Here is a 66518-nt window from a genome sequence, read left to right as displayed (position 1 = left end):
CACACAACAACGAATGGCCAAGCCTACATCCACTCACCCCTGGTATGGCCAGTCCTACACTCACTACACCCCGGTTGGCCTGTCCTACAACTCACTCACCCCGGTCTGGCCAGTCCTACACTCACTCACCCCCGCGTCTGGCCTGTCCTACACTCACTCACCCCCGGTCTGGCCTGTCCTACACTCACTCACCCCGGTCTGGCCAGTCCTACACTCACTCACCCCCGGTCTGGCCTGTCCTACACTCACTCACCCCCCGGTCTGGCCTGTCCTACACTCACTCACCCCCGGTCTGGCCTGTCCTACACTCACTCACCCCCAGTCTGGCCTGTCCTACACTCACTCACACCCCGGTCTGGCCTGTCCTACACTCACTCACCCCCAGTCTGGCCTGTCCTACACTCACTCACCCCCAGTCTGGCCTGTCCTACACTGACTCACCCCCAGTCTGGCCTGTCCTACACTCACTCACCTCCGGTCTGGCTGTCCTACACTCACTCACCCCCGGTCTGGCCTGTCCTGTCCCTACACCACCCCGGTCTGGCCTGTCCTACACTCACTACACCCCCGGTCTGGCCTGTCCTACACTCACTCACCCCAGTCTGGCCTGTCCTACACTCACTCACCCCAGTCTGGCCTGTCCTACACTCACTCACCCCCAGTCTGGCCTGTCCTACACTCACTCACCCCCCGGTCTGGCCTGTCTTACACTCACTCACCCCCGTCTGGCCTGTCCTACACTCACTCACCCCCGGTCTGGCCTGTCCTACACTCACTCACCCCCGGTCTGGCCTGTCCTACACTGACTCACCCCCAGTCTGGCCTGTCCTACACTCACTCACCCCGGTCTGGCCTGTCCTACACTCACTCACCCCCAGTCTGGCCTGTCCTACACTGACTCACCCCCAGTCTGGCCAGTCCTACACTCACTCCACCCCAGTCTGGCCTGTCCTACACTCACTCACCCCAGTCTGGCCTGTCCTACACTGACTCACCCCCAGTCTGGCCTCCTAACACTCACTCACACCCCAGTCCTGGCCTGTCCTACACTCACTCCACCCCCAGTCTGGCCTGTCCTACACTCACTCACCCCCAGTCTGGCCTGTCCTACACTCACTCACTCCCCAGTCTGGCCTGTCCTACACTCACTCACCCCCAGTCTGGCCTGTCCTACACTCACTCACCCCCAGTCTGGCCTGTCCTACACTCACTCACCCCCAGTCTGGCCTGTCCTACACTCACTCACCCCCAGTCTGGCCTGTCCTACACTCACTCACCCCCAGTCTGGCCTGTCCTACACTCACTCACCCCCAGTCTGGCCTGTCCTACACTCACTCACCCCCAGTCTGGCCTGTCCTACACTCACTCACCCCAGTCTGGCCTGTCCTACACTCACTCACCTCCAGTCTGGCCAGTCCTACACTCACTCACCCCCAGTCTGGCCTGTCCTACACTGACTCACCCCAGTCTGGCCTGTCCTACACTCACTCACCCCCAGTCTGGCCTGTCCTACACTCACTCACCTCCAGTCTGGCCAGTCCTACACTCACTCACCCCAGTCTGGCCTGTCCTACACTGACTCACCCCCAGTCTGGCCTGTCCTACATGACTCACCCCCAGTCTGGCCTGTCCTACACTCACTCACCCCCAGTCTGGCCAGTCCTACACTCACTCACCCCCAGTCTGGCCAGTCCTACACTCACTCACCCCCAGTCTGGCCTGTCCTACACTCACTCACCCCAGTCTGGCCTGTCCTACACTCACTCACCCCCGGTCTGGCCTGTCCTACACTCACTCACCCCCAGTCTGGCCTGTCCTACACTCACTCACCCCCGGTCTGGCCTGTCCTACAATGACTCACCCCCAGTCTGGCCAGTCCTACACTCACTCACCCCAGTCTGGCCTGTCCTACACTCACTCACCCCCAGTCTGGCCTGTCCTACACTCACTCACCCCGGTCTGGCCTGTCCTACACTCACTCACCCCGGTCTGGCCAGTCCTACACTCACTCACCCCGGTCTGGCCTGTCCTACACTCACTCACCCCCGGTCTGGCCAGTCCTACACTCACTCACCCCCGGTCTGGCCTGTCCTACACTGACTCACCCCCGGTCTGGCCAGTCCTACACTCACTCACCCCCGGTCTGGCCTGTCCTACACTCACTCACCCCCGGTCTGGCCTGTCCTACACTCACTCACCCCCGGTCTGGCCTGTCCTACACTGACTCACCCCCGGTCTGGCCTGTCCTACACTGACTCACCCCCGTCTGGCCAGTCCTACACTCACTCACCCCGGTCTGGCCAGTCCTACACTCACTCACCCCCGGTCTGGCCTGTCCTACACTCACTCACCCCCGGTCTGGCCTGTCCTACACTGACTCACCCCCGGTCTGGCCAGTCCTACACTCACTCACCCCCGGTCTGGCCTGTCCTACACTCACTCACCCCCGGTCTGGCCTGTCCTACACTCACTCACCCCCGGTCTGGCCTTCCTACACTCACCCCAGTCTGGCCAGTCCTACACTCACTCACCCCCGGTCTGGCCTGTCCTACACTCACCCCCAGTCTGGCCTGTCCTACACTGACTCACCCCCGGTCTGGCCTGTCCTACACTGACTCACCCCCGGTCTGGCCTGTCCTACACTCACTCACCCCCGGTCTGGCCTGTCCTACACTCACTCACCCCCGTCTGGCCAGTCCTACACTCACTCACCCCCGGTCTGGCCTGTCCTACACTGACTCACCCCGGTCTGGCCTGTCCTACACTCACTCACCCCCAGTCTGGCCTGTCCTACACTGACTCACCCCAGTCTGGCCTGTCCTACACTCACTCACCCCCAGTCTGGCCAGTCCTACACTCACTCACCCCCGGTCTGGCCTGTCCTACACTCACTCACCCCCAGTCTGGCCTGTCCTACACTGACTCACCCCAGTCTGGCCTGTCCTACACTGACTCACCCCCAGTCTGGCCTGTCCTACACTCACTCACCCCCAGTCTGGCCTGTCCTACACTGACTCACCCCCGGTCTGGCCTGTCCTACACTCACTCACCCCCAGTCTGGCCTGTCCTACAATGACTCACCCCAGTCTGGCCAGTCCTACACTCACTCAACCCCGGTCTGGCCTGTCCTACACTCACTCACCCCCAGTCTGGCCTGTCCTACACTCACTCACCCCCAGTCTGGCCTGTCCTACACTCACTCCCGGTCTGGCCAGTCCCACTCACTCACCCCCGGTCTGGCCAGTCCTACACTCACTCACCCCCGGTCTGGCAGTCCTACACTCACTCACGCCCGGTCTGGCCAGTCCTATACTCACTCACCCCCGGTCTGGCCAGTCCTACACTCACTCACCCCGGTCGGCCTGTCCTACCACTCACTCACCCCCGGTCTGGCCAGTCCTAACACTCACTCACTCCCGGTCTGGCCTGTCCTACACTCACTCACTCCCGGTCTGGCCAGTACTACACTCACTCACCCCCGGTCTGGCCTGTCCTACACTCACTCACTCCCGGTCCTGGCCTGTCCTACACTCACTCACCCCCGGCTGGCCTGTCCTACACTCACTCACCCCGGTCTGCCTGTCCTACACTCACTCAACTCCCGGTCTGGCCTGTCCTACACTCACTCACTCCCGGTCTGGCCAGTCCTACACTTACTCACCCCCGGTCTGGCCAGTCCTACACTCACTCACTCCCGGTCTGGCCTGTCCTACCACTCACTCACCTCCGGTCTGGCCAGTCCTACACTTACCACCCCGGTCTGGCCAGTCCTAACACTCACTCACCCCGGTCTGGCCAGTCCTACACTCACTCACCCCCGGTCTGGCCTGTCCTACACTCACTCACCTCCGGTCTGGCCTGTCCTACACTCACTCACCCCTGGTCTGGCCTGTCCTACACTCACTCACCCCCGGTCTGGCCTGTCCTACACTCACTCACCCCCAGTCTGGCCTGTCCTACACTGACTCACCCCCAGTCTGGCCTGTCCTACACTAACTCACCTCCGGTCTGGCCTGTCCTACACTCACTCACCCCCGTCTGGCCTGTCCTACACTCACCCCCGGTCTGGCCTGTCCTACACTCACTCACCCCCAGTCTGGCCTGTCCTACACTCACTCACCCCCAGGTCTGGCCTGTCTACACTCACTCACCCCCAGTCTGGCCTGTCCTACACTCACTCACCCCCGGTCTGGCCTGTCCTACACTCACTCACCTCCGGTCTGGCCTGTCCTACACTCACTCACCCCGGTCTGGCCTGTCCTACACTCACTCACCCCTGTCTGGCTAGTCCTACACTCACTCACCCCGGTCTGGCCTGTCTACACTCACTCACCCCCCAGTCTGGCCAGTCCCTACACTCACTCACCTCCGTCTGGCCTGTCCTACACTCACTCACCCCGGTCTGGCCTGTCCTACACTCACTCACCCCCGGTCTGGCCTGTCCTACACTCACTCACCCCCGGTCTGGCCTGTCCTAACACTCACCCCCGGTCTGGCCTGTCCTACACTCACTCACCCCCGGTCTGGCCTGTCCTACACTCACTCACCCTGGTCTGGCCTGTCCTACACTCATCACCCCCCGGTCTGGCCTGTCCTACACTCACTCACCCCCAGCCTGGCCTGTCCTACACTCACTCACCCCCGGTCTGGCCTGTCCTACACTGACTCACCCCGGTCTGGCCTGTCCTACACTCACTCACCCCCGTCTGGCCTGTCCTATACTCACTCACCCCCCTGTCTGGCCAGTCCTACACTCACCCCCGGTCTGGCCTGTCCTACACTCACTCACCCCCGTTCTGGCCAGTCCTACACTCACTCACCCTGGTCTGGCCAGTCCTACACTCACTCACCCCCGGTCTGGCCAGTCCTACACTCACTCACCCCCGGTCTGGCCTGTCCTACACTCACTCACCCACCCCCGTTCTGGCCAGTCCTACACTCACTCACCCCCGGTCTGGCCTGTCCTACACTCACTCACCCCTGGTCTGGCCAGTCCTACACTCACTCACCCCGGTCTGGCCTGTCCTACACTCACTCACTCCCGGTCTGGCCTATCCTACACTCACTCACCCCCGGTCTGGCCTGTCCTACACCTCACCCCCGGTCTGGCCAGTCCTACACTTCACTCACCCCCGGTATGGCCAGTCCTACACTCACTCACCTCGGTCTGGCCTGTCCTACACTCACTCACCCCCGGTCTGGCCTGTCCTACACTCACCCCCGGTCCTGGCCAGTCCTACACTCACTCACCCCCGGTCTGGCCAGTCCTACACTCACTCACCTCGGTCTGGCCAGTCCTACACTCACTCACCCCGGTATGGCCAGTCCTACACTCACTCACCCTCGGTCTGGCCAGTCCTACACTCACTCACCCTCGGTCTGGCCAGTCCTACACTCACTCACCCCCGGTCTGGCCAGTCCTACACTCACTCACCCCCGGTCTGGCCAGTCCTACACTCATCACCCTCGGTCTGGCCAGTCCTACACTCACTCACCCCCGGTCTGGCCAGTCCTACACTCACTCACCCCCAGTCTGGCCCTGTCCTACACTCACTCCACCCCCCGGCCTGTCCTGGCCCGCCCCCTGCGTCCTACACTCACTCACCCCCCCCCGGTCTGGCCAGTCCTACACTCACCTCACCCCGGTCTGGCCAGTCCTACACTCACTCACCTCGGTCTGGCCAGTCCTACACTCACTCACCCCCGGTCTGGCCAGTCCTACACTCACTCACCCCCGGTCTGGCCAGTCCTACACTCACTCACCCCCGTCTGGCCAGTCCTACACTCACTCACCCCCGGTCTGGCCAGTCCTACACTCACTCACCTCGGTCTGGCCCAGTCCTACACTCACTCACCCCCGGTCTGGCCAGTCCTACACTCACTCACCCCCGGTCTGGCCAGTCCTACACTCACTCACCCCCGGTCTGGCCAGTCCTACACTCACTCACCCCCGGTCTGGCCAGTCCTACACTCACTCAACCCCGGTCTGGCCTGTCCTACACTCACTCAACCCTGGTCTGGGCCTGTCCTACACTCACTCACCCCCGGTCTGGGCCAGTCCTACACTCACTCACCCTGGTATGGCCAGTCCTACACTCACTCACCCCTGGTCTGGCCAGTCCTACCACTCACTCAACCCTGGTCTGGCCTGTCCTACACTCACTCACCCCCGGTCTGGCCAGTCCTACACTCACTCACCCCTGGTATAGCCAGTCCTACACTCACTCACCCTGGTCTGGCCTGTCCTACACTCACTCACCCCCAGTCTGGCCTGTCCTACACTCACTCACCCCAGTCTGGCCAGTCCTACACTCACTCACCCCCGGTCTGGCCTGTCCTACACTCACTCACCCCTGGTATGGCCAGTCCTACACTCACTCACCCCTGGTATGGCCAGTCCTACACTCACTCAACCCTGGTCTGGCCTGTCCTACACTCACTCACCCCCGGTCTGGCCAGTCCTACACTCACTCACCCCTGGTATGGCCAGTCCTACACTCACTCACCCCCGGTATGGCCTGTCCTACACTCACTCACCCTCGGTCTGGCCAGTCCTACACTCACTCACCCCCGGTCTGGCCTGTCCTACACTCACTCACCCCCGGTATGGCCAGTCCTACACTCACTCACCCTCGGTCTGGCCAGTCCTACACTCACTCACCCCCGGTCTGGCCAGTCCTACATTCACTCACCCCCGGTCTGGCCAGTCCTACACTCACTCACCCTCGGTCTGGCCAGTCCTACACTCACTCACCCCTGGTATGGCCAGTCCTACACTCACTCACCCCTGGTATGGCCAGTCCTACACTCACTCAACCCTGGTCTGGCCTGTCCTACACTCACTCACCCCCGGTCTGGCCAGTCCTACACTCACTCACCCCTGGTATGGCCAGTCCTACACTCACTCACCCCTGGTCTGGCCTGTCCTACACTCACTCACCCCCAGTCTGGCCTGGCCTACACTCACTCACCCCTGGTATGGCCAGTCCTACACTCACTCACCCCTGGTATGGCCAGTCCTACACTCACTCAACCCTGGTCTGGCCTGTCCTACACTCACTCACCCCCGGTCTGGCCAGTCCTACACTCACTCACCCCTGGTATGGCCAGTCCTACACTCACTCACCCCCGGTATGGCCTGTCCTACACTCACTCACCCTCGGTCTGGCCAGTCCTACACTCACTCACCCCCGGTCTGGCCTGTCCTACACTCACTCACCCCCGGTCTGGCCTGTCCTACACTCACTCACCCCCGGTCTGGCCTGTCCTACACTCACTCACCCCCGGTATGGCCTGTCCTACACTCACTCACCCTCGGTCTGGCCAGTCCTACACTCACTCAACCCTGGTCTGGCCAGGCCTGTGATGCTAGACCTAACTGTGCCATTTAATGTTGGCCGGTCACTGTGATGCCCCCAGGGTTGTAGATGAGCCCTAATGCCTTGTGAGTTGTTTCATTCTTTACATGGGGCCCTGCCTGCAATCCCCCTGCAACATCCTTATATTTGACAATAGAGAATTATTCTCTGTATAATATAAAAGGGTTGTTCTCCTTTGAGTTAACATTTAGTATAATGTAGAGAATAATATTCTGATACAATTTCAAGTTAGTCTTCTTTTTTTAATATTTATAGTTTTTTCAGATTATTTCAGTTTTTGTTCAGCAGCTCTCCCGTTTGGAGTTTCAGCAGTTATTTGGTTGCTAGGATTCAAATTACCTTAGCAACCAGGGTGTCGTTTGGATGAAAGACTGATGTATGAATAAGAGAGGATTTGAATAGAAAGAATAAGTAATAAAAAGTAACAAAAACAATAAAACTGTAGCCTCACAGAGGAATAGTTTTTTGGCTGCCGGGGTCAGTGACCCCCATTTGAAAGCTGCAAATAGTTTAAAAACTATAAGAAATAAGTAATGAAAATCTATTGAAAAGTTGCTTAGAATTGGCCATTCTATAACATACTAAAAGTTAACTTATTGGACAGGTCCTGACAGGACCTAGGTATTTTATGTTTATAGTTCAGTGACTGTTAGTAAGCCTATTCTTCTTTCTACAGGTGACCAACAAGGGACATCATAGGCTCGTTGGTACGACCCAGCACATCCCACGTGTTCCTTTTTCTCACTTGGGATTAATATCAAGTCTTTCTGAATTTTTCAGCTTGATATCATGGTACAGGGCCGCGTCTCTCAGCTGAAGGGCAGCGTAGGGATTTTCGGTGGAATGGGAATTCTGTTCAAACAAAAATAATTACATTTTGGGTTTTTTATTACAACAAAGCATAGGATGATTTTGTATTAACAGGATTATTATTGACTTAACAATCCTAAGGAGCACACGTTTCAATAAGTGAATTATGGGTAGTATGCAGGGTCGGACTGGGGCGGGAAAAATCCCGGTGGGCCCCAGCTCTAGTGGGCCCCGGTGGCCCAGACCCGACCCTTGTGGCGCTCCCCCTGCCTGACCGCTCCTGCCCCGATGCGTTAAATTTACGCGCTCAGGGAAGGACGTCGGGTGGGGGGCCCTGCGAGGGGGGTTAGGGGGGCCCTCGGAGGGGAGGTAATGGCCGCGGGCCCCGGTGGGCCCTCCACACCCCAGTCCGACCCTGGTAGTATGTAAATAAATGAATGGCCAGTGGGAAGGAGAAGGAACAACATGTTTGGTGCCATTACTGTCTTTCATTCCCTTTATATGTTCATGCAATGCCTCGGTGACTTATCATTTATATCAGAGTTAATTTGAACCTATATACTGATGTTATGTTATCCACTATACCTGCTCTTTTGGCCTATCAGTCTGGCCAGTACCTATGTAATACATATTCTGTGTATATATAATATATTTTATTGATAATCAATAAGCATATCCTTTTCTTTGATATCACCAGTCAGGTGACCAATCAGGGAAACTATTTGATTTGCTCCTTGGTCAGACCCAGTGCTCCCCCCTATGTTCCATGTTCATACTGAATCTCCCCATGTGTTTTACCTTCATTACATCGTACACGGCCGTGTCTCCCATCTGAAGGGCAGCGTAGGGACTCTCAGTGGCCTGGGGATTCTGTTCAAATGCAGTGATAAAAATAATTACATGATCATTTTTATTCCGGAAAACTGCCAGAAGAGCATGATTTTATATATTTTATATGTTGAGTAACACCAGCCGGGTGCCCTAGGTAACCTGGCCGGCCAACCAAAGCATTGCTGGAGTGATGAGAGGGCAAGTCCTATTATAGGTCATACTAGGTATGATAGATAGTTAGGCTGTACTGCTGCCCGGAGTAGGGTTACCAGTATACAGACCTAGGGCTAGATAGTGAATCGCCTAGGTTTCACTGGGGGGAGCATAACCTGAGAACTGGGATTAACCCATTGTGCCCTGCAATAATATAAGGACAAACAATCCCTGTTTTGCTTAGAGGGGAGGGCATTGCTTGGTAGCTGAATACACAGAGGGCCTGATTCACTAAAGGGCGATAAAACGTGCGCTATTCTTATTGTGCGCTAAAATTTTTACCGCCGCTTAATTTTGGCGATTTTTCGCACGATTCACTATAAGCATACTCGCGCTTTGTTACGCGCGATATTGCAAGCGTTATTTAACTCGCGAAAGACTATTTCAATGCGGTATTTGCCTGTACATGCGCTAAATTACGCGAATAATCGCCGAATATGAATGGTAGCATAGAAATAGTGTATAAAAATTGTCGAAGCATATAAATGGTGTATATAAATATTAGCCACATATAAATAGTAGCATATAAATGGTATCATATAAATAGTAGATGCATATAAATAGTAGCCACTAGTGATGAGCAAATGTGTTCTGGTTTCTTTAGTGAAAAATTAGCAAATCTTTCGAAAGATCCCCGAAACGGCAAAAATGTTGTGCGGGCAAAAAAATTGTTGCTGTGACTATTATTTTTTGACACTTGTATCAATTTGTGGATGTGCGGTGAATTTTTGCGTGGCAAATTTTTTCATGCGTTTTGCCATTGGCGGATTGTTTTGCGAAACGCATGAAAAAATCCGCCGCGAAAAAATTCAACGCACGTCCAAAAATTTGCTGCGAATCCATGCCTGGCGAAACATTTCATCACTTGTAGCCAAATAGAAATAGTTGCGCAAATGAACGCACGCCATGTTAGCCATACACGCCAATACTTGCGGAAAATTACTGTATTAAAAATGAACATTTCGCTGCAAACTGGCGGCTGCGTCACTCTGGGGGAAACACAGACTTGAATAAATAACACTGTAAGTCCATATTTTATTGCAAAAACTCATTTACTGTACTTTTGTATAATTTTTCGCCTGCCTGTAGTAGGTGTTAATTTTCGTATAGCCGAATGCGATATTTAGCGCGCAAAAGTTATAGTGAATCATGCGATCGTATTCTTTTCAGCGCGGAAATTAACGCAAAACGGTAAAACTAGTGCGAGAAATACCCCATGCGAAAATGGCGATTTTTCGCACGCGATAACACTATGGTGAATCGCGCGCAAGTTATTTTGCGTTTTTTAACGCGAAAAAGCGTGCGATCATTTTTATCGCCCTTTAGTGAATCAGGCCCAGAATGTCTTAATGTCCTATATATATTGATAATGTGCCTAATTGCACCCCCTGCCTAAAGGTTAAAAATGTAGTAGTGATCACAACTTCCCCTTGTTTGCTACAATAAATATCAATTGTATTTTCTGTGTTTTCATTCCGTCCTTCTCTGTGATATCACCATTATGGGTTCCAGTCAGACCCAGTGCTCCCCCCATGTTCCACATTCATATCAAATCTCCCCCATTTGTTTTACCTTCATTACATCGTACACGGCCGTGTCTCCCATCTGAAGGGCAGCGTAGGGACTCTCAGTGGGCTGGGAATTCTGTTCAAAGGCAGCGGCAAAAATAATCAAATTGTAATTTCTATATTCCCCCACAAAACTCTATATTTCAGCACAAATGAATTACAATGACGGAGCAAAAACTGCATCAATGAGCCCATACGGTCCCTTATCCGACTAAAGGATTCAAACCTGCTCAATCAATACCAATTTTCACCCAGATATCGGTCAGGTAGGGTTATTGGGGGTCCCCATACCTGGCCAGATATGGGGACCCCCAATTACCCTACCTGACCGACATCTGGGTGAAAATGTTGAATTGGTCTAAAGACTCAAATCGCCTACTTAAATCTGCCCGTGTATGGGCACCTTTAGTGTGAATTACAAAACTCACCCTGATATAAACAATGTCACAGTACAGGTGTAGGACCTAATAGGATTGTTTGGCTCCAATAAGGATTAATTATATCTTAGTTGGGATCAAGTACAGGTACTGTTTTATTATTACAGAGAAAAGGGAATCATTTAACCATGAAATAAACCCAATAGGGCTGTTCTGCCCCAATAAGGGGTAATTATATCTTAGTTGGGATCAAGTACAGGTACTGTTTTATTATTACAGAGAAAAGGGAATCATTTAACCATTAAATAAACCCAATAGGGCTGTTCTGCCCCCAATAAGGGGTAATTATATCTTAGTTGGGATCAAGTACAGGTACTGTTTTATTATTACAGAGAAAAGGGAATCATTTAACCATTAAATAAACCCAATAGGGCTGTTCTGCCCCAATAAGGGGTAATTATATCTTAGTTGGGATCAAGTACAGGTACTGTTTTATTATTACAGAGAAAAGGGAATCATTTAACCATGAAATAAACCCAATAGGGCTGTTCTGCCCCAATAAGGGGTAATTATATCTTAGTTGGGATCAAGTACAGGTACTGTTTTATTATTACAGAGAAAAGGGAATCATTTAACCATTAAATAAACCCAATAGGACTGTTCTGCCCCAATAAGGGGTAATTATATCTTAGTTGGGATCAAGTACAGGTACTGTTTTATTATTACAGAGAAAAGGGAATCATTTAACCATGAAATAAACCCAATAGGGCTGTTCTGCCCCCAATAAGGGGTAATTATATCTTAGTTGGGATCAAGTACAGGTACTGTTTTATTATTACAGAGAAAAGGGAATCATTTAACCATGAAATAAACCCAATAGAGCAGTTCTGCCCCCAATAAGGGGTAATTATATCTTAGTTGGGATCAAGTACAAGGTACTGTTTTATTATTACAGAGAAAAGGGAATCATTTAACCATTAAATAAACCCAATAGAGCTGTTCTGCCCCAATAAGGGGTAATTATATCTTAGTTGGGATCAAGTACAGGTACTGTTTTATTATTACAGAGAAAAGGGAATCATTTAACCATGAAATAAACCCAATAGAGCAGTTCTGCCCCCAATAAGGGGTAATTATATCTTAGTTGGGATCAAGTACAGGTACTGTTTTATTATTACAGAGAAAAGGGAATCATTTAACCATTAAATAAACCCAATAGAGCTGTTCTGCCCCCAATAAGGGGTAATTATATCTTAGTTGGGATCAAGTACAGGTACTGTTTTATTATTACAGAGAGAAAGGAAATCAGTTTTAAAATTCTGAATTATTTGATTAAAATTGAGTCTATGGCAGACGGACTTTCCGTAATTCAGAGCTTTCTGGATAACGGGTTTCCGGATAAGGGATCCCATACCTGTATTGGGAGGTTTCTCCATTCCTCTTTGTGCTGATTTTGCTTTCGGGTGATTTTTATACTTTGCAGGTCAATACACAACCCTATAAGCGGAAGAAGGTGCAAGTGTTATGGTCTCACCTGATAATCTGGCTCCACTCTTCTGCCCCCTGAAGCTCCCCCTTTCTGTGACTTTCTGTATCTGTTTGGGGAATAAAATGTAATTTATCATTAAAAATATAGACAGCCACGTAATAGAGTAACATTAAAAAAGAGCACGGTTCCTTTAAACAACTATCCCACTATATAATATATATATATATAATATAATATAATTATTAGAAACAATTTATTTGTGTATTTTTTAAACAAATATGTTATCCGTACTTCTGTATTAGCTCTAACAAAAAAATATCTAATCACATACCTTAGATATAAATATAGGGCCAGAATCAATAGTATGATCAATACAGCACCAGCTACACTTCCGGATATTATGGATATTCCGGATATGACTGTTGTGAGCTGTTCCTCTCCAGTCGTTGCAGCTGCAATAAAAAGGAAACAGTTTGCAATTGGTCTTCATTTTTATCACATATCATTTGCGGTTGGTGAATTATTTAGCTTTTTGTTCAGCAGCTATCTGGTTGCTAGGCTCCAATTTAACCTAGCAGCTAGGCAGTGGTTTGAAAGACAGGCATGAATATGAATAGAAGAGGGCCTAAATATAAGGCTAAGTGATAAAAAGTAACTATAACAGTAAAATGTAGCCTCACAGAGCAATAGTTTTTTGACTGTAACCCCTTTTGGGCTGTAACTACAGACAAGACCAGCTAGATATGCATTGTTAGTGTAACCTACTTACTGTAATACTTACACGTCAGTGTAACAGCAAAGCCTGGGGAAGAGGAAGGTCCCGCTCCGTTCTGCACATTGCAGCTGTAGTTGCCAGAATGGGACTCTGTAATGTTATTTATCTGTAATATTCTGCCAGTCTCCCCATTCACAGGATTCCCATTTAGATACCAGCTGTAGCTGTACTGAGTTGTTGGTGGGTTATAGTCTGAGAAATGGCATTCAAGCTCCAGGGCTGCTCCTTCCTTCACTTCATCTTTTCCTTCTATTATGACGTCTTTGGCTTTATCTGAAGAAACAAATGCTAAATAAAATTGCATGTACAGTCTATTTATATATTTTTAAAGCTGTGTATATAATCCAGGTGAGTTTGTAGCAGAGGTGTTTATAGCTGCTGCACCAGAACTCCTTTGCCCCCTGATCCTATCCCAATAGTTTATGGCACATCTGAGTTTATGGCTTGAATCATTTACATTAGTAAGTCTGAAGTCAGAAGGCAGAGACACTTCTTTTAGAGTAAATGCTGCATGCGTTGTTAAACAGCAATGAAGAAGGCAAAAAATATAAAATTAGGAACATGTTGCTTCACATGCAAAGACTAATCCCCCAAAATGTTTATATTATATATTAATACTAAAAAAAAGCAAGTTGAGAGTATTGGTCCGTTACAAAATGGAAATATTTTGGTTACAATGTAATCTGGAAAATGTGCTTAATTGGTTTTTTTTCTCACTGAATATAGTGACGAGCAAATCTGTCCTGTTTCACTGGTGAAAGTGCTGAAAAATTAGCGAAATGGCAAAACTACTACTACGGCTGCATGACGTTTTTGACGCGCATTACTTTTTTTTACACTACCGTAACTTACTTGACTCGACTACACCTTATTTGATGCAAACGCAATATATACATAGTATTTATACACTTTAAAATACAAGGGACACTCCTTTGAGGATAGCAATGTCTAAATTTTGGACAAAAAAGACCACTGGTTTGAATGAGGCTATTCATGTTAAGGTGGAGAAACCATCTCTAAACAGAGGCGGGGGCCTTCGACACCATCTATCTACATACAACGCTGTTCTAACAACTAAACCCCGGTGATTTTAGAACTCTTCACACATCCATTCATGCAACTCTCACAAGTAACACCTGTCTCTATGAGTTGCATTATACTTTTGTAATCCTATCTCCTAACTCTCTGTAGAGTTACAATGTGCCATTGTGATTGGATTAGTAGAAGCAAAATTCATAAAATACTTACATAAAACCTGCAGACCCAAAACAGTAGACTTTCCATCTCCAATTATGTTCCTTGCAGCGCAGGAGAATGTCTCTCTGCCCCGCCCCACAGTCACAGTTATGCTCCGCCCCTGCTCCTCCCTCAGCTCTACAGTTCCATCTCTCTTATTGTTGTACCAGGTAAAGGCATTGGCAGCAGGGTTGGCATCACTGGCACAAGTTAAACTCACTGCATCACCTTCTTTCCTTTCCTTCTTCCCATCAGGTATAAGAACTCTTGTGTTTTTTGGAGAGACTGGTAGAAATTATAAAGAGAAATGATATTCAGCAACAGAGCAGCTGTGGGCATTGTGCTATAGGGCGTGCAACTGAAGGGGCGTTGTCATTTCTGGGGGCTCCAAATATTACACATGTGTGGGGCCCCTTTGGGAAATGAGGGTTTATAAACATGGATGGAGAAATGATATTCAGCAGCAGAGAAGCTATGACTTTTATTTACATTTTTACACTACTGCAACTTACTTGACTCGACTGCACCTTATTTGAGGCAACCACGATTTATACATAGTATTTATACACTTTAAACGACAAGGGACACTCCTTTGAGCATAGCAATGTCCAAATTTTGGACAAAAAAGACCTCTAGTTTGAACAAGGTGTAAAAGAGGCTATTCATGTTAAGGTGGAGAAACCGTCTCTAAACAGAGGCGGGGGCCTTCAACACCATCTGTTTGCTAAATACAATGCTGTTCTAACATCTAAACTCTGGTGGTTTCAGAACTCTTCACACATCCATTCATGCAACTCTCACACCTGTCTCTATGAGTTGCATGATACTTTGGTAATCCTATCTCTTAACTCTCTGTACAGTTACAATGGGCTATTGTGATTGGATTAGTAGAAGTAAAATTCATATAATACTTACATAAAACCTGCAGCTCAGATAGAGTGGAGTTTTCAGTTCCCAGTGGGTTCCTTGCAGTGCAGGAGAATGTCTCTCTGCCCCGCCCCACAGTCACAGTTATGCTCCGCCCCTGCTCCTCCCTCAGCTCTACAGTTCCATCTCTCTTATTGTTGTACCAGGTAAAGGCATTGGCAGCAGGGTTGGCATCACTTTCACAGGTTAAACTCACGGCATCACCTTCTTTCCTTTCCTTCTTCCCATCAGATATAACAATTCTTGTGTTTTTTGGAGAGACTGGTAGAAATTATAAAGAGAAATGATATTCAGCAGCAGAGCAGCTGTGGGGGTTGTGCTATAGGGCATGCAACTGAAGGGGTGTTGTCATTTCTGCGGGCTCCAAATATTACACATGTGTAGGACCCCATTGGGAAATGAGGGGTTATAACCATGGATGGTTCGGCAACAGGGTTACTTAAAAAAACATCATCTTTTACAAACATGTATTGTTTTCAAATGCATTGCTTGTTTTTGTTTATATTCATTTTCTAAAATATACATTTTTTAAAAATGAATAAAATTAGAGTAGCTTTACCCTGTAGCACCTCTATAAGCCAGGTCCCCAACGCTCTAGACTGTTTTCTCATAGATATTCTTGGTAGGACATCCTAAACGTCAGTTAGGGAGACCTCAAAGTGGGGGGGGGGGGGGAGGCTTGAACATAAAAAGACTGAAAACCACTGGTTTAGAGAATCCCAAATGAACCTTACTGGGTTGCCACTGGGACACATTGGGAGGGGGTTAACAAATCCAGTTTTCAATTAATTAATTAGCAGTTAGGCAGGTTTCCCTTAGACAAAAAGGCTGTTTAACATTAAACCCAACCATAACGCTGTCCCACTGCGCCCCCTAGTTTTGCTATAGAAGTTGTCGAAAAACGTAATTATAGATGCAAGAAAATTCCCCAATGAGAATTCTACTGAGCAACAATCTGATTGTAAGTGCAAGAGAAGTGACCAATGAGAATGCTGATTCCCAGCACTGTGTCAGGCCCCTTGCTGGTACCTTACATATAGAGATAATGATGGCATTTTTCCCGTCATTATATGGCACAGGAATCAGACATGGGGATAAAGGGACAGACTTGTTCAGTGCTGGGAAACTGTGCTTATTGCTCCCAACTCCAATTGCAGGAACAGAGAACAGGGAGCCGGATTTACTCACATCAGCTGGGATTCTCATTGGGGGATTTCTTGCATTTTAATGGGGATTTGGGGGAAAGTTTTATTGAGCAATATTGCTTTAAGAATACAGCCCTGATGTTGCTGGACTACAGCTCCCAGCATGCCTCACCCATCATTATATGTTACATTATTCTGGGATTTGTAGTCCAGCAACAGCTGAGTAACGTTTGGTTGAGCAGCAGCAGCGCAGTAACGTTTTACTAATACTTCTCTGTAGAAAACAATTGTCATGATCATTCCAAAATTGTATAAAAACTAAATGGAATTATACAAATGGAAAGTAATGATGTCAAAACCCCTAAATATTATTGTAATTGCTACCACAGCTCTCACTAAATATTGTATGAACATTGTATGAAGCTGAATTTTATTCTCATAGTCAGTACTTACATGTTATGTTTAAAGTGACCCGGCGTTGGGATCTGAGCCCATTTGGATACGTAGCTTTACATTCAAGTTCAGCCCCATGATCCCGGTAGGAGGGGAGATATTCCATTACAGTCTCAGCTTTCCATACTCCATCCTTAAGGCTCTGCTGCCTGTCAGTGAGTTTATACCCAGCTCTGTTCCACTGTAGAGTAGGGGGGCTGGGGGGGCACGTGTGTTCTACAGAGCAGGAGATGGGGGCACGTTTCCCCTCAGTTAGATCTGTGGGTATCTGTATTGCTGGCCTACTGGGAACATCTAAAAGAATTCATCCACTCAGTTAATACTGACAGATAACATGGGCTCCTGCACCCTCACTATTGCTTTGCAACCCTTCCCTTATCTCTTCCACCCTTTGCCCCCCATCCCTGTAACATCCCATTAACACGAGGCTCAATGCAACTTTTTTTCTAAAGAAGCAAACTACAGACTAGGGATACACCGAATACACTATTTTTGGATTCGGCCGAACCCTGAATCCTTTGTAAAAGATTTGGGGGCGAATACCGAGCTGAATCTGAATCCTAATGTCCCACGGAAGGGACAAATAGTGTCGCGCACAGGGAAAATTTTTCAATTCGTCCTAAAAGTCGACTGAATCCGAATCCTGCTGAAAAAGGCAGAATCCTGGCCGAATCCCAAATTGAATCCTGGATTCGGTGCATCCCTACTACAGACAAGTTCAATTCAAGTGCAATAAATAGGAATTGAGTTTTCTGTTTGCCCTGCATATTATTTCGGGAAAATCAGAGAGTAATGCAGGCAGGCACTCCGGATACTCAATAATCGTATAAAGAGCAGCCAAAAATATAGTAAAAAAGAACAAATGTTTATTTAATCCATATGTAAAAAACAGGGGAAGCCTTACGCGTTTCGTACCAGAAGGTACTTACCGTATATACTCGAGTATAAGCCGATACGAATATAAGCCGAGGTACCTAATTTTACCTAAGAAAACTGGAAAAACGTATTGACTCGAGTATAAGCCTAGGTTGGGAAATGCAGCAGCTACTGCTAAGTTTCAATAATCAAAATAATTAATAAAGGACTCAGCGTGTCCCCCTGTGAACTCTTCATAAATATATCATGCTGGCAGCTGCAGATTAGGGAAAGGTGATTAGGGAAAGTGGATGGAGGACCCTTTGATCCTCCTGCCTTGAAGAGTTACAGCAGTTAATTCATATATATACACTGGAAATTATTTAATTTATTTACATATCATAATAGCCAAATTTGTCTATTTACCCTGAATAGTAGTGTCCACAGTTCAGTGGGGAATGCAGTTGCGGGGGTTGGGTGTACACACTCCCAGTTTAGTGATACAGAATTAATTGTAGTGGGGTTTATACAGTTTAGTTAGCTATTGCAGGGGGAGACATAGTTAGAGTCAAAGTGCAGCCATTGTACTCTTATCTGAGAAAGGTGGGGAGATGCATATACACAAAGTGAAAATTAGTTAATTAAATGGTAGGTCTATTTACCCCATATAGCACTCTCCCAACACCAAAACCACCATCCCCCACCACTGCCGTCTCACTTGATTGAGTAGCGCGATCTCTAATGTTCCACACGGCCCGATTATCTCTTAAGTAAATACCAGCTCTCAGAGCTGTGAGAGGACATCTGCCCGATTCAGCCCCCCTCCTCCTTCCTCCCGGCCGCAGTTAACCCTTTAATGAATGACAGCTCTCAGATCTGTGATGAAGCGTCTGCCCAAATCAACCCCCCTTCTCCCTCCAGTGTCACAGCATGTGTGCTCTATGTTCCTACCTGCAGCTATCAGCAGCCGCCTATTCACCCAATTCTAACTGCCTCACTAGCTGGCGTGCCCCCACCCCCGTGCACATTCAGATGTGCCTCCTCAATGGCATGTCCTGCAGAAAGTGTCGCACTCCACCGGCATACTCACGTGCGTGCACGCACAACAAGCAACAGCACAGTTGTATGGGAAGTTCTGCTTGCGCGCCGAATGGCATCGACACCCTCGCACTCCACGGAAGTATGCGCGCAAGCAACAAGCATGGGAGGCTGTGCTTGCATGCAGAATGTCATCGCAGCGTATCGCTTATACTCGAGTATAAGCCGAGCCTGACTTTTTTAGCACATTTTTGGTGCTGAAAAACTCGGCTTATACTCGAGTATAAGCCGAGCCTGACTTTTTTAGCACATTTTTGGTGCTGAAAAACTCGGCTTATACTCGAGTATATACGGTAATCATAGAGCCTATGAAACGCGTAAGGCTTCCCCTGTTTTTTACATATGGATTAAATAAACTTTTGTTCTTTTTTACTATATTTTTGGCTGCTCTTTCTACAATTATTGAGTATCCGGAGTGCCTGCCTGCATTACTCTCTGATTTTCCCATGATGGCTCTGTAAGCTGAAAGGTCTGGGGCATGAGCACCCGGACGTATCCTCACTACGGGTAAGATTTACCATATATATGCGAAGATTGTGATCACCCCCTAAAGTGTGTCTGCGTATTATTTCATTTAAAAAATGAATAAATAGTGCGGAAAATTTCATTTCCATGTCATCCCTCCTCTTGGGTGCTTTAGAGCAACTGTGGCTGGGGGAAAAAATACATTTATTCAGATCTTCCCTCCAGTTATCTTCCCCTTACTTATTGTCTTTGATGTGGGGTTTAATAAAAATCATAAAACTACTGCACTTTTTATAGAAAAAAAGAAAATTAAGGAGATTGTCATAATTAATATAATAAACAGAGCACAATTCCAGGAAAAGCCCTATGTATCTGGCTGCTTTGGAATATATTTGAATATGTCTCATTACATAAGAAGGAATGCTTTATTTATATATCGAAACGTGTGAGCGTGGAGCAATAAAATCTTTTTTTGATACTTTAAAGTATATTGAGCCGTGAGTGCTTTCAACTGATCTTATGTGGATCATTTTTTGGTGAGCACCCGGTGTGTTGCTTTGGAGTGGTGAGTGCCGTCAATGGAACAGATATATATATATATATACAGGCTGGAGTGACGGCACACACAGGATTTTCACAAGTGCCGTCAATGGAACAGATATATATATATATATACAGGCTGGAGTGACGGCACACACAGGATTTTCACAAGTGCCGTCAATGGAACAGATATATATATATATACAGGCTGGAGTGACGGCACACACAGGATTTTCACAAGTGCCGTCAATGGAACAGATATATATATATAAATACAGGCTGGAGTGACGGCACACACAGGATTTTCACAAGTGCCGTCAATGGAACAGATATATATATATATACAGGCTGGAGTGACAGCACACACAGGATTTTCGCAAAGAAGTCGCTGGGTCAAACAGTAGAAAGAATTTTAGAGCTTTAGCTTTAGCTTTATTGTGACCAACGTTTCAGCTCCACACAGGAGCTTTCGTCAGGGAGCTGACGAAGCTGAAACGTTGGTCACAATAAAGCTCTAAAATTCTTTCTACTGTTTGACCCAGCGACTTCTTTGCGAAAATCCTGTGTGTGCCGTCACTCCAGCCTGTATATATATATATATATCTGCTTCATTGACGGCATTTGTGAAAATCCTGTGTGTGCCGCCACTCCAGCCTGTATATATATATATATATCTGCTTCATTGACGGCATTTGTGAAAATCCTGTGTGTGCCGTCACTCCAGCCTGTATACTTACTTTTTGCACAGGCACCCAGGTATCAACACAACCTTATGGTGTGCAGCTTCCCAGCATTTTGTATATATATATATATATATATATATATATATAAACAACAACAAGCGATCCTCTGCACTCACCCATTATCAATATATACAGGACATTAAGACATTCTGTGCATTAAGCTACTAAGAAATGCCCTCCTCATTAAGCAAAACAGGGATTGTTTGTCCATATATTGCAATATAGTTTAAGCTGGCCAACTGCGTCAAAGTCATCCCTTATGACCAGTTCCTACACTGAATTACGTGATTCATTAAGAATTCTACTGCTTCAATATACATTTAGCCAAGGGACTAAGTTTTACCTGCAACTTTCTTGCTTTCAAGTTTATATATGGTATATATACCATCCCATAGGAAGCACTCACGGTAGTATAAGATAAAAAACAGTTTATTCAAACATAATGTCTACGCGTTTCGATCCATATAGGATCGTCATCAGGATCCTATATTGATTGAAACGCGTAGACATTATGTTTAAATAAACTGTTTTTTATCTTATACTACCGTGAGTGCTTCCTATGGGATGGTATACAGGTTAATGGTTAGTACCCGGTTATGATCTATCGTTTTTGTGAGTGCCGATGTTGGGACATTATATATATATATATATATATATATATATATATATATATATATATATATATATAAATATAGCACTAGATCCTATACTGCTGAGCCCATACTGGGTAGACTTTAAACTGTGACTGTGTGTATGTACCTTTATATTTCCCATTTCCTACCTGTAACGGAGATGCTCACAGTGTAACAATCAGTGATATCATCACAGTTCCCATATATATAGGGATAATAAGTGCCACTTTCTTGCACATCATTAATCCTCAGGGAGCAGCTGTTTGGCTCATTGCCGACCAGGGAAGTGCGGCCTCTGTAACGTTCATTTATTTGAGATGGATAATGTTGGTCAAAAATAATTTCATAAGTTGATAATGATTTCTTGTACCAGATCAGATTGGAGTTTTCAAAGCCCATGGGGTCGGTAAATGTGCAGGGAATCTCCACACAGGATCCTCTCAATACTCTGATGGATTCAGGGAGGGTAATGGCCCGATCCTGACTGTACGAACCTGGGAACCCCCCTGAGAAACAGACACATTAGTGCAACACAAACGGCACATAGAGACTGTAGCACAAGCCTATGACCAGTTCTACAGTGTGGGCAGTAATAACTGTAATAAACTATATTAAAATGCATATTTTTGTACATATTTATGGACATTTTTTTTTCCTATATGGCCTTGTTTCTGGGGCCTTATTGTGGCAGCTAAAATGTAATATGCCAGTAAATGCCCCACTCCAAGGCGAGGCAGCGATATTATGTTTTGTAACATTGGATTATGTGTAGGTTATGGGGAGGGTTGGATTTACCTTGCAGAACAACCATGAGAATGATCCTGTGTAAGTGCCTGTAGCGCTCCATCATGTCTCACCCACAACTCTCCTTCTTCCTGCATTAAACAGCACACAGAAATTCAAGAAAATCTAAGTAACTTCCCAATACAGGTATAGGATCTCTTATCCGGAAACCCATTATCCAGAAAGCTCCGAATTACAGAAAGCCTGTCTCCCATAGACTCCTTTTTCATCAAATAACTCAGAATTTTAAAACTGATTTCCTTTTTCTTTGTAGTAATAAAACAGTACCTGTACTTGATCCCAACTAAGATATAATTACCCCTTATTGGGGGCAGAACAGCCCTATTGGGTTTATTTCATGGTTAAATGATTCCCTTTTCTCTGTAATAATAAAACAGTACCTGTACTTGATCCCAACTAAGATATAATTACCCCTTATTGGGGGCAGAACAGCCCTATTGGGTTTATTTCATGGTTAAATGATTCCCTTTTCTCTGTAATAATAAAACAGTACCTGTACTTGATCCCAACTAAGATATAATTACCCCTTATTGGGGGCAGAACAGCCCTATTGGGTGTATTTAATGGTTAAATGATTCCCTTTTCTCTGTAATAATAAAACAGTACCTGTACTTGATCCCAACTAAGATATAATTACCCCTTATTGGGGGCAGAACAGCCCTATTGGGTTTATTTCATGGTTAAATGATTCCCTTTTCTCTGTAATAATAAAACAGTACCTGTACTTGATCCCAACTAAGATATAATTACCCCTTATTGGGGCAGAACAGCCCTATTGGGTTTATTTCATGGTTAAATGTTTCCCTTTTCTCTGTAATAATAAAACAGTACCTGTACTTGATCCCAACTAAGATATAATTAATCCTAATTGGATGCAAAACAATCCTACTGGGTTTAAATAATGTTTGATGGATTTTTTAGTAGACTTAAGGTATGGAGATCCAAATAAAAGAAAGATCCCTTATCTGGAATACCCTTGGTCCCAAGCATTCTGGATAATGGGTCCTATACCTGTATACATTCATTGCACCTTGTCACATAGTTTTAATGTAATTGGGAAATTGCTATTGAAAGAATTGTATGTCCCTCTGCTTACATTCTCTCTGATTCTGAAGTAATGTTGCCAGCCAGCTGATTTACAGGCCCAGAGCATTTCATTCATTTCATTGGTCAAACAAATTGTTTTCGGGCAGAGGGACCCTATAAGATGATTGGGTTGCAACGTGCTTCTAGTAGAATAGTAGTTAAGGGACACTGCTGAGATATTGAAACCGTTGCAGAATATAAAACAACAATTAGCCAATATCAGGGTTTTTTTCCAGACATGGGGATAAAGGGAACGACTTGTTCAGTGCTGGGAAACTGTGCTTATTGCTCCCAACTCCAATTGCAGGAACAGAGAACAGGGAGCCAGATTTACACAGATTCTCATTGGAGGATTAGTTTGCATATTAATATAGCTGTTGGCCCTGGGGAGCTGGGGCTCTCACACACAGGCACATAATGAGCAAACTGGGGCAATAAGTATCATTTGCATGTTAGTGCCACAACATGGCCGCCCACACTGGGAGCCCCTCCTGTTACTGGGGGCATAGTGCCCCTAAGGAGCACTTCCAGTGGGGGAAACAATTTTCCACCCAGCCATAAGTTCTCTTTAACCACATATCAATCAGACTGAATTAAACACAGGGTTGGGAGCATACTATATCCCCCTATGTGGGGTGAGTTGATTACAAGGGAAAAAAGTAAAACTTTCACAAACAAAAAGATCCTGCCTCCTTCCTGGTACATGCCCCATCTCAATACAATAAACATTGCAATGGGACTAGAAACGTGCAAGTGATAAACAGTTATAACTAATACACACACCCTGAATCTCTAATTAAACACATTCACACTTACTTCTAGAAGACAATCGACAGCAGACGCTCTTTCCAGCAATAAGTTAAAACTTGTCGAAGTGAGAAGAGAAGCTCTTGTGCCAGTAAAGCCGCTAACCACAGAGGAAGTTGAGAAACATGTGAACATCAGAAGCAAAAATCTTTTATTAGATGGTTCCTATTATATGTTGCAACTTTGAAAGTGGGATTTGCTTCCATTATCTGCAAGAGTAGGATAGGCTGAGTCGGACTCAGCCCAAGTATGCTACACGCAGACCCACTCCCAGATGGATCCCAACAATAGGATTACAAAGAAAAAGTAGTGGAGCACCACGAGAATAAAAAATACAAATCAGTCTTTATTCCATCCCAAGAGGAGGTCCATTGAGGATTTATTCCATCCCAAGAGGAGATCCATTGAGGATTTATTCCATCCAAAGAGGAGGTCCATTGGGGATTTATTCCATCCCAAGAGGAGGTTCATTGGGGATTTATTCCATCCCAAGAGGAGGCCCATTGAGGATTTATTCCATCCCAAGAGGAGGTCCATTGGGGATTTATTCCATCCCAAGAGGATGTCCATTGGGGATTTATTCCATCCCAAGAGAAGGTCCATTGGGGATTTATTCCATCCCAAGAGGAGGTCCATTGGGGATTTATTCCATCCCAAGAGGAGGTCCATAGGGGATTTATTCCATCCCAAGAGGAGGTCCATTGGGGATTTATTCCATCCCAAGAGGAGGTTCATTGGGGATTTATTCCATCCCAAGAGGAGGCCCATTGAGGATTTATTCCATCCCAAGAGGAGGTCCATTGGGGATTTATTCCATCCCAAGAGGATGTCCATTGGGGATTTATTCCATCCCAAGAGAAGGTCCATTGGGGATTTATTCCATCCCAAGAGGAGGTCCATTGGGGATTTATTCCATCCCAAGAGGAGGTCCATAGGGGATTTATTCCATCCCAAGAGGAGGTCCATTGGGGATTTATTCCATCCCAAGAGGAGGTCCATTGAGGATTTATTCCATCCCAAGAGGATGTCCATTGGGGATTTATTCCATTCCAAGAGGAGGTCCATTGGGGATTTATTCCATTCCAAGAGAAGGTCCATTGGGGATTTATTCCATCCCAAGAGGAGGTCCATTGGGGATTTATTCCATCCCAAGAGAAGGTCCATTGAGGATTTATTCCATCCCAAGAGGATGTCCATTGGGGATTTATTCCATCCCAAGAGAAGGTCCATTGGGGATTTATTCCATCCCAAACGGATGTCCATTGGGGATTTATTCCATTCCAAGAGAAGGTCCATTGGGGATTTATTCCATCCCAAGAGGAGGTCCATTGGGGATTTATTCCATCCCAAGAGAAGGTCCATTGGGGATTTATTCCATCCCAAGAGGAGGTCCATTGGGGATTTATTCCATCCCAAGAGGAGGTCCATTGGGGATTTATTCCATCCCAAGAGGAGGTCCATTGGGGATTTATTCCATCCCAAGAGGAGGTCCATTGGGGATTTATTCCATCCCAAGAGAAGGTCCATTGGGGATTTATTCCATCCCAAGAGGAGGTCCATTGGGGATTTATTCCATCCCAAGAGAAGGTCCATTGGGGATTTATTCCATCCCAAGAGGAGGTCCATTGGGGATTTATTCCATCCCAAGAGGAGGTCCATTGGGGATTTTTTCCATCCCAAGAGGAGGTCCATTGAGGATTTATTCCATCCCAAGAGGATGTCCATTGGGAATTTATTCCATTCCAAGAGAAGGTCCATTGGGGATTTATTCCATCCCAAGAGGAGGTCCATTGGGGATTTATTCCATCCCAAGAGAAGGTCCATTGGGGATTTACTCCATCCCAAGAGGAGGTCCATTGGGGATTTATTCCATCCCAAGAGGAGGTCCATTGGAGATTTATTCCATCCCAAGAGGAGGTCCATTGGGGATTTATTCCATCCCAAGAGGAGGTCCATTTAGGATTTATTCCATCCCAAGAGGAGGTCCATTGGGGATTTATTCCATCCCAAGAGAAGGTCCATTGGGGATTTATTCCATCCCAAGAGGAGGTCCATTGGGGATTTATTCCATCCCAAGAGGAGGTCCATTGAGGATTTATTCCATCCCAAGAGGATGTCCATTGGGGATTTATTCCATTCCAAGAGAAGGTCCATTGGGGATTTATTCCATCCCAAGAGGAGGTCCATTGGGGATTTATTCCATCCCAAGAGAAGGTCCATTGAGGATTTATTCCATCCCAAGAGGAGGTCCATTGGGGATTTATTCCATCCCAAGAGGAGGTCCATTGGGGATTTATTCCATCCCAAGAGGAGGTCCATTGAGGATTTATTCCATCCCAAGAGGATGTCCATTGGGGATTTATTCCATCCCAAGAGAAGGTCCATTGGGGATTTATTCCATCCCAAAAGGAGGTCCATTGGGGATTTATTCCATCCCAAGAGGAGGTCCATTGGGGATTTATTCCATCCCAAGAGGAGGTCCATTGGAGATTTATTCCATCCCAAGAGGATATCCATTGGGGATTTATTCCATCCCAAGAGAAGGTCCATTGGGGATTTATTCCATCCCAAGAGGAGGTCCATTGAGGATTTATTCCATCCCAAGAGGAGGTCCATTGGGGATTTATTCCATCCCAAGAGGAGGTCCATTGAGGATTTATTCCATCCCAAGAGGATATCCATTGGGGATTTATTCCATCCCAAGAGAAGGTCCATTGGGGATTCATTCCATCCCAAGAGGAGGTCCATTGGGGATTTATTCCATCCCAAGAGGAGGTCCATTGGAGATTTATTCCATCCCAAGAGGAGATCCATTGGGATGTACATGTGCCTTTTACTGATGATTGAATAAAGAATGATTTTTATTTTTTATCCTCCTGGTGCTCCACTAATTTTTCTTTGAGTCGGACAGTGGTCACTGGTAAAGTCACTTCCATGACACCCAGATGAGGCAGCAAGTGAATGGTGCAGAATGGTCACCACTAATCCCATTGGGACGTTGCCAGTTATAATCATATTACCGATGGTAGACCCTACTATGCTTATATTGGATCTTATAATTCTGGTTTGATCTTGTCTCTGCTTCCAGCCCTGACCTGTTGCCTGGACATTTGGACTTGGAGCTGCACAGTGCTGAATATATAGAGATAAGCAAAACCTTGCAGTGCTTTGTTTTTGTTACCAGGGTCAGTGACCCAGACTACCCAGGTAGCATTTCTAGCTGCAGGCATGGAAGCTAAACTGGAAGGTTAGCAATAAAAAAAAATGCCAAGGCCAGTTGGAAATAAGAATAGGTCTAAAACTCGCAAGAAAAAGCAAAAATGTGCAGTTATAACCTGCAATGTAATAAATAATATTCATAAATATTGCATTGTAAAATTTCAATTGATTATTCCTGTTCATGCAATTTATTTCCTTTTTTATCGACTTACATTTCAAGGGGAACTAAACCCTGTTGCACAGCGTGGCTCAAACAAACCTTACTCAGCTGTTACTGGACTACAAATCCCAGAATAATGTAACATATAATGAAGGGTGAGGCATGCTGGGAGCTGTAGTCCAGCAACATCAGGGCTGTATTCTTAAAGCAATATTGCACAATAAACTTTCCCCCAAATCCCCATTAAAATGCAAGAAATCCCCCAATGAGAATCCCAGCTGATGTGAGTAAATCCGGCTCCCTGTTCTCTGTTCCTGCAATTGGAGTTGGGAGCAATAAGCACAGTTTCCCAGCACTGAACAAGTCTGTCCCTTTATCCCCATGTCTGATTCCTGTGCCATATAATGAGGGGAAAATGCCATAATTATCTCTATATGTAAGGTACCAGCAAGGGGCCTGACACAGTGCTGGGAATCAGCATTCTTATTGGTCACTTCTCTTGCACTTATAATCAGATGGTTGCTCAGTAGAATTCTCATTGGGGAATTTCCTTGCATCTATAATTACATTTTTCAACAGCTTCTACAGCAAAACTAGGGGGCGCTGTGGGACAGCGTTATGGTTGGGTTTACAACCCATTTAATTCCATTTAGGGTGGGTGACATACTGTGAGTATGAGCGGTGGGATGTGAGGTTTCTCTGGGCTACGATTTACTGGGAGCTCATCCTGTCACGGATCTTGTAGCTATATAATATTTGGCAGAATATCATGGCGGCCAGTGTATAGATATTATAGACATTCCAGTAGCCGGCCTGTCTGTAATTGCAAACAGCGACCAACCTAAACTGGCACGGACCCCCAAACTCTTTTTAGAAAAATCTAACAATAATAAAAACCTGCAGCGAAGGGCTAAATCCATGCACAAACCCCACACGTGCCAACCCCCCCCCCCCCCCATATGATTTCAAGGGAATCTAGAAGAGGAAGTTTCCTCTTGTTTTAACTTTTTACCCAATAGATTCCTGTTTATAGAAATGCTGAGGAAGCGACTTCTTGGACTAAGTATGAAAAATATAAAAAAAAATTCTTTATACCGGGCAAATTAGTAAATGATCTGGCATTGCTTTGGGGGTAGGGAATGTAATGTGCCCAGTGAATCCTTTACTGATTATTCATTCATTTCCCCTTCATAGATTTTGCATGTAGTGCCCTGTAATGTTTAGTTTTGCCTCTTGTTTGAACTGTCTATTCCCTTCATGGCAGCCATTCTCACTGCATTGTATTAGAAATGGTGTCAGGTCTCAACAACATTAACCTTATGGAATCATATCAATTCCTATTGGTTCATTAAGTGGGAGTATGTCTAGCTGAGGGGCTGCAAATCACAGGTTGGGCTCCTCTGTATCTATACAGTTAGAGAAGAAAGTGCCAGTTTGCCTCCTTCCAAAAGCTCTCAGTGTCACTTATGAATGTAGCTGCAAGTGTAATTGCCGAAAATTGACTAATTGAGCTTCTTGATGCCATTTATTAAAGGAGAAGGAAAGGTTAAAACTAGGTAAGCACTGAGTCCTCTATTAAAAGAAACACAGGATTTATTTTCTTCTTTTGTGTACACGTGTTCTTCTGTGTCAGACTTTCTTCTCTCAAAAAAATCCTACAGGGCATGGCACAAGTCTGCTCAGTTTGCTCTTCTCTCCTCTCTCCCCCTCCACTCTCTGCTCTCTCCCCCTCCCATCTCCTCCTCCCCCTCCCTTCTCCTCTTCCCCCTCCCATCTCTCCCCTTCCAAACTATGCTGTAATCTGAGCACCCAGCAGCCAGATCGGCAACATGGAAGCTAGTGAGACCAAGTTAAAATGGCAGCTGCTATCTTAAACAAACTGAGGGAGCTTCTAGGGCTGTTTACTCAGGTATGGTAAAGCTTTCTATATTTACAGAATAAATATAATGTCCTAGGTTTCACAATTGTGGCCCATCTATAGGCAATAAAATGCTACTCTCCATTTATTTCTCTTTTATTTGCACCAACCACCATTGAGTCTGTCCTGCCTCTTCTGCCGAATAATGTGCGAGTGCGTCTATTGACTCTGAGGAACCCCTTGAGCTCCAGCCTCCGCCTGGTAGGGGTAATTGCAGGGACCACACAGCGGGTTGTATAAAGGTACAGCAGACTTGCAGCAAATAAATCACATACTAACGGCACTTTAATGCTGAATGCCAGACCTGATAGGCGAAGATGTGTCAATGGGTTTGCTTGGACAAACTGGGTGCAACTGCCCTCACACCCTCAATGGAATTAACTGGAATTGTGGGACAAATGCTGCATTGTGGATAAAAAAAAACACGTCAATTTTTTATGTTCGCAATGCGTTTGTAAATGGCCCTTTTTAGCCAAAAAAAAGCAAAACATGGGGGCCTTTGGCACAGATTCTCTCATATAACCCATATAGTGGCCTTCATATTAGTTCTAATAAGGAAAAATATTGCACTATAGGGGTAATAATAAAACATTTGTCAAAATGACGTTATAGACCAGGGGTCGGGAACCTTTTTGGCTGAGAGAGCCATAAACACCACATGTTTTAAAATGTAATTCCGTGAGAGCCATACAATATGTTTGCCCGCGGATGCTGCGGGGCAAGGTAGGGTGGGTCCCAAGGATGCCGGATGTGGTGCAGAGGAGGGCGTGGCCTGCAGTCGGCGGATAGAAGACGTGTTCTAAGGCTTAGAACACTCTTCTATCCGCCGAGCGCAGGGGCAATGTAGGGTGGGTACCAAGGATGCCGGATGCAAAGTGGAGGAGGGCGTCTTCTATCCGCCGAGCGCAGGCCACGCCCCCTGTTATTTTTTTATTAAAGATTTGGCAGCAAGCCAGATGCAGCCATCAAAAGAGCCACATCTGACTCCAGAGCCAGAGGTTCCCTACCCCTGTTATAGACATTAACAGCATCACAATTTCAACATGATAGCTTTATTTATTTATACTGGAATCATGTGACTCTTACATCCATATGGAGATACATGAGACACAGCAACCAATAAGCTGTTAATGTGTAATACAGCAGTAAATATATTGTAATCCTCATCATCATATTGGTACATAAGTGAATTGGTCCTAGAAATATATAATACACAATACTGATATACAATACCAAACCCCTAAATTCTACCCAATACGCCGGTCTGTCCGCCTCCCAAGTTCTAATTTTTCAATAAATTAATGGATTCTAGCTGTCACACCCATTGCAGTCACTGGGATCTCTTTTGCTGGAGCTGCAAAACAAGAGAGGTTTGTGCATTTATTGTATCCTTTGAACGCAAACGTTAAGGTGCAAATATTATAGAAAATAACTTGTTTTATACATCAGACCTACACACACATAGAAACATTTATAATCATTCTTAGTGCAAATCATCAAAAGTTATTATAAAGGGGAACGCTGGTTTCCGAACCAAAATTTGTTAAAATTTTGCCCCACACAACCCAGAAACCCCTAATATCCCTATCACTGTAATCTGTTCCTTCAAAAAGTAGGAATAAATCCCATGTTTATATGCTGAAATCCAGCTGCAAAACAGCTCTTCTCTTTCTGCATCATTTGCAATCCTGGCAGGGGAGGAGGGACTAAAACACTGATGTTACAAATTGTAACAATTTCTCCACAGCTCCAGGGTGGAAGCTACAACATGAAGCTGGCCACTACTCCTGTATAAACTAGGCCGGGACTGACTGTGATGTAGTTGGCCAGTTTGAAGTATATTGCAATATATGGACAAACAACTTGTTGTTGTCTATATTTAGATTTCACTGACCCACAATAAACATACAGTAACCTTCTCTTTGAGGCCAATGGAGAGGCTCCTTGGTCAGACTCAGTGCATCATCCTTGTTCCATTTCCATACTTGTGTAGGGACCCATAGGGTTAAGTTCCCCTATGACTATAATTCCCTACTTAATCCTCATTTTACTGTTACTGGGCAAAGTCCCATGTATCTAGTTGACACTATACTTTGCACCTTATTGGTTATTTGGGTTGACCACACCCCTTGCAGTCTCATATAGTGTCTAGCAAGGAGGTGTGGCTTCTTCTTTGGCTGCCTCTGTATCTCAGGAGAAAGGTCCACTGAGCCTGGGAGCAGAACTAGGCCCCAGAAAAGCCTTATTGCCCCAGAGTGTTACCATCCTCTCTGGTGAAGTCGGAGACAGGGCCCCGTGAATGAGGAATAGTAAGATCGGCAGAATCTGTAATAGCACTCTTTAGGAGAGTGAGATAGTGAGCCTTAGCAAGCAAGGGCAGTTTCACAGCCCCATCAAGGATAATAGTTCTGGAAGTACCCTTCCATCCGGCAATGTTGCCTCAGTGTAGGGCCACGGAGTAGACATAGGAGACAGGCCAGAACAAAACCCTGATCCCTAGTCACCCGGAGGACTCTCACGCTAGGGGTTATCAACCTGAGGACTGCTTCCAAAGGGGTGCCAAGCTGACCAGAGGCATTTACCCTGCCCAGACTCCCAAAAGAGGTGGGATAAACCGGTGTGCATCCTCTCTTGTTTGTCCTCAGAAAGTACTATCAGTTAACATCTATATGTGCATTTGTGAGTATAACCCTTCATTGAATTGACTTTGACAATAAACTTGTACTATAGTTCAACTGCAAGAACCTTCCGGCGTCCATCTTTGCTAAACTGCACTACACAGCTACAGTGAGTTGTAGTTCCACTACACCCCAGCTCCGCAGGTCTCTTCCACCTAGCGAATGCCCATCCTGTCTGAGAGAGTCGCATGTACCCCATGTTCTAAACCTAACACTAGCCTGGATTTTGTCTATATATAGCCAAACACTTGGGTTGAAACAATATCAAATCCCTAATCTGATTTACCTTGAGTACTTCATATACGTCTGTGTCTCTCCTCTGAAGGGCAGCGTAGGGACTTTCCAGGGGCTGGGAATTCTGCAAAAATGCATTTTTTTCATAAAATTTCATAAAATATACTCAAGTCTAGAAGGTTCTTCAACTTTCCCTTGTGACCACCCTGTAACACTGACAATACAAGATAAAAAATGACTTAGGTTTGAGCCCACCTAGTTTGCCTCTGAATGCCATTCCTTTTCCTTATTATATGTTATTCATTACTCCCACTTTTCTATCATCAGAGAGATCTGAGCCGTACATGCCTAATGCATCGCTGTGTATTGACCACTGATAGGCAGGTCAGGGGACCAATCAGAGAGGCTAGGCTCTTCAGTCAGACCCAGAGCATCACAAATGTTCCGTATTCATTCCTGATATGAAAACTCTCCCCAGTTTGTTTTACACCCACCTCATATATGGCTGTGTCTCTCTTCTCTTGTACAATGTAAATGTTTTCATTAAGCTGGGAAATATACAAAATGACATTGAGAAACAGAATTAGATTATTATTTGTGAATGGATATGTATCAAGATGTAAAAGTTGGAAACTTCTAATACATTGGGTTTGACTTTATAGCCATTTGTTGAAATGTGAAAATGTTATCATCTTTGGAAAGACTAGATAGCCTGAGCATAGGGCAGCAACACTTACCATATATACTCGAGTATAAGCCGATCCGAATATAAGCGGAGGTACCTAATTTTACCTAAGAAAACTGGAAAAACCTATTGACTCGAGTATAAGCCGATCCAAGTATAAGCCGATGTACCTAATTTTACCTAAGAAAACTGGAAAAACTTATTGACTCGAGTATAAGCCTAGGGTGGGAAATGCAGCCGCTACTGCTAAGTTTCAATAATCAAATAAATAATAAAATGACACTCCGTAACCCCCTGTGAACTCTTCATAAATATATCATGTTGGCAGCTGCTGATTAGGGAAAGGTGGATGGAGGACCCTTTGACCCTCCTGCCTTGAAGAGTTACAGCACTGCTGATAACTTCAGGGAAATAAAAATGCTACAGCAGCAGACAAAAGCAGGTTTTACTATGGGGCTAGGTTAAATACATAAACAGCATGGAGTTGGAGAGAGAAAAGTTTGTCTCATAGTTTTCATTGTTTAGCATTTCATTATTTTTTAACTGTCAGGCAAGTTTGGGAAGGCTAAGGAAGCAGCCATACTGAGTATCAAGTACTTGCCATGCTGCTGTGTTTGCTCCCCTGTGTGCGCTCCCATCGTTCAATCATGTGCTTCAATCCTATGCTGTGTGTGTCCCCTTCGTATTTGTGGTATGTGCGCTCTCCCTTTGTATGCAGACGTGCGTGCACACGCATGCACATCCACAGGGGGGAGGTGCACGCAACACATGCCATCGAGTTACATCTTAAAATCCATATACTCGAGTATAAACCGAGGGTGACTTTTTCAGCACATTTTTGGTGCTGAAAAACTCGGTTTATACTCGAGTATATATGATACATTACAGTTTGTTTTAAAGGAGAACTAAACCCACAAAAACCTTGCACAGGCTCAATTATGAGCATCTTCAACCTTGCTTCCAAGACACCTGTCTTCCTAAGGCACTATGTGCTCTAATCCCTCATACCTGTCTTCCTAAGGCACTATGAGCTCTAATCCCTCATACCTGTCTTCCTAAGGTTCTAAGAGCTCTGATCCCTCATACCTGTCTTCCTAAGGCACTCTAAACTCTAATCCCTCATACCTGTCTTCCTAAGGCACTCTAAACTCTAATCCCTCATACCTTTCTTCCTAAAGCACTATGAGCTCTAATCCCTCATACCTGTCTTCCTAAGGCACTATGAGCTCTAATCCCTCACACCTGTCTTCCTAAGGTTCTAAGAGCTCTGATCCCTCATACCTGTCTTCCTAAGGCACTCTAAACTCTAATCCCTCATACCTGTCTTCCTAAGGCACTATGAGCTCTAATCCCTCATACCTGTCTTCCTAAAGTTCTAAGAGCTCTGATCCCTCATACCTGTCTTCCTAAGGCACTATGAGCTCTAGTCCCTCATACCTGTCTTCCTAAGGCACTATGAGCTCTAATCCCTCATACCTGTCTTCCTAAGGCACTATGAGCTCTAATCCCTCATACCTGTCTTCCTAAGGCACTATGAGCTCTAATCCCTCATACCTGTCTTCCTAAGGCACTATGAGCTCTAGTCCCTCATAACTGTCTTCCTAAGGCACTATGAGCTCTAATCCCTCATACCTGTCTTCCTAAGGCACTATGAGCTCTAATCCCTCATACCTGTCTTCCTAAGGCACTATGAGCTCTAATCCCTCATACCTGTCTTCCTAAGGTTCTAAGAGCTCTAATCCCTCATACCTGTCTTCCTAAAGCACTATGAGCTCTAATCCCTCATACCTGTCTTCCTAAAGCACTATGAGCTCTAATCCCTCATACCGGTCTTTCTAAAGCACTATGAGCTCTAATCCCTCATACCTGTCTTCCTAAGGTTCTAAGACCTCTAATCCCTCATACCTGTCTTCCTAAAGTTCTAAGAGCTCTAATCCCTCATACCAGTCTTTCTAAAGCACTCTAAGATCTAATCCCTCATACCTGTCTTCCTAAGGCACTATGAGCTCTAATCCCTCATACCTGTCTTCCTAAGGCAGAGATTTGCACCAATGTTGGTGGCCACCAGGTTCTCCTGCTTCACTTTAGCTCTTTCTCCCATCATGGACCAGAAGGATACACACTAGAATCCAGGATCAGGTGGCCTTCTCGTAGGTATGCTCCTTTGCAGTAGTCACCATCATGGAGCAGAAATGAAGCAGGAGGACCTGGTGGCCACCAACCCTGGTGCAAAGCTCTGCTTTAGGAAGCCAGAAATGGGGCAGAAGGCCTATAGTGACCAAGTGGGATATATTATTCTTTAACAGTTGTCGTGCCTTGATCTTTAACCCATTTTTACTAGAAGCTCAAAAGTGTGCCATAGGGTTAGTCAATATTTTCTGTTTATTTTAGTTATATGAGAGGCAGGGGATGGGCTACATGTCAACACACTGGCACTTTGTGTGTGTGGGGGGGGCAGAACAGATTAATTTAAGGTGATAAAAATGGTGTTTACATCCTTGTGTTTCATGGTGACCACTCAGACAGCAGGATTAAGAATCATATCATTTTTCCATTTGATGATGCCCCAAGGTAGACACTTTATACCAGGCTCTTCCTGTAGGTGGGGCAATAAAACCGTAAGGAAAGGTTGCCACATCAAGGTGACTTATCCTTATCATATCATTACTGGGGAGGTTATAGTCTCATCTAACTGTTATGGCCTCACCTGAATGTTGGTCTCAACTCTCCTGTCTCCTGAAGCCTCCACTTTGTGTGACTTTCTGAATGGGGAAAAATCTCAAGTTTAGAGCACAGTTCAATATAATAAGAATCATATTTTAGTAAATAAACTATAAAAATAAATAAAATAGTCTATAAAAATAGACTAAATAATGACTGATACAAGCTAAATACTATCTGTTATGCAAGCATCTGACTGTCAGTATTATCTCTTGAAAAAGTGTCAAATCACGAACCTCAGAAATAAATATAGACCAAGAGCCAATAGTATGACCAATACAGCACCAGCTCCACCCCCGAGTATAATTCCTATTGGCGGTTCCTCTCCTGTCTGTGTGGCTGCAATAGAAGAAAGTAATAGTTTATATTAAGTATAACATTATACAGTACAGAGCTCAGTGATTTATATACAGCAGGATAACAGTGATTAATAAATGCACATTCCCTGTCCCTATTTTACTGATAACAAATCTAATCCCATTTCACTTCACCCAAAATTTGGAAAACCATGTAACTGGAGGAGTCCCAAGCCGGACTTGGGTTTCTTACTATTGAGTGCTATTCTGATACCTACTATTGAGTGCTATTCAGATACCTTACTATTGAGTGCTATTCTGCTATTCACTCCAACTTGCAGCGCAGCAGTAAAGTGTGCCTGAGTCTGAGCTTTCAGAAGGAGCCAGCGCTACACATTAGAACTGCTTTCAGCTAACCTATTGTTTCTCCTACTCCCATGTAACTGGAGGAGTCCCAAGCCGGACTTGGATTTCTTACTATTGAGTGCTATTCTGATACCTACTGGGAGCTGCTATCTTGCTCCCTTCCCATTGTTCTGCTGATCGGCTGCTGGGGGTGAGGGGGGGGGGGATATCACTCCAACTTGCAGCGCAGCAGTAAAGTGTGCCTGAGTCTGAGCTTTCAGAAGGAGCCAGCGCTACACATTAGAACTGCTTTCAGCTAACCTATTGTTTCTCCTACTCCCATGTAACTGGAGGAGTCCCAAGCCGGACTTGGATTTCTTACTATTGAGTGCTATTCTGATACCTACTGGGAGCTGCTATCTTGCTCCCTTCCCATTGTTCTGCTGATCGGCTGCTGGGGGGGGGGGGGGGGGGGGCAGGGAACAGATTACAATGCAGGATTTTGTTGGAGCAGCATTTTGAATATATATAAGCAGTTATATATATTTTAAATTGTTTACTTTTTCTCTGTAATAATAAACCAAGTACTGGATCCTAACTAAGCTGCAAAAATCTATATTGGTGGTAGATTTAAGGTATGGAGATCCAAATTACCGAAAGATCCCTAATTTAGAAAAACTCCTGGTCCCAAGCATTCTGGATAAAAGATCCCATACCTGTACTATAAATGGTGTAAACTATACAATAATGTTCCTGTGAAGCCCCAGTAACTTACATAAAACCTGCAGATCCAGAACGCTGGAATTCCCAGTTCCCAGTGGGTTCCTTGCAGTGCAGGAGAATGTCTCTCTGCCCCGCCCCACAGTCACAGTTATGCTCCGCCCCTGCTCCTCCCTCAGCTCTACAGTTCCATCTCTCTTATTGTTGTACCAGGTAAAGGCATTGGCAGCAGGGTTGGCATCACTGGCACAGGTTAAACTCACTGCATCACCTTCTTTCCTTTCCTTCTTCCCATCAGATATGACTCTGACATTTTTTGGTGAATCTGGTAAAATGGAAATAATAGAAATAATATTTAGCAGCAGGGCAGCCATAAGGGGAGGAGATAGTGGCTGAGAATGGCTTTTGTGGGCCCAGTCATTAATGTTCAGTATGGCACTGGGGCCTGATTGGTAGAGTGGCTTTAGCTGTGATGGATGATCTTTGCATAAACCATATGTTTCATACAGATTGTCAGAAAATAATGATTTTTATCAACTACTTATGAACATATTAAAAATAAATTATTTTCAGCCCCCTCCGACCTTAGTTTTTAAAAAATGTGCATCCATGTTTCCCGACAGCAGCTAAAAAAGCTTTTTCAACAGAAAATGTGACTTTTTTCAATTGCCGCCCCGAAAATGTGACTTTTTTCAATTGCCCCCCGAAAATGTGACTTTTTTCAATTGCCCCTCGAAAAAGTGACTTTTTTCAATTGCCGCCCCGAAAATGTGACTTTTTTCAATTGCTGCCCCGAAAATGTGACTTTTTTCAATTGGTTCCCCCGAAAATGTGATTTTTTTCAATTGCCGCCCCGAAAATGTGACTTTTTTCAATTGCCGCCCCAAAAATGTGACTTTTTTCAATTGGTTCCCCGAAAATGTGATTTTTTTCAATTGGTTCCCCCGAAAATGTGATTTTTTTCAATTGCTGCCCCGAAAATGTGACTTTTTTCAATTGCTGCCCCGAAAATGTGACTTTTTTCAATTGCTGCCCCAAAACCTCTACTTTATTGACGCGTCACACAAAAAAACAGCATCAAAAATCCAAAACCTCTAAAGTTTCGGGGCAAAAGAAAGATCTCCAAGAAAAGGGAAGGGACCTCTGCCATTGACTTCTACATAAAATGCCGAATTGTCGGATTTTTAGGCGTTTTGATGTGTAAAACTTGACTTTTTTTTCTGCAACTTTTAGAGCTAAAAATCCAAATGAATTAAAAAGAATTGCAACTTTTTTAAAAATGAACTATGTGACAAAATGGCTAAAACTCCAAATCCAAATTGACCAGTAAAAACTTTTCAAGATCATGGAGAAGCCAATGGCAGAGGTCCCTTCTGTCTTTGCTTTGAAACTTTAGAGGTTTTCGGATTTTTTGACACTGGTTTTTGCGCGACAATTCGAAAAAGTTGCATTTCCACAACTTTTATGCAACTTTTCCCACACGTAGTTTTTCAGCTCTGGATTTTTAGTGAATGTCAGACACTTGTGGAAGTGAGTTTAAAAAAAGGAGAAACCCAGCCTCTAATAGGGGAGTCCCAGATGGGTGAGATTTGGGGGCGGTGCCTATTTAGTGAGATACAAAGACTTTGCATATATCTATATCCTTATGAAGGAAAGCCTTGCCAAACATTTGGCATTAACATGGGCTTTGAACTTGAAATAAAGTAAAAATATATAAAAAATACAAAGGTTATATCCATTTGTTGGCAGTAAAAAGTCTCTGATCATTGTGTAAATGTTTGAGAAACAAAAATGTTCCTGTGCATTAAATATTAAAAAATCAGTTACTTACAAAAAACCTGCAGCTCAGAGAGAGTGGAATTCCCAGTTCCCAGTGGGTTCCTTGCAGTGCAGGAGAATGTCTCTCTGCCCCGCCCCACAGTCACAGTTATGCTCCGCCCCTGCTCCTCCCTCAGCTCTACAGTTCCATCTCTCTTATTGTTGTACCAGGTAAAGGCATTGGCAGCAGGGTTGGCATCACTGGCACAGATTAAACTCACGGCATCGCCTTCTTTCCTTTCCTTCTTCCCATCAGATATAATAATTACTGTATTTTTTGGAGAATCTGGTAAAAGAGAAATGAAGTTTAGCAGAGGGGGCGCCATTGGGGTGGGGGCAGTTGTACAATTACTGGATCCTGTTATCTCTCTGTTTAGCACCTCTCACATTCAGCTTTCATTCTGGCAATTACATCACAGGTAGAGAGTAGTGATGGATGAAATGTTTCACCAGGCATGGATCTGCGAAACGGATGAAAAAATTCGCCAAAAATTGTTGCCGGCGTCAAAAAATAATAGTTGCAGGCGTCAAAAGAATAGCCGCAGGTGACAAAATAATAGCCATGCAACAAAATAATAGCCGTGCGACAAAAGAATAGCCGTACGACAAAATAATAGCTGCGGGAGATGAAATAATAGCCATGCGACAAAATAATAGCCGCGGGAGACAAAAGAATAGTCGCGGGTGGAATTTTTTTTTTGCCGCACAACATTTTTGGCATTTCGCAAATTTTTCAGGAACAGATTCGCTCATCACTAGTAGAGATTCATTTACCGTATATACTTGAGTATAATTCGATCCGAATATAAGCCGAGGTACCTATGTTTACCTAAGAAAACTGGAAAAACTTATTGACTCGAGTATAAGCCTAGGGTGGGAAATGCAGCCTCTACTGCTAAGTTTCAATAATCAAATAAATAATAAAGGACACTCAGCGTGACCACCTGTGAACTCATAAATATATCATGTTGGCAGCTGCAGATTAGGGAAAGGTGGATGGAGGACCCTTTGGCCCTCCTGCTGAAGAGTTACAGCACTGGGAAAGACAAGATACATAAGCCTGAACCTGGGTGTGGAGGCTGATCTTATGGGGGTAACCTGATCCCTCTCTTTTTAAAGAGTTAAACTATCACAGAAGGCTGGCTGACTAACAATGGATCATCATATCTGCACTGTGAAGGTGCACTATGACATACTGGCCAAGGGAGGAAAAAAATGGTAAATATGGCCCATTGTGCAACACAGGTAACCTAATGCAGGTAAACTAATGCCTAATGACAAAGTTCCAGCCACTAACTAAATAAAACAGTTCGTTTGGCTTTTACAGGGGCCATATATACCTCTATACTCAAACTGATAAAAATAAATGGAAGTTACCGTACCGAACAAGCTGAAAGTAGAGGAAGGATATCTTCTATGGAGTCTATTTAAGGCAAATAATCCTAATTTTAAAAAATTATTTCCTTTTTCTCTGTTACAATAAAACAGTAACTTGTATTTGATGGTAACTAAGCTGCATAAATCCAGTAGTAGTGGCAAAACTATCCTATTGGGTTTATTTAGGGTTTAAATATTTTTTTAGCAGACTTAAGGTATCCAAATTATGAAAAGACCCCTTATCTGGAAAACCCCTTGTCCCATATGTCATATCAGGTGCTTGCGCACAGCAAGCTCTATGGAATCCATACACTCGAGTATAAGCCGAGGGTTAGTTTTTCAGCACATTTTTGGTGCTGAAAAACTCGGCTTATACTGGAGTATATACGGTAATTAGAGTTGTTTTAATCAACCTGCCTCCATATTAGAGTGTTTACTAACAGATTTTTTCCACTCTGTAGCTGGATACCATTAACCCCAGCCAGAACGTGATTATAATTATTATTATTGATACTGCAGGTTTAATTAAATACAAAGAAGCAACATTTTATTCAGTCAGTACTTACATCTTATGTTTAAAGTGACCCGGCGTTGGGATCTGAGCCCATTTGGATACGTAGCTTCACATTCAAGTTCAGCCCCATGATCCCGGTAGGAGGGGAGATATTCCATTACAGTCTCAGCTTTCCATACTCCATCCTTAAGGCTCTGCTGCCTGTCAGTGAGTTTATACCCAGCTCTGTTCCACTGTAGAGTAGGGGGCCTGGGGGGGCACGTGTGTTCTACAGAGCAGGAGATGAAGGCACGTTTCCCCTCAGTTAGAATTGAAGGCATCTTTATTACTGGCACATTTGGATCATCTAAAAGAAATCATTCATCCAGTTACTATTAACAGAGACGATAGGACCTGACTATGGCATTCATGCCCTTTACTCATGTCGTCTAACTGATCCCTTTCCCCTTCTGTAACATCACTTGGCACAATGCAGCTTTTCTGAAGAAGTAACAGACAGATATGTTCAACTAAATGGCTCAATAAATGGCCAATGGGTTTATTTGTTCTGCATATTAATAATACATAAAGAAAGGGAAAAGTACTCAAAAGCATTTCGGAATGGGTAGTCACCTGCGATAGCTGAGATCTATCTCTGATTGGAAAAACCAAAGCGATGCAAAGGCCTTTCCACTAGCGACTCCTATTGGTGCCGGTGCAAAGGCTCTTTGGAGCAGTTAGTTGCTCGCGATAGCAGAGATTTATTGCGGGCGACTAAACCGCTCCATGGGACATCAGCCCAAAAGTAAAGAGATCGGTGGAGTTCACCTTAGGCAAACTGTCTGTTTAGCCTTTGAGCCAATTTGAGACAACATATATAAATATATACACAATAGGTTTTCTGTGAGCTTTAATTGTAGTATACCGTACCTGAGACTTGAACCCGCACAGTCTGACAGATATCTGAGAAGATATTACAGTTTCCATTTATATAGGGATAATACGTTTCACTCTCTTGCACACCATTAATCCTCAGGGAGCAGCTGTTTGGCTCATTGCCGACCAGGGAAGTGCGGTGTCTGTAACCCTCACTCACATCAGAGGGATCCTGTTGGCTGAATATTATTTTGTCAGGAAAAGAGTCTTCATTATACCAAACCAGACTGAAGTCCTTGTTGCCCCTGGGGCGGGTGAATGTGCAGGGAATCTCCACACAGGATCCTCTCAATGCTCTGATGGATTCAGGGAGGGTAATGGCCCAATCCTGACTGTACGAACCTGGGAACCCCCCTGAGAAACAGACACATTAGTGCAACACAAACAGCACATAGAGACTGTAGCACAATATACTTCTAATTCAGAAATTAGAATCCATTTTATTTCTTTTCAGGAAAGTCTGCCCAATGGCCCAGATGACCAGTGGGTTAATAATCACAGGCTAGGATCTGATGGCAAAAACAATTTACTTTTTTAATAGCTCTCAACACATAAAGCAGCTCAATATAAACTGCATAGTCAACAACAATAAGGCTGTGTAAAACCCAGGCCTCCCCTATGTAACATTCTGAACATTACTATATGTACTATCTCCTCACCTCCTGTATCGGTTATTGATTGCTTTATATGTTACTCTGTATGTCCAATGTATGTAACCCACTTATTGTACAGCACTGCGGGATATGTTGGCGCTTTATAAATAAATGTTAATAATAATAATAATAATGTAGAGTGTAAGCTCTTTTGGGCAGGGCTCTCTTCACCTCTTGTATCGGTTACTGATTGCTTTATATGTTACTCTGTATGCCCAATGTATGTAACCCACTTATTGTACAGCGCTGCGGAATATGTTGGCGCTTTATAAATAAATGTTAATAATAATAATAATAATGTAGAGTGTAAGCTCTTTTGGGCAGGGCTCTCTTCACCTCTTGTATCGGTTACTGATTGCTTTATATGTTACTCTGTATGTCCAATGTATGAAACCCACTTATTGTACAGTGCTGCGGGATATGTTGGCGCTTTATAAATAAATGTTAATAATAATAATGTAGAGTGTAAGCTCTTTTGGGCAGGGCTCTCTTCACCTCTTGTATCGGTTACTGATTGCTTTATATGTTACTCTGTATGTCCAATGTATGAAACCCACTTATTGTACAGCACTGCGGGATATGTTGGTGCTTTATAAATGAATGTTAAAAATAATAATAATAGTAATAATATCTGTAGGTTATGGCGTACTGTTGATTTTACCTTCAAGAACAACCATGAGTATAGTCCACTTTAAGTGCATGTAGCGCCTCATCCTGTAACGTTCCAACCAATATTGTCCTTCTTCCTGAATTAAAAACCAAATGAAAAATGTATGACCAGTATCTGTGGTTGCCAATGCTACATTCTCAGCTTTGAGTAGTGTTCTTAGTGTTGTCCCATAGGGCTCTGTATTGGAATTTTTCTCCTTTTCCCCTTACTTAAGATAACTAATAAATAATTATACGTTGTATAAATGTAATGTTGTAATAAAACTGTGGTATATAAACCAAGTTTAGGCAGCAATACAGTTCACTACAGTGCCTATAGCTGCATGTTGGGACCTGTGGAAACAGTGGGGATAAACAGCCTTTGAGAAAGAAACCATGGCTGTGGAATAGCCATGATAATAGCCTCTGGGAAGGGACTGGGGCTGTGGGATAGCAGGTATAGTAGGGAGAGATGGTGCCTATAGTAGCAGTGGGATAATAGCCTCTGGGAAGGGACTGGGGCTGTGGGATAGCAGGTATAGTAGGGAGAGATGGTGCCTATAGTAACAGTGGGGGGATAATAGCCTCTGGGAAGGGACTGGGGCTGTGGGATAGCAGGTATAGTAGGGAGAGATGGTGCCTATAGTAGCAGTGGGATAATAGCCTCTGGGAAGGGACTGGGGCTGTGGGATAGCAGGTATAGTAGGGAGAGATGGTGCCTATAGTAGCAGTGGGGGGATAATAGCCTCTAGGAAGGGACTGGGGCTGTGGGATAGCAGGTATAGTAGAGAGAGATGGTGCCTATAGTAGCAGTGGGGGGATAATAGCCTCTGGGAAGGGACTGGGGCTGTGGGATAGCAGGTATAGTAGGGAGAGATGGTGCCTATAGTAGCAGTGGGGGGATAATAGCCTCTGGGAAGGGATTGGGGCTGTGGGATAGCAGGTATAGTAGGGAGAGATGGTGCCTATAGTAGCAGTGGGGGGGATAATAGCCTCTGGGAAGGGACTGGGGCTGTGGGATAGCAGGTATAGTAGGGAGAGATGGTGCCTATAGTAGCAGTGGGGGATAATAGCCTCTGGGAAGGGACTGGGGCTGTGGGATAGCAGGTATAGTAGAGAGAGATGGTGCCTATAGTAGCAGTGGGGGGATAATAGCCTCTGGGAAGGGACTGGGGCTGTGGGATAGCAGGTATAGTAGGGAGAGATGGTGCCTATAGTAGCAGTGGGGGGATAATAGCCTCTGGGAAGGGACTGGGGCTGTGGGATAGCAGGTATAGTAGGGAGAGATGGTGCCTATAGTAGCAGTGGGGGGATAATAGCCTCTGGGAAGGGACTGGGGCTGTGGGATAGCAGGTATAGTAGGGAGAGATGGTGCCTATAGTAGCAGTGGGGGGATAATAGCCTCTGGGAAGGGACTGGGGCCGTGGGATAGCAGGTATAGTAGGGAGAGATGGTGCCTATAGTAGCAGTGGGGGGGATAATAGCCTCTGGGAAGGGACTGGGGCTGTGGGTAGCAGGTATAGTAGGGAGAGATGGTGCCTATAGTAGCAGTGGGGGATAATAGCCTCTGGGAAGGGACTGGGGCTGTGGGATAGCAGGTATAGTAGGGAGAGATGGTGCCTATAGTAGCAGTGGGGGGGATAATAGCCTCTGGGAAGGGACTGGGGCTGTGGGATAGCAGGTATAGTAGGGAGAGATGGTGCCTATAGTAGCAGTGGGGGGGATAATAGCCTCTGGGAAGGGACTGGGGCTGTGGGATAGCAGGTATAGTAAGGAGAGATGGTGCCTATAGTAGTAGTGGGGGGATAATAGCCTCTGGGAAGGGACTGGGGCTGTGGGATAGCAGGTATAGTAGGGAGAGATGGTGCCTATAGTAGCAGTGGGGGGATAATAGCCTCTGGGAAGGGACTGGGGCTGTGGGATAGTAGGTATAGTAGGGAGAGATGGTGCCTATAGTAGCAGTGGGGGGATAATAGCCTCTGGGAAGGGACTGGGGCTGTGGGATAGCAGGTATAGTAGGGAGAGATGGTGCCTATAGTAGCAGTGGGGGGATAATAGCCTCTGGGAAGGGATTGGGGCTGTGGGATAGCAGGTATAGTAGGGAGAGATGGTGCCTATAGTAGCAGTGGGGGGATAATAGCCTCTGGGAAGGGACTGGGGCTGTGGGATAGCAGGTATAGTAGGGAGAGATGGTGCCTATAGTAGCAGGGGGGGGATAATAGCCTCTGGGAAGGGACTGGGGCTGTGGGATAGCAGGTATAGTAGGGAGAGATGGTGCCTATAGTAGCAGTGGGGGGATAATAGCCTCTGGGAAGGGACTGGGGCTGTGGGACAGCAGGTATAGTAGGGAGAGATGGTGCCTATAGTAGCAGTGGGGGGATAATAGCCTCTGGGAAGGGACTGGGGCTGTGGGACAGCAGGTATAGTAGGGAGAGATGGTGCCTATAGTAGCAGTGGGGGATAATAGCCTCTGGGAAGGGACTGGGGCTGTGGGACAGCAGGTATAGTAGGGAGAGATGGTGCCTATAGTAGCAGTGGGGGATAATAGCCTCTGGGAAGGGACTGGGGCTGTGGGATAGCAGGTATAGTAGAGAGAGATGGTGCCTATAGTAGCAGTGGGGGGATAATAGCCTCTGGGAAGGGACTGGGGCTGTGGGATAGCAGGTATAGTAGGGAGAGATGGTGCCTATAGTAGCAGTGGGGGGATAATAGCCTCTGGGAAGGGACTGGGGCTGTGGGATAGCAGGTATAGTAGGGAGAGATGGTGCCTATAGTAGCAGTGGGGGGATAATAGCCTCTGGGAAGGGACTGGGGCTGTGGGATAGCAGGTATAGTAGGGAGAGATGGTGCCTATAGTAGCAGTGGGGGGGATAATAGCCTCTGGGAAGGGACTGGGGCTGTGGGATAGCAGGTATAGTAGGGAGAGATGGTGCCTATAGTAGCAGTGGGGGGGATAATAGCCTCTGGGAAGGGACTGGGGCTGTGGGATAGCAGGTATAGTAGGGAGAGATGGTGCCTATAGTAGTAGTGGGGGGATAATAGCCTCTGGGAAGGGACTGGGGCTGTGGGATAGCAGGTATAGTAGGGAGAGATGGTGCCTATAGTAGCAGTGGGGGGATAATAGCCTCTGGGAAGGGACTGGGGCTGTGGGATAGTAGGTATAGTAGGGAGAGATGGTGCCTATAGTAGTAGTGGGGGGATAATAGCCTCTGGGAAGGGACTGGGGCTGTGGGATAGCAGGTATAGTAGGGAGAGATGGTGCCTATAGTAGCAGTGGGGGATAATAGCCTCTGGGAAGGGACTGGGGCTGTGGGATAGCAGGTATAGTAGGGAGAGATGGTGCCTATAGTAGCAGTGGGGGGATAATAGCCTCTGGGAAGGGACTGGGGCTGTGGGATAACAGGTATAGTAGGGAGAGATGGTGCTTATAGTAGCAGTGGGGGGATAATAGCCTCTGGGAAGGGACTGGGGCTGTGGGATAGCAGGTATAGTAGGGAGAGATGGTGCCTATAGTAGCAGTGGGGGGATAATAGCCTCTGGGAAGGGACTGTAGCTTTGGAATAGGAGCATAGTATTTACCGATATCATTAGACATTAATGTAGAAAGCAAAAAGTTTATGTGGCTCTGTATCAAAAGTATTTGACATTTATTGCAACTCCACTGTCCATGCTCATATCTACTACATGATAATAAGCAAGTACATTTATCAGACATTCTGCTGACCGGTACTGGTTGATCAGCAGCATCACTTCATAAAGGATAAATCGCTGGTACCATACCAGTGATAGAAAATCCAAAAAATTATTTAAGTAAAATGAAACCAAGCTCTCTAGGTACTCGCAAGTGTATTCCGTTACACACCAAGCCCTTGTACATTCAGCCGCCATATCCTGTATCAGCGACTGACAGTCGGTTTGAGGTAAGCCACTAGTCCCACTACAGAGTGAGTCTTGAAACCCTGTGTTATACACATCAAGGAAAGAAATATTCATCAAAAACCCACTTATCTGTAAACCAGTCACTCGCTGCTCTATACTGGAATTTTAGTTTAAACAACTTATGTTTTTTAACACCTCTTTAAAGGGGAACTAAACCCTGCTGAACAGCGTTTTTCAACCAAACCTTACTCAGCTGTTGCTAGACTACAAATCCCAGAATAATGTAACATATCATGAAGGGTGAGGCATGCTGGGAGCTGTAGTCCAGCAACATCAGGGTTGTATTCTTAAAGCAATATTGCCCAATAAAACTTTCCCCCAAATCCCCATTAAAATGCAAGAAATCCCCCAATGAGAATCCCAGCTGATGTGAGTAAATCCGGCTCCCTGTTCTCTGTTCCTGCAATTGGAGTTGGGAGCAATAAGCACAGTTTCCCAGCACTGAACAAGTCTGTCCCTTTATCCCCATGTCTGATTCCTGTGCCATATAATGACGGGAAAAATGCCATCATTATCTCTATATGTAAGGTACCAGCAAGGGGCCTGACACAGTGCTGGGAATCAGCATTCTCATTGGTCACTTCTCTTGCACTTATAATGAGATGTTTGCTCAGTAGAATTCTCATTGGGGAATTTCCTTGCATCTATAATTACATTTTTTGACAACTTCTATAGCAAAACTAGGGGGCGCTGTGGGACAGCGTTATGGTTGGGTTTAATGATTATTCATATGCAACACTTACAACCAACCAATCACTCACAGTGCAGCCTTTAACCTACCAAGGGTTGAAACCCAATTTTCTGTATTAAATGCCTGTGTATAAATATTCAACATATCCCTATGGGTTCTCATGGTCTAAACCTACTGCATACAATCAAACCAGCATAAGTGTTTCCCTGTACTAATCACAATTCTGCAGGAACAGCCTGTCAGTTTGCCCACAGTCCATGACACTATACAAGCCTAGGTATTACAATGTAATAAATCTGATGCATTAAATAAAGCTTTCTAATCATTCCAGTAGAGAATTCTGAAGACTTCTTCCCATACAAACCTGCATAGTAAGTGTTTTCTCATTACATGTCCTTGTGTTTACGATCCCTCTGCATTAATATAATAATTACAGTACGTACCAGTCTTCACAACATGTCCAGCCACAAACTGCCTAAAATGGAAATGCCTTGATACTGACTCTGACACATAATGATTGTGTTAAGGAAGTGGCTCATTGTATGTGTAACCTCCTACATCTGCATTTCAGTGCTTTGGTTTGGTTCTAGTGGTGAGTCAAAGCGAATACACATTAGACATATTTATATATGAGAAGTGATATCCTTATAGAAAATGTTATCACTCTTCTCAGTCAATTAGGCCTAGATCTACAGGGTTATGGGAGATAGCTCTTGACCCAGGGACTGGTCCGATTGCCATCTTGGAGTCAGGAAGGAATTGTTTCCCCTCTGGGGCAAATTAGAGAGGCTTCAGATGGGGTTTTTGCCTTCCTCTGGGTCAACTAGTAGTTAGGCAGGTTATATATAGGCATTATGGTTGAACTTGATGGACATACGTCTTTTTTCAACCCAACTTACTATCTTAAAAGGCTAAGCTAGATAAGTATTTTACCTATTGAAGGCTTGATTTGCTTTATAACCTGAGAATAACCACTAAGTTTAAATCCCACCCTAACTTAATTTTAGGCTTGATTCTTCAATTTAGAGCTTTGTGCCCACCAAGGATGGTCCTTATTCAAGGCCAAGTACACTGCATGCAAAATGAATGATATGCCATAAAATAATACCAAGGGGTCTCAGACCCTGCCAATTAACTACCCTCTGAAGTTGAGGCTTTCTTCTTGCATGGGTGGGAACATGGATAATTTGACTGTGACGACCAAGAAATAAACAGTAGGATTAGTTGGGTTCCGGCAGTAATAATGACGAGTGTAGGAGTCCTAAGATGCAGCGTTCTCTTCTGTGATTCTATGTAAAGAATAAAACCACATTTTGGCAAAAGTAGACCTTGGCTAGTAGTCCAAGTCTGTTATAAGCCCAGGAGCACAGATCACAATATAAATCTGGTGTTTTATTATGAAAGAACCAGTTTCATTATTTCATACATTACATTGCTGCCTATGTCAATGTGCCCATACCAACACTCTCGGTGCACCAAGCCGTACTCTAAGGTCTGTCAGTGAGCGCCATCTGTGCACTCTAAACCTTTAGCCAATTTCATTTTAGCTTTCAGTGCAAAAAACTCTTATATAAGTAGCAGTTTACAGTAGTAGACTTCTCAGAAATCCAATAGAGAGACCCCATAAGGCTTAGCCTAACAATGAGAGCTGGATCTGTCAGTCCCACGCAGTGTCGGACTGGGAACCCAGGGGCCCACCGGAGAACCTTAGACCCTAGGCCAGCTTTCCAAAATATTTTTCCTCACCAAACTTCTTTATTTATTATTCTCCTAGTCTCTTTTATTTACATGCTAGCATCTATTCTTCCACCTATTCCTCTTCTTTCTTCCCATTCAGAAATATGGAATGACCATAAAACAGACCAAATGGTCAGGAGAAGGAGGGCCCACTTACACCTGGGCCCACCGGGAGTTTTCCTGGTATCCTGCTGGGCCAGTCCGACACTGGTCCTATGTGGGGAGCATAGGGAGGGTTGATTCTTTGGGTGAAGACACACGGAGCTACTTAGTAGCAGTTACTTGTCCCGGCTACTAAATGCCAGAAAATATCCTGCCATAGACAATGCTGAGAATTGCCTCTGCTAAAACACATGTAGATGATCAGTATTGTCTATTCTTATATAAACTATAGTAGAGTTTATGAAGCAAAGACACAAATTTTACCAGTTTAGACCACCAGCACATTATAGTTTAATTTCTCTAAAACATTTTTATCTTTCACCAGTGCAGGGCAATAGAGCATAATGTATTAATTACTTTGATACACTTTTATTTATTGGTGTTACTGTTCCTTTAGCAGGGAAGATCTGTGCCCCCAAAGCTGCCCCAGTAGCCCCCCATCTTCTTTTCTGCTGATTCCCTGCCCATACTCTGTGCTGCTGGCACTTACCTGAGCTTAGGGGCCCACTCACTATATACTGTATATATACACTATAAATGTCACAGTATAACCTGAGCTTAGGGACCCACTCACTATATACTGTATATATACACTATAAATGTCACAGTATAACCTGAGCTTAGGGGCCCACTCACTATATACTGTATATATACAATATAAATGTCACAGTATAACCTGAGCTTAGGGGCCCACTCACTATATACTGTATATATACACTATAAATGGCACAGTATAACCTGAGCTTAGGGGCCCACTCACTATATACTGTATATATACACTATAAATGTCACAGTATAACCTGAGCTTAGGGGCCCACTCACTATATACTGTATATATACACTATAAATGTCACAGTATAACCTGAGCTTAGGGACCCACTCACTATATACTGTATATATACACTATAAATGTCACAGTATAACCTGAGCTTAGGGACCCACTCACTATATACTGTATATATACACTATAACTGTCACAGTATAACCTGAGCTTAGGGACCCACTCACTATATACTGTATATACAGAATATAAATGTCACAGTATAACCTGAGCTTAGGGGCCCACTCACACTATACTGTATATATACACTATAAATAGTACAGATAATGACTACATGGCAGCTCAGAAACCAGTGCAATTAGCGCCAGAATGCAATAATCAGCCCTGTAGCATCAGTTTTTATGAAAGGCCAATGGCATTTTCTGCTTGATAATTTGCGACGACCCCTAAGCTCAGCTTCTCAACAGCTGCCCAGAGCCCACTGAGCATGTGCAGTGCCACTGACACTCCTAACAGAGTCCAAGATGGTGAGCTCCTGTGACAACTGTGAAGACCTGTTTTGTTACTATGACAGAGATGCTGAAGCTTTAGGTTAGTGCAGTCAGTTTAGTATATAATATATGGAATTTGTAAGGTTTATTTCTCTTTTAAGTTCATCTACCCCCTTAAAATCATTGAAACACCCCAACCTGCCAGCATTACAGCTACACAACATGCGCAGTTACAGTCTATCCACTATGACAATTTCTGTACAAAATGTCCATGTTCTGGTGTATGGGGAATTGTGCTGACAGAGCAGTCACAATGCAGTTAACAAACGTAGCACTGACTGCCAGTGGGAGGATCAGCCGACACAGACATGAACCTACGGCTTGGCTTCTCCTATTTCTGTATATATTCATTTTTAGAAACTGTTGTCCGGAAAATGTCAACATAACGTGCGGCCAAATTGTATGTTCCTATTAAAGAAGAACTAAAGCCTAACTAAAGAAATAGGGTAGAAATATTGTACATAATGTTTTGTGCTGCTGTACCAGCCCAAGGCACCCACAGCCCTTTAGCAGGGAAGGTCTGTGCCCCCAAAGATGCCCCAGTAGCCCCCCATCTTCTTTTCTGCTGATTCCCTGCCCATTCTCTGTGCTGCTGGCACTTACCTGAGCTTAGGGGCCCACTCACAATATACTGTATATATACACTATAAATGTCACAGTATAACCTGAGCTTAGGGGCCCACTCACTATATACTGTATATATACACTATAACTGTCACAGTATAACCTGAGCTTAGGGACCCACTCACTATATACTGTATATATACACTATAACTGTCACAGTATAACCTGAGCTTAGGGGCCCACTCACTATATACTGTATATATACACTATAAATGTCACAGTATAACCTGAGCTTAGGGGCCCACTCACTATATACTGTATATATACACTATAAATGTCACAGTATAACCTGAGCTTAGGGGCCCACTCACTATATACTGTATATATACACTATAACTGTCACAGTATAACCTGAGCTTAGGGACCCACTCACTATATACTGTATATATACACTATAACTGTCACAGTATAACCTGAGCTTAGGGACCCACTCACTATATACTGTATATATACACTATAACTGTCACAGTATAACCTGAGCTTAGGGGCCCACTCACTATATACTGTATATACATACTATAAATGTCACAGTATAACCTGAGCTTAGGGGCCCACTCACTATATACTGTATATATACACTATAACTGTCACAGTATAACCTGAGCTTAGGGGCCCACTCACTATATACTGTATATACATACTATAAATGTCACAGTATAACCTGAGCTTAGGGGCCCACTCACTATATACTGTATATATACACTATAACTGTCACAGTATAACCTGAGCTTAGGGCCCCACTCACTATATACTGTATATATACACTATAACTGTCACAGTATAACCTGAGCTTAGGGGCCCACTCACTATATACTGTATATATACACTATAACTGTCACAGTATAACCTGAGCTTAGGGGCCCACTCACTATATACTGTATATATACACTATAAATGTCACAGTATAACCTGAGCTTAGGGGCCCACTCACTATATACTGTATATATACACTATAACTGTCACAGTATAACCTGAGCTTAGGGGCCCACTCACTATATACTGTATATATACAATATAAATGTCACAGTATAACCTGAGCTTAGGAACCCACTCACTATATACTGTATATACACTATAAATGTCACAATATAACCTGAGCTTAGGAACCCACTCACTATATACTGTATATATACACTATAACTGTCACAGTATAACCTGAGCTTAGGGGCCCACTCACTATATACTGTATATATACACTATAAATGTCCCAGTATAACCTGAGCTTAGGGACCCACTCACTATATACTGTATATATACACTATAAATGTCACAGTATAACCTGAGCTTAGGGGCCCACTCACTATATACTGTATATATACAATATAAATGTCACAGTATAACCTGAGCTTAGGGGCCCACTCACTATACACTGTATATATACAATATAAATGTCACAGTATAACCTGAGCTTAGGAACCCACTCACTATATACTGTATATACACTATAAATTTCACAATATAACCTGAGCTTAGGAACCCACTCACTATATACTGTATATACACTATAAATGTCACAGTATAACCTGAGCTTAGGGCCCCACTCACTATATACTGTATATATACACTATAAATGTCACAGTATAACCTGAGCTTAGGGGCCCACTCACTATATACTGTATATATACACTATAAATGTCACAGTATAACCTGAGCTTAGGGGCCCACTCACTATATACTGTATATATACACTATAAATGTCACAGTATAACCTGAGCTTAGGGGCCCACTCACTATATACTGTATATATACAATATAAATGTCACAATATAACCTGAGCTTAGGGGCCCACTCACTATATACTGTATATATACAATATAAATGTCACAGTATAACCTGAGCTTAGGGACCCACTCACTATATACTGTATATATTGTATACAATATAACATTATCAATATAGGACTAATTAAAACAGATAATGACTACATGGCAGCTCAGAAACCAGTGCAATTAGCATCAAAATGTAATAATCAGCCCTATAGCATCAGTTTATACGACAGGCCAACCTCTTTTTCTGTTTGATAATTTGCAATGACCCTTAAGCTCAGCTTCTCAACAGCCGCACAGAGCCCACTGAGCATGTGCAGTGCTACTGGCACTTCTAACAGAATCCAAAATGGGGAGCTCCTGTGTACAACTGTAAAGACCTGCATCATTACTACTATAGAGATACTGAAACTTAAGGCTGGTGCAGTCAGTTTAGTATATAAAATACGGCATGTCTAGCCATTTTTATATTTAGGGTTTAGTTCTCCTTTAATACTGCACGCTTGCAAGTTAGGGCAACTATATACCACTGTGGTTGCTTAAAAGGGAACTTGTTTCCAACACAAATGAGCAAACCATCTCTTCTACCCACTCTTGTTCTCTGCAAAACAGATTCATTTACAAGTTGTCTCGCTGCTGGCAAACAGACCTGGGGGGGAAAGACTTCTGCTACATTAGAGCTGGAGATTAGACAATTTTCAGATGAAATCGCATTTACAATTAATGTATATTGGAAAGTTGCTTAGAATTACATTTTTATTAGTAATACAATTAACTGGTTTTGGTGGAGATCCCCTTTATATTGAGTCACTTTAGTAGCAAAGAAAATTAAGTCAGGATGATGGAACCATGGTCTGTTCATTTAGAATAACAATAAAAGTGACCCTGTTAGATGATAAGAGAATAAGGCCAAGGCTGGCAAATGTAAAGCTAGTCATACACGGGCTGCCATTGGCTGTCTACAGTGTCATTCTTGACCAGAACATAAGCTTATTGGCCCTTGTATGTATCCGAAATGTATTATAGCCTACAAGTAATCATTTGACCATACATTTTTTTTTCAAAAATCCAGTAATATCCCTCCATAACCTTCATTCTTGAAAAATAAATTAAGCCAGAATTTAGTAACAATTTGTGAAGTTCAATGAAATCAGATACAGGTATGGGATCCCTTATCTGGAAACCCGATATCCAGAAAGATCCAAATTACAGAAAGCCCGTCTCCCATAGACCCCATTATAATCAAATAATTCAGATTTGTCAAATTGATTTCCTTTTTCTTTGTAATAATAAAACAGTACCTGTACTTGATCCCAACTAAGATATAATTACCCCTTATTGGGGCAGAACAGTCCTATTGGGTTTATTTAATGGTTAAATGATTCCCTTTTCTCTGTAATAATAAAACAGTACCTGTACTTGATCCCAACTAAGATATAATTACCCCTTATTGGGGGCAGAACAGCCCTATTGGGTTTATTTCATGGTTAAATGATTCCCTTTTCTCTGTAATAATAAAACAGTACCTGTACTTGATCCCAACTAAGATATAATTACCCCTTATTGGGGGCAGAACAGCCCTATTGGGTTTATTTCATGGTTAAATTTTTTTCTTTAGTAGATTTATGGTATGGAGATCCCAATTATAGAAAGACCCCTTATCCAGAAAACCCCAGTCCCAAGCATTCTGGATAACAAATTCATTTTTGATAAATGATCTTAACTTGTGCTTTATTTTGTTAATTATAGGTTTTGAAATGATTTGGATCTGTTTTGCTCATGGATTCTGGGATATAGAACATAAACAGTAAAATATACAGTTATGACACAAACACTAAGATGTTACAAAAATAAACATACAGAAAATGAATTATAGTTCAAAGCTTTAACCGCTATGGGGCATATATGTTAAAACTCATGATAAATATGTTTTCTAGGATTTTTTTTTCATGAAAAAAAAAAAATTAAATGCTGAATTGTTGAATTTGAGGTTTAGCAAACAAAATGACACAACAAAATTTGGAAAAAAACCCCCAAAAAGTCAGTATAAAGTCTCTAAAGCATTCAAGAAAGATGACGTTCAATTTTATTTTTAGATCTCAGTTAACAAGAACTAAAGCTTAACAAAGAAGTAGGTTGGAAATGTTTCTGTATCAGCTGGAGGCAACCACAGCCCTTAACAGGGAAAAATGCGTCTATTAAGATGCCCCCCATTTTCTGTCGCTTATCTGAGCTTAAAGGGAAACTACACCCCCAGAATGAATACGTAACCAACAGACAGTTTATATTATATTAAGTGGCCTATTAAAGAATCTCCCCAAACTGGAATATATATATCAGTAAATATTGCCCTTTTACAGCCTTTCCCTTGAGCCGCCATTTTGTGATGGGCTGTGTGCTCCCTCAGAGATCAGCTGACAGGAAGTGATGCAGCTCTAACTGTAACAGTGTAAGGTACCTGGGTGTCTGTGGCGTGTCTGTCCGCCAGGTTCTAAGATGGCGCGTTCTGACAGCACAGTCGTGCGTGACGTTACGGGCGCACAATGGGCGCATTGTGCTTAAAAGGTCGCCAGAGGCCTAAAATCACTGCTTTTGAAGACACCAAGCATTATTTACTACTTAATATCTTTGATCTTCTGACCCAACCTGACCCTTGACTGGGGGGTGATGGGCCCACCGGTGCTGGCTGCATCCCCTACCCCCCCGTAGGGGCCCCCTAACCCTCCTTGCAGGGTCCTCCATCCAACGTCCTCCCCCAAACACGTAAATTTAACTCGTCAAGGGGGAGCGGTCGTGCAGGGGTAGCGCCTGCATGGGCCGCCGGGGCCCACAAGAGCCCCCAGTCCAACCCTGACCGACCTCCTGCCTGTCTGACCATCCTTTCACCTCACGATTTTGCTATAGACGCCTGGTTTGGCACTCCTGCCACTCTTCCACTTGGTCCAGTCCTGTTCCACTTCCAGCGACTGTTTTCCTCAGTGGGAGGTGTAGCAGAGGTCTTTCCTCTACGAATTCTTCCAGTGACGCATTCCTCTGCTGCCTGACAAACAGGAAGTAGTGTGGGGGCAAAAGGCAGAACTCTGCCCATTCATTGGCTGATGGGGCCTAGCATGTATGTGTGCCTTGGCTTGTCTGTGTGCACTGTGACTCCTATGATCCCAGGGGGAAATACGGTATTACAGGTATAGGACCCATTATCCAGAATGCTCGGGACCAAGGGTATTCTGGATAAGGGTTTTTTCCGTAATTTGGATCCAATAAGGATTATTTATATCTTAGTTGGGATCAAGTACAGGTACTGTTTTATTATTACAGAGAAAAGGGAATCATTTAACCATGAAATAAACCCAATAGGGCTGTTCTGCCCCAATAAGGGGTAATTATATCTTAGTTGGGATCAAGTACAGGTACTGTTTTATTATTACAGAGAAAAGGGAATCATTTAACCATGAAATAAACCCAATAGGGCTGTTCTGCCCCCAATAAGGGGTAATAATATCTTAGTTGGGATCAAGTACAGGTACTGTTTTATTATTACAGAGAAAAGGGAATCATTTAACCATGAAATAAACCCAATAGGGCTGTTCTGCCCCCAATAAGGGGTAATAATATCTTAGTTGGGATCAAGTACAGGTACTGTTTTATTATTACAGAGAAAAGGGAATCATTTAACCATGAAATAAACCCAATAGGGCTGTTCTGCCCCAATAAGGGGTAATTATATCTTAGTTGGGATCAAGTACAGGTACTGTTTTATTATTACAGAGAAAAGGGAATCATTTAACCATTAAATAAACCCAATAGGGCTGTTCTGACCCCAATAAGGGGTAATTATATCTTAGTTGGGATCAAGTACAGGTACTGTTTTATTATTACAGAGAAAAGGGAATCATTTAACCATTAAATAAACCCAATAGGACTGTTCTGCCCCCAATAAGGGGTAATTATATCTTAGTTGGGATCAAGTACAGGTACTGGTTTATTATTACAGAGAAAAGGGAATCATTTAACCATTAAATAAACCCAATAGGGCTGTTCTGCCCCAATAAGGGGTAATTATATCTTAGTTGGGATCAAGTACAGGTACTGTTTTATTATTACAGAGAAAAGGGAATCATTTAACCATGAAATAAACCCAATAGGGCTGTTCTGCCCCAATAAGGGGTAATTATATCTTAGTTGGGATCAAGTACAGGTACTGTTTTATTATTACAGAGAAAAGGGAATCATTTAACCATGAAATAAACCCAATAGGGCTGTTCTGCCCCAATAAGGGGTAATTATATCTTAGTTGGGATCAAGTACAGGTAATGTTTTATTTCTACAGAGAAAAAGGAAATCAGTTTCAAAATTCTGAATTATTTGATTAAAATGGAGTCTATGGGAGACAGGCTTTCCATAATTCGGAGCTTTCTGGATAACGGGTTTCCAGATAAGGGATCCCATACCTGTACCATGAGAATCGCTTGGCCCAAGTCAGTAGCACCTATGACTGCAACCCTCTAGTGTAACCGTAGAAATTCCATAGACATTCCAGGATTCACGTTAATTCATTATGCACTATAAATCATGAATTATCACAAAAAGTCAGAATTTATTAACCATAGAAACCATGAATGACACTAATACAAAACTCTGCCATTTAGCTTTCTAGTTCATGTAGAAGTCAGCGGTAGAGTATTTCTTTGCTCCTTGGTTTTAGAGGTTTTATTCATACAAAAAGTCTTAAAGGAGAAGGAAAGGCTAATAAAGAGTAATTCTCAAACTGCAGGCATACCTTCAGTTGTCTCAATAGTGCCCTTAAGTCTCCCCATATATCTCCAGTTCAGAAGATCAGAAGCAAAACAGGAAAAAAAAAAACGCTGAGCAGGGTAGAAAGATTCCCATAATGCATCGCTCTTTTCCAGGACTTGGAGACTTACTATTAAAGGCGGCGCATGCGCACAAGCAGGCGCGCTCCCCCTAGCGTCTGGTTATGAGACGCTATTTGCCATTAGAAGCAGCAGCTGGGGCCATTACAGGACGCAGCCGGCAGGTGCAGAGGCGGAGAGGCAAGCGAGGAGCGGGGACCAGAGGACACAGGCGCAGGGAGGGGAGAGGTGAGCGGGGGTGAGGAACGTGTCGGCTGACAGGTGCTGGGGCGGAGAGGCAAGCGGGACAAGAGGACACAGGTGCAGGGAGGGGAGCGGTGAGGACTGACAGGTGTCTGCTGACAGGTGCTGGGGCGGAGAGGCAAGCGAGGAGCGGGGACCAGAGGACACAGGCGCAGGGAGGGGAGAGGTGAGCGGGGGTGAGGAACGTGTCGGCTGACAGGTGCTGGGGCGGAGAGGCAAGCGGGACAAGAGGACACAGGTGCAGGGAGGGGAGCGGTGAGGACTGACAGGTGTCTGCTGACAGGTGCTGGGGCGGAGAGGCAAGCGAGGAGCGGGGACCAGAGGACACAGGCGCAGGGAGGGGAGAGGTGAGCGGGGGTGAGGAACGTGTCGGCTGACAGGTGCTGGGGCGGAGAGGCAAGCGGGACAAGAGGACACAGGTGCAGGGAGGGGAGCGGTGAGGACTGACAGGTGTCTGCTGACAGGTGCTGGGGCGGAGAGGCAAGCGGGGAGAGGAGCAGGGATGAAAGGACGCAGGGAGGGGAGGGGTGAGGAAGGGTGACAGCTGACAGGTGCTGGAGGGGGAGAGGCAAGCAGGGAAGTTAGTGGAGCGCCATGTTTAAAACATGGCGGCGCAGACAGGGAGAAATAGTGTGTACATCGGGAGGACCGTACTGGGCAAAGGAGCATTTTTAGAAGAAATGATTTCAGCATTCAGGTAGGGGCAGGGGCCCTCTATTACATACTAAAAAATGAGTGAAACCCTTTCCTTCTCCTTTAAGAATACAAGGATTTGGGGTTTTTTTTAGATTTTTATTTGGATTTTTTTAGGTTTTCTTTTTTCGCGCTGTTTTAATAAATTACTTGGCATTCAAAAGTGAGTGAAAGTGAGTTTATTCGTGGTTTCAAAAACCCCTTAAAGGGACCCTGCCATGATGTTTATGGGGTACTTTTTATTTCTAAATGACCCTGTTACACGGCAAATAATTCCCTCTGCCATTTAACCTTTTATTCTTGAACCAACAAATGTATTTGTAGCTGTAATATTGGTGTGTAGGCGCCATCTCAGTGCCTTGTGCCTGAGTCTGAGCTTTCAGCCAGCGCTACACATTAGAACTGCTTTCAGCTAACCTATTGTTTCTCCTACTCCCATGTAACTGGAGGAGTCCCAAGCCGGACTTGGATTTCTTACTATTGAGTGCTATTCTGATACCTACTGGGAGCTACTATCTTGCTCCCTTCCCATTGTTCTGCTGATTGGCTGCTGGGGGTGAGGGGGGGGGGATATCACTCCAACTTGCAGCGCAGCAGTAAAGTGTGCCTGAGTCTGAGCTTTCAGCCAGCGCTACACATTAGAACTGCTTTCAGCTAACCTATTGTTTCTCCTACTCCCATGTAACTGGAGGAGTCCCAAGCCGGACTTGGATTTCTTACTATTGAGTGCTATTCTGATACCTACTGGGAGCTACTATCTTGCTCCCTTCCCATTGTTCTGCTGATTGGCTGCTGGGGGTGAGGGGGGGGGATATCACTCCAACTTGCAGCGCAGCAGTAAAGTGTGCCTGAGTCTGAGCTTTCAGCCAGCGCTACACATTAGAACTGATTTCAGCTAACCTATTGTTTCTCCTACTCCCATGTAACTGGAGGAGTCCCAAGCCGGACTTGGATTTCTTACTATTGAGTGCTATTCTGATACCTACTGGGAGCTGCTATCTTGCTCCCTTCCCATTGTTCTGCTGATCGGCTGCTGGGAGGGGGGGGGGGGGATATCACTCCAACTTGCAGCGCAGCAGTAAAGTGTGAGTGAAGTTTATCAGAGCACAGGTCACATGGCTGTGGCACCCTGGAAAATGAAGACTATGGCTAGCCCCATGGGAAATTTCAAAATAAGAGCCCTGTAGGTACATGGACTAGGCCAATAATATGATGACCCTAAATCATAAGGTGAACATAATAGAGCAATGGTATTATACTAACAAGCTCATAAATTGCACTATTCATTGCATCAATGCCTGTAACTGCACCCAGTTTATACTGTTGGTATAACATGAAGGGAATCTACATTCATAAATACATTTGAGGTTATGAGATAATGTGAATTTCAATGCCCCCCCACCGTAGGCTGTAATATATTTGGACTTATTACTCATGAATCTGTTATATGGTCGGGCCGAAACCAGTCATTTAAGGATGTAACACTTTAGCCCTATAACATACAGCCTGCCCTAATGAAGAGACTGCCGTTATTTAGATTTCCTGTCTCCGTTCCTTAGAATAAAATAGGCTGTTCTAGTTAACTCTTACATAGCCTTCTTCATCACTGGGCGTGTTTATTTACAGGTGCCCCCCAGCAGCACAATATCAAGTGGAAGACAGACTGCATTCTAATGCCCTAGTTTTACACAGAACAAAGGGGCAAACATTATAGGGCCCTTTTACTGAGGTTTTTTTGGTAAATGTTTGAATAATTCCATTTAAAGTGGAAAACAGTGGACCCGGGGTCTCAAAAGCAGCTATGCCTCCTCCATGCAAGAATTATGCCTAAATGCACAAACTGATCTCAGTAAAGGTGGGCAAACGAGCGAATCCATTGGAGCGAGGACTGGATCAATGAGCCAATGCAGTCCCTAAACCAATGGGAAAGTCAACCGTCCAATCAACATCTGGCCAGTTTTAGGCCAGATATCAGGGTTGGCCCATCGGGGGTCCCCATGCATGGGCAGGTAAACTGCCGAATTGGTCTAAAGGACCCAAATTGGCAGCTTAAATCTGCCAGTGTATGGCCACCATAAGTCGCTACTATACCAGTATAATACAGGTATAGGACCCATTATCCAGAATACTCAGGACCAAGGGTATTCCGGATAAGGGGTCTTTCCATTATTTGGATCTCAATACCTTAAGTCTGCTAAAAAATCAATAAAACATTAATTAAACCCAATAGGATTGTTTTGTATCCAATAAGGATTATTTATATCTTAATTGGGATCCATTACAAGGTACGGTTTTATTTCTACATAGAAAAAGGAAATCAGTTTTAAAATTCTGAATTATTTGCTTATAATGGAGTCTATGGGAGACGGGCTTTCCGTAATTCGGAACTTTCTGGATAACGGGTCCGATACCTGTATATAATACTGGCCACAAGCAACCTTTGGTGGCCACATAGGGGCTACTGATGTATCCACTGTATGCAATAACCCTTTATGGGGTGGTTGCTTCTTGAGATTTACATTACAGAGTGTCCCAGTTACAGTCTGACAGGTCGTAACTCATGGGACAGTTGCGGACTTGCTGTTTATCTGGCCACTGATCTGTCAACAAACATAAACTTCCATCTATTCAGAGAACAAATCCGGAATTAGATTGCGGGCTTCTGTGTAAGTAAAATCCCACCCAGCACAAAGCAGGTAAAAGAATAACGGGAAGTTCTACTTTCCTGCTTCTCACCTACAGATGGAGCCGAGTACCATGTTGTTGTTTTGATGCATGTCTCTTCCAGTTAACACAAGGGGAAAAAAAGTCTTGTGCAAGTCTTTGCACTCTAGCACCATCTAGAGGCAGGATTTAATACTCAAAAAATGGATGGGGAGAAAAATGTGAAAACTCACTGGTTGCATCTGTACTTGCTGCCTTCCAGCGTCTGCCTGCAACAATACTGTGGGGGCAATAGTGGGGGAGTAATAATAATAAAATGAAAAGGGAAGAAAATGTACATTAAATAAAGGGGTACAATTCACAATACTGGAATAAAAACAAGAAAATACAAAATAAAGTAATTTTAAAGTGTTTTCTGTTTAATTTGAAAAAGATTCTGGCACCCAAGCATTTGTTTTTTAAACAAAGTGCAAACTTTTGGCTGTTATATATATATTTATACAAATGTAGAAAATGACGGCACTCACAGGATTTCTATGATTTGAAGAAGCAAGGATCAACAAGAACATGTTCTTCAAATCATAGAAATATGTGGGTGCCGTCATTTTCTACATTTGTATATTGCTATATTGCACAGGCACCCAGGTATTAACCCCTTTTTTGAATGGTGTGCTACCTCTGCTTGGACTTTAATATATATATATACAGTATATATAGATTGTAAGCTCTACAGGGCAGGGACCTCCATTCTCTTGTGTCTTTGACTCTTATCTTATTGCAACTGTATCTTGTATTTATTTGTGCTTATTGTTATACTTTGTATTTATCTGTTATCTTATTAACCCCCTGTTTGTATTAATGTATTCTACTGTACAGCGCTGGGTACATAAGTAGCGCTTTATAAATAAAAATATACATACATATATATATTATATATATATATAGTATGTGTGTGGGTATATAGAGAGATAGAGAGAGAGGGACAAAGAGAGAAAGTAATCTCTTTCTTCCCATCACTGCTTATTGAATATACACTTATGCCCCCCTAGTATTTAGTTCTATTTTTATGTTTTCAGCCATATTGGGCTAGCAATGGGAGAGACACACTGGGCAAAAAAAAGCCCATTGACTTTAATGCATCTGGAGTGAGGAAAAACACCCATTGACTTCAATTCATTTGCCATGAGAAAAAAATCCATTACATTAAAGCAAAACGCAATAGAAGTTAGACCTGCAAATGTGCATTCTCCAGTTTTCTTCGGCTGCTGCTCAGAATTCTCCCCAGAGGGTTTGTTATGCAGGGGTGTACATTCATGGCTCAGCCAGTTATAATATATATATATACAGGTATCGGACCCCTTATCCGGAAACCCGTTATCCAGAAAGCTCCGAATTACGGAAAGCCCGTCTCCCATAGACTCCATTTTAATCAAATAATTCAGAATTTTAAAACTGATTTCCTTTTTCTATGTAGAAATAAAACAGAACCTTGTAATTGATTCCAACTAAGATATAATTAATCCTTATTGGATGCAAAACAATCCTATTGGGTTTAATTAATGTTTTATTGATTTTTTAGTAGACTTTAGGTATTGAGATCCAAATTACGGAAAGACCCCTTATCCGGAATACCCTTGGTCCCGAGCATTCTGGATAATGGGTCCTATACCTGTATATATATATAAAGATAAGCAACAAGAAGCTAAACACTATAAGGTAAGAGCAAAGAGAAAAGTTAAATAGAGTCAGTGGTACAGGAGAAATGGAGAGAGAACTAGCGCCCCCATGTGTTTTACAGCATTAGAGCAACACAGTTTGCTCTTGGTAGTGGTCTATGGCAAGCCAGACATGGAGAAGCATATATATATATATATATATATATATAACACAGGGAGGAGCACACCCTATACAAGTCCAAATGCCCTTGGTGCAGGTCAAAAACAAAAATATAATAGAAAGAGTGCTGCACACACAGGGACTTGATACAAAAGAAAAAGTGTTTTTATTGAAAAAATTCCAACGTTTCGAGCACAAACAGTGCTCTTCCTCAGGGACAAATCAGATGTGAGTGCGGCACTCTTTCTATTATATATATATATATATTTGAGTTCAAAATCTACAAATTTTAAAGAATTTGTTGGACATGAATTTGTAATCAGTCACTATATAGTTTCTCACTTCAAGTTATCCAGCAACCTTGGAATATGGTCGCCATTCCTCATATCCCATGTCCCTATTGAAAGAAGCAATTCTTCATTTTTGACTCTCTTGCATGGTAATAATCAGACAGGAGGAGCCATACAGTAACCTGATGCAATGCGCCATGTTTTTGTCCATAATGCAATGTGCAATCCTAATATTGCAGTGTAAATAGTGTGAGCCACAACAGCGCAAATACAAAACTTGCCCTGGAAGTAACATCTCCTTATGACAGGTATTCATTCCCAACGTCCTTTATGTCTGAGCGCTTTCACTTGGCGCTTTAGTTTTGTATAATAGGAAAATCTATACACATGTAACACACCCGTGAGTGTTGGCTATAAGTGTCTTTGAGCGTGTGTGCTATCTGAGCTGTGGGAGATTGTGTAGGCCGCAACTTGCAACTCCCTGCAACTCCCGGGACCTTGCTGCCCCTTGGGTGAGAGCTTACCAGGGTGTGGTTGACCCACCTGGAGAGGAATTGACCAGGAGACTGGAGGTTGCTGCTTAACCAATAAACTTCTTTATTTATTCCAAACAGTATTCAGGTATCTTTCCCCTTTATCCAAACCAGGAAATTCTCTTTCTTCAGACAATCTCCCCTCTATGGGAATATGCGGTGACCTGAACTATCCACTAAAAGTACATGAACTGTGGCCAGTAATGCCGGGAGGTAATAACCTCTCTGACCTCCTCGGAGGGGCTTCAGATAGCTAAATACACTAACTACCCTATATTAAATGTCTAACTAATTTATCTAACTGATCCTGTAGCTACCTCTGACAGAGGGGAAGTCCCAGGATGATAGGCCTCATAGTTTGAGAGTTATCCCCTTAATATTGCACACCCCCACCTAGTGGTCACTGCTGAACTGCAGGGGAAACTCTCTTTAAACCTGGAAAGAATAATTATAGTACACACACAATCAGGACCACCCTTAGGTATCCATATCCCACAAGGCCACCCACTGGTTTGCCTGTCTAAAGTGGAACCCAGTCTAAGGGGCCCAAATCTTGAGGTCCCTACACGCAGATGAGTAAAAAATTTTGCCAGGCATAAGTTCACAGCGAATTTCTACATTTCAGCATTGGTGGATTTGTCTGTGAAACAGTGCAAAAATTGGCTGCGGGGAAAAAAATGCGCCTGTCAAAAAAAGTCACGGTTATGTCAAATTGGCGCGGTCACATCAAAATGGGTGTGGCTACAGATAAATGGGTGCAGTCACATCAAATTCGGTGCAGTCGTGTCAAATTGGGCGCGGTCTCTTTAAAATACGGGCGCGTCAAAAAGGTCGTATTTCACAAATTTTTCAAGTTTTTAGAGCTCGTAAACTCAAAAAATGTAAGATATCCAAGTCTTTTATTTGAACTACTTTTTCTTTCATAAAAATTCATAATTAATAAATGAGCGACCATTCGATATGCAAATTTATTTGATTTCGAAAAACAAACTCAAATTCACAAACTTGAAAACTGATAAATAAGCTCAGTAAAGTGAAAAAAAATTTTTTTTTATTATTAACAATTTTTACATTTCCAATCATGTAACAAAGTCATAACAAACCTTTGGAAATATTTAGATGAAAATTGCTATGACAACACAAGGCCTGAATGACGGGTCAAACATTATTACCATTTGGAGAGAGAGAAAGAATACTGAAGAAGAAGAGAGAGTAATAGGGAAAAGAAAGAAAAGGGAGGAAGAAGGAAGGTAAACATAAGACGAGGCTATTGCAGATGGAACTGCTTTCTGATTGGTTGCTATGGGTAATCGTACTGGCTCAGATTGGCCTTGTTGATTTTACAAGACTCTACACATTGTAAGGTCAGGGCTACCGCTTTTAAAGGAGACATATCCTATAAAAATGATGAATGTACCAGGGAATTATACTCCTCTAGATATAGAAGGATTGTGCTTAAAAAGTTGTGTTTCCTGCTGATTTATTGAGAAATTCCACAAAAACCCCACTAGCCCCACCCATCTGTTCCACTTCCTGCTGGCTGAATTCTCTGGATGAGCTGGGGGGCCGGCGGCCCTCCGTACCCTGCACTGTGGGATAGGAACCAATCAGCAGCTAGGCTGACCTGATAGGGAACTGAAGCCTCTCTGTGCTTGTGTGAGTGCAGGGCTGTGATTGGCTCTCCCCCTCCTACTGTGCTTCTGGCAGGGACACGCCCACTCTTCATTTCAAACTCGGACAGAGAAGTGATAGAATCTATAGGGAGCTCCAATAAAGGGGCCATTGTTACAGATAGGGTTAATGTTTAGCCCAAAGGGAAACCAGCACCGTATATTATTCATAATTGCCTACAAAATTAGGTTTTTCCCATTTATCCAATATGTCTCCTTTAATAGATTCTTTATGAAGGGCATTGCTTGATATGTTTAATAGAGAGTACTTGTCTTCATGCTCCTCGATGGATACCCCACACTGGAGTGAGGATTCAGACAATTATATTGTGC

The 66518-nt window shown here is 44.1% G+C and overlaps 2 protein-coding genes across 2 annotated transcripts; both read right to left on the bottom strand.

The window, feature by feature from the left end:
* Nucleotides 1–7600: 7600 nt before the first annotated feature.
* LOC100488472 (B-cell receptor CD22) lies at nt 7601–24326 on the bottom strand. The gene is made up of 12 exons (XM_031906410.1): nt 24243–24326; nt 22332–22411; nt 21686–22042; nt 17204–17497; nt 15594–15866; nt 14691–14963; nt 13449–13715; nt 12999–13119; nt 12713–12773; nt 10806–10877; nt 8988–9059; nt 7601–8231 (listed from the first exon to the last, which is right to left on the bottom strand). Exons 2-12 carry the CDS (start codon nt 22384–22386, stop codon nt 8121–8123), a joined length of 1956 nt encoding a protein of 651 aa, XP_031762270.1. The 5' UTR covers nt 22387–22411; nt 24243–24326; the 3' UTR covers nt 7601–8120.
* A 6240-nt stretch (nt 24327–30566) lies between these two features.
* LOC100488056 (B-cell receptor CD22) lies at nt 30567–48257 on the bottom strand. The gene is made up of 11 exons (XM_012954652.3): nt 48129–48257; nt 43148–43232; nt 41828–42187; nt 40971–41264; nt 39041–39313; nt 37265–37534; nt 36085–36187; nt 35835–35889; nt 32937–32990; nt 32495–32566; nt 30567–30884 (listed from the first exon to the last, which is right to left on the bottom strand). Exons 1-11 carry the CDS (start codon nt 48132–48134, stop codon nt 30861–30863), a joined length of 1596 nt encoding a protein of 531 aa, XP_012810106.2. The 5' UTR covers nt 48135–48257; the 3' UTR covers nt 30567–30860.
* Between the last annotated feature and the right edge of the window lie 18261 nt (nt 48258–66518).

The sequence above is a fragment of the Xenopus tropicalis genome, chromosome 7 (genome assembly GCF_000004195.4).
Source record: "Xenopus tropicalis strain Nigerian chromosome 7, UCB_Xtro_10.0, whole genome shotgun sequence".
Classification (NCBI taxonomy): Eukaryota; Metazoa; Chordata; class Amphibia; order Anura; family Pipidae; genus Xenopus; species Xenopus tropicalis.
Note: the sequence above shows the minus strand (reverse complement) of the source record. Positions and strands in the feature narration are given on the sequence as shown.

Coding starts and splice junctions, on each gene's coding strand:
- LOC100488056 (XM_012954652.3), bottom strand. Junction 36,188..37,264: donor TCTGGATCTGCAGGTTTTAT/GTAAGTTACTGG, acceptor CTTCTATTGCAG/CCACACAGACAGGAGAGGAA. Junction 35,890..36,084: donor GGTCTATATTTATTTCTGAG/GTTCGTGATTTG, acceptor TTCCCCATTCAG/AAAGTCACACAAAGTGGAGG.
- LOC100488472 (XM_031906410.1), bottom strand. CDS start 22,386: ATGATGGAGCGCTACAGGCACTTACACAGGATCATTCTCATGGTTGTT. Junction 17,498..21,685: donor TGTGAGCATCTCCGTTACAG/GTAGGAAATGGG, acceptor GAATTCTTTTAG/ATGTTCCCAGTAGGCCAGCA. Junction 12,774..12,998: donor GCCCTATATTTATATCTAAG/GTATGTGATTAG, acceptor TTCCCCAAACAG/ATACAGAAAGTCACAGAAAG.